The sequence below is a fragment of the Mercenaria mercenaria genome, chromosome 12 (genome assembly GCF_021730395.1).
Source record: "Mercenaria mercenaria strain notata chromosome 12, MADL_Memer_1, whole genome shotgun sequence".
NCBI classification, from domain to species: domain Eukaryota; kingdom Metazoa; phylum Mollusca; class Bivalvia; order Venerida; family Veneridae; genus Mercenaria; species Mercenaria mercenaria.
This window is the reverse complement of record NC_069372.1, coordinates 46,289,755-46,361,843: the sequence shown is the minus strand read 5'-3', so window position 1 is coordinate 46,361,843 and position 72,089 is coordinate 46,289,755. Positions and strand designations below refer to the sequence as shown.

Below are 72,089 nucleotides of genomic sequence, written 5' to 3'. Positions count from 1 at the left end.
TTGTCATCTCAATATAGGAAACATTTATGCCAAGTAATTTTGTCATCAATGGCAGAGTTATAGACTAGACAAGAAACAGACCATATTAACCTTTAACCTCTAAGTGTGGTCTTGATCTTAGAGCTAGGGGCCTGGATCTTGCGCAGGACACGTCGTCTTATTATGGGAAACATTTATGCCAAGTTATTTCAAAATCCCTTTATGGATGGCAGAGTTACAGTCCGGACAAGAATAAACACGGACGCACGCATACACGAACGGACGAACGCACGGACGGACATTGCGATTTTAATATGCCCACCTTCGGAGCATAAAAAAAGTTCTTTGTCCAATAATTACGGAACCGTACGGAAATTGTTCTTTGTCATTATGATTCAAGTGCTTTTGAAACTCTTAATCGAATGAATTACATTTAAAGTAAACTAGTGTTTCTTAGTAAACGGTTAAAACCAAGACATACATATTTTCTTCGACATTTAGACCGTGTTTTCATTGGTTAGTTATTGTATGAAAATGATTCTTTGAGTTCTACGATGTATTTTCTTTAGAAAAATCCTCTTTAGCGTTGGTTACGAACTAGATATCTGCAGATAAGAAGAAAGAATTAAAATACTTTTAGGATTTTAAATAAGAAATTAAGACCTTGAGTACGTCTCGCGATATTATTTTAAATGCGAATGGGTCACCAGGATAGGCACAACGTCGATTCTCATTTACTTTAACCTGTATGTTGTCGATTACTTTGAAAAAATCATGTTCAATCAGTAATACTATTTAACTCAACTGGGTAACGCCAAAGAATTAAAAAAAATCATAACAAGCCTAGAACCTTTATTTAGATCAAATATTCTTTGTCAGCAGAAAATAACAAGATGAAACGCAATACAATATAATTCGCATTCAGACAAAACCACAGCTGTAATTATATTATGCTGAAACGTGGGCATGTTTATTGAGCTAAACTGTTTTCTCAATAAGTTCATAGTCAGCAGATTTTATAAGAGAATTGAATCGAAACACGCACTTTGACCTAAACTGTGTCGGTGCGACTTTAAACCTTTACCTTGCTAAATGTCTAAAATGGACAGGTCCATCGTTCAATTTGGGCAATACCATTTATTATTCGAAGGGGTGTTCACTGATTTATTTTTTACTGACTGAATAGAGAACAGTGCAAGACCATGATCAGCGACTAGTGCAGACCAAGACCAACCTGCAAATCTGTGCAGGCTGACCTTGTTCTGTACTGGTCGCAAAGGCAGAATCACTTGCCGCCAGCAGGCTGAAGGTTAAACCCAAAGAATTAAATACTAATTAATAGTCCGACATAGTTATTAATAATTCCAATGTTGTTTTTTATCTTAATATACATTTATTTACTTCATTGATGCATGAGACGAGATATAGCTATAGGGACTGTAAAATCATTTTATTTCGTGGGCATGAAATTTCGTGGTTCTGGTCAAAACGGCAGTTTCGTGGGGATACGAATTCGTGGATTTCAACTTTTAAACATAAAATGAATGGGAATTTTACTTGTTCGTTGGGATTAAATTTTGTTGATTGACTCAACCACGAAAGTCACGAAAATTAGTCCCCCACGAATATTAATGATTTCACAGTAGTGTTTGCACAAGGTTTTGTGACAGAATATAAATAAATCTGATCACTGCATACCTTGGCATATTACCTTTACACGATGACATTCCTTCTTTGATTTCTAAATTGATAACAAGGACAAAGATGCAGAAGCCTAAACTCCTGGGTACGATTACTAAGTTTCGTGTCAATATATTTAGAAAACAAGTTGAATAAAGTAAACATAGCATGACTTCCGATTAACGTAATAAGTTTAAATTCAAAAATGTTTTGAGTCAGTTTCTGTAAACTAAAAAAACATAATGTAAAATTGTTTAACAAAAAACACGCGTAATATGTCACAAGCTCCGGTAAAAGCCTTTTAAAACCAATTTCTTTAATTAGACTGTAATGTTTGTAATATCTCTTTTTTCACACATTATAACGTACATACTGTTAATGTAGTAATGTATCTTAAGCAAAAAGCAGCGTTATTTATTTTGCAACATTTTGCCGTCTAATTAATCTAGTTTTGCCGCACTTGTGCAGAAAGCATACTCTAACACTACTGTAATGAGGTTTGGTATTGCAGGCGCTATATGCTTTTATTTGCAAAAAAAAAAAATCTATTAAATGAACGATTATTTCGCAAAACGTGAAATCTTTTACAAATCAACCATTGTGACAATTACACCGCATTATTCTAATTTTATGGGCATCATCATTGTCTTGTGAGATGATTTTTCACTGACTTGACATTGCATGGGTTTTAAATTGCACTTCTTAGGGTCTATTAATGATTCACTTCCATTTAAGAAATGCATACGTTTCACAACGCAAAACTATAAAACAAATCCCAAGAATTCCTAACACTTAGTCAACAAATTTAGTCTTATAGTTTACAAAATATTTCTGTAAAGTTGTTCTTGTACAGAATGAAAACAAAAAGAAACTGAATTTGTTCATGGAGTTGTCATAAACTTAGTTGCTTTATTACAAAAATATTAAATACGACAGATCATTTCATTACAGACAGTTTTATCTATAAAGGATTAAAGTGAGTTAACCTTATAGTTCTTCTAGAAGAAAGTTCTTATGTTTTAAAATAAATGTGTCTGCTAAATCCATAGTGTTGACACACAAAGTGCCAGAATCTCGCGGTCTTTCTCTCAAAATTGTAGATGCTGATTGTCAGAAAATCATTTTCATTGATTTGTATAATAGCTCCATCACAAATTATATGACATAAAAGCATTCACAAAATACAGTATGTCTGTCACAATGTGAAATGATTTCGGACGACAATCAATGCGAACGGATGTTACATGTAGGTTATGGTTTTTCTCATTTTAAATTTAATCCCTTTGCTGGTACACACAACTAGAATTAAGAGACATTAAAATTTAGAACATGAAAAATGGGAGCCTTTTCTTTTCAAAGAGTTAAAACATAAAGCCAGTGTAACGAATGTTTATTCCGGTGAAGCAAAACAGTTGCATTACTTTACTGAGATGTAACAGACGTCTATTCACTGAAAGACTATCCCTATGATCATGTGTTTTATTACTGGATAAATTCAGATGAATGTTTGAGATTCGGTGAAAGTTTGCCTAGTTTCATACAATGACGTTTAAAACATTCCACACACAGACAGAAGGCAGGCCGCTTGCAGACTTAGCAATAAAACCTATAATAATATCCTCGGAAGCATACAGTACAGTCAAGCAAAAACTAGCAATCTCAATGTGATTGAGCCATTTCATATAGGATAATGAAATGTGCACCGAATTAAGCGGAATTCTATTTCAGTAAACTAAATAGTCTGTATGTTCCCTAAGGATACAAACATGTAGTAATTTGTTTCGTTTCACATGATAGATGTTCGGCTTGTATTGTAAAAACAAGTATTTAAAGTCTGACGAAAAAATGTTCATGTCAAAATCAATGATATAAGTAGTCCCTGTTCTTTTTCAAAAAGAAATTTTCTGAATTAGTGTAACGTATCAATTGTATTAAGAAATCGAAATTTATGAAAGGTATGACCTTAAACATCCAACTTTTAGATAAAACAACAAAAAGGTGCCTTCGTAGCAGAGTGGTCTAGGAAAATCTGTCGTGTGAGGCAGAAGTCTCGACGTTTCTATTCAGGTCCAGCCCATACTTGAAATAATACATAGTAGAGTGTCTTTGATTTTCCTCCTCCATGGAAATATTGAATGTCTCCCAACGGTAGAGCACTGTCCTCCTTCTAAACGTTACTAATAGTCTTTCGGAGTGTTACTAGTGGCAATTTTAAATATACTTAGACACAGGCAATTTGAAACAATTGGTAAATGTCGTACATAATAGGATTCCGCGGGGGGGGGGGGGGGGGGGGGGGGGGGGGGGGGGGGGGGGGGTGGCAAAACAACATTTGTTTTATAAGAGCAAAACTCTCGTGCAATCTGATTCAACATACAAAGTGTCATTATCAAGTCACATGGTCATTTATTCCGTTTGAAAGTTATATGCTAAAGGATTTAATGCCATTACTTTGTCATAATTATCATATCGTGTTTATCATTAATCATACTTGATCTAACCAATATATATAAAAAACGTACTCAATAATATCAAGTGGCAGATTTCGCAAGGAAATTAGAATTTGAAAAACTTACATCATTTTGATTCCTGACCGAAGACAAACGCGTTTAATGTGATAGGCTTCTAATTGTTTCCGCAATATTCTTAATCTGAATCAAACATATACGATATTTCATCTCAACGAAAATAAATTTTTAAGAGTTAGGTCTATGTTTCGGAGAAGAAAATTCGAACATCACCAAATCATAGAAGAAAGAATTGTTATATATGAAAATTAAACAACATATAAATCATTTATATTATTCTACAAAACCATTGTCAATTTATTCTTATATATATATATTGAATCTCGGAAAGGGACTGCAAAAAGGGGATACACTTCTGGACAGTTCAACGCCTTTAAAAACTCACCATTTTTAAAAAGCTGATACATGTCTTCGTTTTGATGCATTTGCACTTAAACTTTACATAACAAGATTAACATCGTTTTTGACAATTGTTTACTTTTATTTCCTTACAAAGGGTGACAACTATTTAGCCAATCGGTAAAATGTATTGGATAGATGGGTTGTTTATAACTAAAAGATGTTGTTTGTTTCCTAAATATTTCTGTGGTTTTGTCATATTTTCTTAAACCTTACGAGGGATGTTCGAAATGAATTGCTTATTTCTATCTAGAGACTTCAAATTTCAAGTTAGCCCAAAAGGGCTCATTTCATGCCCTCGAAGTACTCCCCGTGGCTAGAAATGCAAAGTTAGAACCGATGTATCCACTTCTTGAAGGCGTCACGGTACGCTGATTTGGGCGCAGTAATAAGGTACTGATGAATGGCAGATCCAAGTGCCTGTCGGGACTGGTATTTCCGCCCAGCAAGGAATGATTTCAATTTCGGAAACAAAAAGAAATCACATGGGGCAAGGTCTGGGGAATACGGGGGGTGAGGCAAAACAGTTACTTTTTCTTTCTTCAAAAACGCCGTAACTATTGCGGAGGTATGAGCGAGGGCATTGTCATGTAGAAGACGGACATGTTTAAAACCAGTGGCAGGGCGTCGTTTCTGATAATACTTTTTCAGTTTCTTCAGTACTACGTCTTTGTAGTACTTTCCGGTGATGCTTTTGCCCTTTTTCACCGGCATTTTTATTGCGACTCCTTCAGCCAGAGAAGGAGATTGCATACAAAACCTTCTTTGCACTCAAAGAACGTTTGGCAATTATTGGGCGTTTGCTGTGTTTAGTGGCCCAGATCTTATTGCTAACCTTTCTGACGGGCTCAAAATAATGGACCCAGGTTTCATCACCTGTGACGACGTTGGCAAACTTCTTTTTGTCATATTTTGGAAACATTTGAAGCAGCTTTTTGGCCACTTTAACCCGTAGCCTCTTTTGCTCATTAGTCAACAGATGTGGCACCCATCTAGCAGAAATCTTTCTGACTTTCAAATGCTTCCTCAAAATAAGGTGAACCGTTGATAGTGATATGCCTACCTTTCGTGCAATATCACGAACTGTAAATCCGGCATCTCCTTCAATGATTTCCTTTATTTTGGAAACGATTTCTTTACGAGATGCAGATTTTGGCCTACCTGATTTCGGTGCATTTTTGATGGACTCTTCACCAGACTCATATTTCTTTTTCCACCGCCGAACTGTGTCATAAGACACACAAGAAGGTCCATAAGCAGTAGAAAGTTCAGTCATCAGCTGCTTCAAAGAACAACCAAGTTTTGAGCGAGCTTTGATGTAAGCCCGTATTTCATCTTTCTTGTCGACGCTTCTACCAACAATTTTTACTACAGTGGTCAATGATTGCGTGTATTCAAATGGCAAATTTTATATCTTACACTAAGTCTAACCTGTACATTTATACACCGTTGTGTAGGTATTGAATAACCCTATACAGGTAGGTATTTGTTTTTATCGTGCCCCACGTGGATATCGAGCTAGAGGACAATAAGCAATTCATATCGAACACTCCTCGTAAATATATTCTTCGAAGTCCTAGGAAATTGGTCATTAATTAAAACGAAAACCTTTTGAATTCACATTACAAACTAATATGTTTATCAGTAAGATATATAAAACAAAGATGATTATAACACAAGTATATATTTATCTGCTTAAGTAAAAATTGTAAAGAAAAACAAAACAGTTATAACTTCGGTTTAAATTTTGGGTCGCGCTTTAATTGTCAAGGCGTATCCTTAAGGAGGAAGTTCAAATAGCAATATACTGCTCCGTTGAAGTTTTGTAGTAATTCTTTCAATAAAAAATCGTGTTTTGGGTGTTTAACGAAAACAAATAAACAGTGTATATGTTGCTGATGAGGGTAATTCGGTGTATTTTATATTAACTAGCAGGAATATGGTACATGTAAGCATCGTTTCTTTTTCTTCTGCCGATAATCAATGACCATTGTAGCCACAGCGGGAAAAGATTTATCATTTCCTTCTATGAATTTACAAGATGCCGTTTTTTGTCACCAGCACTTTTGACAAGAATGATGGAAAATCAATACAGAAAAAGTCACCAGATATCTTCATCTAATTCACAGGATCAGTGTAGCTGTGGCTGATTTTTTCTTCTAACTGTGGCGGTGATTTCTTTATTACTTTTATCAAACATGCGCGAAAGACAAAATTACGTACAAATTTGTTTAACCCAATCACCATCATTTCAACCACTGATAAACAGAAATGTACGGACAAGCTTTGTAACGATGTATTCGGCAGCAAAATGCCATTTAATGCAAGTTAGATTAGCAGGGGCGTGAGAGGTGTCGCACATTGAATAACATCTCCTGAAGAGACTCAGTCAAACTGAATCATTATACTATCATTTAGCTTCGTTGCATTCTATGCTTCCAAGAATTTATTGCATTACATTTTCGCTTCAGTTGTATAGCGTATTGATTGCTGCATTTTACTTCTCTCCCAAATATTCAAGATCTTATGTCATAAATTTGAATCAAGTCTTCGGTTTCTAATGTATCATTATGAGGTCATATGTTACTCGCAGCCATTTCAAGTTTTATCTTTATCTAAAAGTGCAAATATATTAGCCTTAACTCTTATCATATCACCTTACAAAATTGCGTTTATCTTTTAATGGTTTGTCTTTTTTCAGAACTCAAAATTAACCAGCATTGCAATGTAAGGTCTATAAATTATATTTAATTTTGTGCTGAAACATCTGCTAAAATGTGTTTAAATCAAGTACTTAGTTTTCATTTCAAATTCAAAATACGTGCAAGCAGTTCTTCTCATTAGTCGCAGCCTTTAAAAATGAACATTATGTTCATTTGTTTACAACATACAATATATATATAAATACAAAACCTAAAAAAGAAATACATCTGGCATTTTCATTAAAAGAAATAAGATAAAAATACAATGAAGGTAGCCAGTTAAATAACTCATACTAAATGCATAGCAATAATTTCTCATTAAAAACGGCAACTACAAAGGGCAGATGTCAAATGCTGTAATTAAGATAAATGGACAGATTTTATCACCTTCCGTTTCTAACAGAAACCTCCTGGAAACTACTGGTACTAGTAAGTATATCTACCTTAATTAACTGATTGTAGAAAAAACAAATTTACCACTGAAAATGTTATTAAGGCATATGCTTTACATTTTTTTGACAATGGACTGCTAAAACCAGCTGCACAATATCTATTTGTCTGATGTGTTGTGATTGTTCAAATAGGAAATTGTATACAGTTTTCGCATTTCTTGTATATTCGCAGCCATCTTCTCAAAATATGAAATTAAAGTAGGCAGTTACAATCTTTATGACTGTCAATATGTCTTATTTACGACTCAATATTAGTTTATAAATAAAAGTTATTTTCTTACGTCGTTGGGAAAGAACGGTTTCATGCGCAAACAAGTACTGATGCTTCTCTTACTTGCAGCTTACCTGTAAATTGTAAACACCTTATGAATAATCTGCATTTACTCCCCTTAACGTGATATCATCAGAATCACTTAAACATGTGAATTTTAACTGCCTTCCTGTCTGCTTTAGTAAAACAAGAGAGAGAGAGAGAGAGAGAGAGAGAGAGAGAGAGAGAGAGAGAGAGAGAGAGAGAGAGCAACGTACAATGAAAGCAAGAGCCATAAATTTAAGATATTTGTTTTTTTTACTAGATCTTTTAGTCACTAAACATATTTTCCTCTTCTGTTAAACAGTTAGTTTATTTGCATCGGGCTTTTGAGGGTTGGAGAGTTAATATTTAAGTCAAGTTCTCTGACGTAATATTTGAAATAAGTGCACTTTGAATTTGATAAACAATAAATCTTGTTTACTAGAAATATATGCAAATGTGTTGTGGAAATTGTGATACATGTCCAAAATATAATGTTTTCTCCTTTGTTTATAAACAAATATGTTTTCGGTAATAAATATGTTTGTTTAGAATGAGTAAGTTTTACAAGTAATATCTATGGCAGTCACTCTTAAATCATAACGGCTATGAAAATAATGTTGTTTTTTTTTCTAAAACACACCAAACAGAAAGCTCTAATTTCCTTTCCGAAGTTGAACTCATCCCATAAGCAAGAAATCTCTTACTGGGATTAGTAATTCTTTACCTGAAACTAGAATAATTATGTTCCCAGAAAAGGCTTAATATTCAGTCACATACATACATCTCACACAAAGATCTGTCTAAGCCGATACAATTTACCATTAGTTTCAATCATATACGACAAGGATCTGAATAAGGGTCATCGAATGTGTGTCAAACTCTCTAGTTTATTTCAATTGCAATGCAAATAACCAAGAAATAGAAATTCTAATCTAATAAGTTTATGTGAAAGGAAACACTGTCCTTTGACATATAGATTTAGCAGAATAGTTATTAGTAGATGTGACATGTCTGCAAAAATTACAGAACAGTTCGTGTTATAGTTGGGCCGCCTCGTCTGAAAACTGTCAATTTTCGGTTATAAACTAAGCGGTTATATATTTACACAGTCTTGTTTTATAATATTTATTTAAATGATTTATCAAGTATATTTTAGCTTATTTTAAAACGTGAGATCTTGATACTTTCCAAATAATACACAAGAATTGTACTATTCAAATATAATAGTAATACATAATTCCTATAGTATTCTTATAAGTTGAGTTACATATACATTGAAGTCTAGAAAATGTTACGATTATAATATCTCCCGTATTATATATAAACAGGTTAAGTTGCAATTCATTAGGAATGACATTTTGTAAACATATAGATATCTCCCTTTGGTTGTGCAATCAAGAAAAATGAATTCCTAAACTAAATGCACTTCTAAAACTTGTGTTTCAGTTTAGATTGTTGAAGTAACCCGGCATCTAAATTGAAATATAAAACAAATCAAGAGAAAAACTAAGCATCTTAATTACTTTTACATTAAAGAGGAATATTAACAAAATGTTATAAAAACAGTAATCTATATAACCCAAAAGGTATCTAACTGCATGTACTAGTTTTCTGTTTCTTATATGAATCATTGATACATTTACACGAAATGAAAAATGTTATACGTTATTGACCATCTTGAAGGTATTGGAACCTAAATCATTGGGATAATCGGCACCTTCCGTGCAATTAAGAATAATCTTTGTGCATTGATTGGTTGTTATGTAGTTCATATGAACAGTGGTTTCTGTAACAATTGAAAAAATGCTCGGATCACATACGGAGAAACATAATCGAGTGGCATTTACCACTTCATTACGGGTGTACTACCTCAAATAGCAGTATTCCGCTATTTTTATTTTTTTTTTTGAAATATAGGTACCGCCTCAAAAGCTTAGTGGTAGAGCGTCCGCTTCGGGTGCGGATGGTCGTTGGTTCGAGACCCGGCCGCGTCATACCAAAGACGTGAAAAATGGTACCAGTAGCTCCCATGCTTGACGCTCATCATTAAAAGGGAAACTGGCTTCTCTTCTCTTCTCTCATACTCTTGTGGCACTTGATTCGATCCGGAATGAGGTGTCGAGAGTGATTAATATAAATTGTAGAACTTGCTTCACAATCGACCTAAAATAAATTATATATAAACTAATAATTTTTGAAATTCAGTATTTGATAGGGAAATCACTACAAATTGCAATTTTGTAAAGATACGAAAATGTAATGTTTTACATCTACAATGCAAAGTCTATTTCAGGGGAAAATATATTTTTTTTGTCCTTTCACGAAAGCTTAATATTTGATTAGAAACTGTTATTTGTTGCCTTTTAGCTGAAGTGGAGAGTTAATAACACTCTTGAATGATCCAAGTTCAGCTCATCGGCATAATAAATGAAACAAAGTGCAAGTTTAAACCGCATTAGTCCATTAATGAATGTATTTGGATAAAAGGCATTTTCTCTGGGCACTTGTGCAAGTACTAAAGTAATAATTTAGTGGACAACAGTTTCGTTAACTGTTTCAATTAACAAATTTGATGTTCATGTTGTTTATCGTTAAGATGATTTTTATAATAATAATCTTAAGCATTTGAGTTGGTAAAAGTACAATGACATGGAAACTGCACAGTTCTACATTTTCAAACAGTAATGAATAAAACCCAGACTTACTGTTATCAATGATGTTCCTGGTAATGGTTTCCCGCTAGGTTTTGACAAAACAATTGGAGCTAAATATTATCAATTTTCTTTCTGAGAATCAGCTTTTTTGCATAATTTTCAACTCATTGCTTAGGTTATAGCGATGGCAATCGACACATTTTGCTGCTAACCGTTAACAATAAATTGTCCGTCAAATATCTATTTCCTGTTTACGCCTATTTCAGGCAACTGCCAAGAATATCAAGATACCAATAAGTGAACCAATAAACGATAACTCAGCATTTTCAATTTAGAAAAACAAAAACAAACAAACGTGAAATCGCCGCATGATAGAAGGATTCCAGAGACAAAACTGCTAAATGGAAATTTGATGAATTTATTATTTGGAAATATGTCGCATTCCACCTTAATTTCTATAAATGTTTAGGGGAGATTATGAAACATTGGAAAAGAACGAAATCACGATTGGTTCGACTCCGTAACACAATATGCGTGCAAATGTAAAATTATAAAATAAATAATTTGTACTGAAAAAATATTTTTTAAAAAAATCTTTTTTTTTTAAATGCAACCCCTTCTCATTTGTAATGCAGCAACCTAAATTCGAATTTGATGCTCGAATTTGATGCTCGGCAAAGCGTCACTATTTAATTAGTTAGTAGAATCTCCTTAATTATTTAACTTTCGCTTTATTATCTTGTTACGATCATCAGACCAATTCTAAATGTTTGAAGAGATTATATCTTTATTGTACCTTAAGGATCAGACTGATAATATTTGAAGAGACAGACATAGTGTGCAGTGTAATACATGCTTTTTATTTGCTGCGTACAATGAAACATTGAACAATGTTAAACATTGAAACAATGAACATTCTGTTTAAATTCGTTAAAGCGATTTTAGAATTTATAAAATATTGACAAAAACAAAAGAATGTTTTATTTAATGCTTTACTCCAGCACCAGTCAATGGTATTTTTGACATTTTCTGTGAAAGTTAACTAGTAGTCTAAGAAATATTATGTGAACAAGAAACAAAACTGGAACCACATTAAGAATTATCATTCAAAGCAACAACATATAACGTTGCAATATGATATCATGATTAAAAGCTACGCATATGAAAAAGTAAGATTAAAATGTCAAGATAGCATGTATGCTAGTTTAATAATAGTTCAATAATATTACCAGTTTTGCATTGTAAACGAATACAACTTAAAATGTCAGATCATTCCCCATAGAAACGTCAAAGAAGCTGGATTTCAGTCATAGCGTATTATAACACGATAGCTCTACTGGCTATGAGGTTCTCAAAATCTGTTGACTTTGATTGCTGAAATCCGTTATATTTTCACTCAGGCAATAGAAACTAAAAGTCCCGGAAACTATTTATAACAAATGTTGCAGTTCTATCCTTAACTACATATTTATTTCACAAAGTATATTTTTGTAACTAAATAATAATAATAATAATAATAATAATAATAATAATGAAGAAGGTGATGATGATGATGATGATTGAGATGATAATAATAACTTTATTTAAACAAACAGACATGACCGCAACCTACCCCCTGAGGCCATTTTACACAGCATAAGTATACGATATAGCCTTATGTTTCAAGATTTTATTTCAAATGGAAATCTTATTTACAGTCACAGTATATGTTTTAGCGTATTACTAAAATTTCTAAAACTTTGCACCATTGCATACACCTTAATACACAAACAAGGCTCTCACGGCTCTAACGTATATAAATAAACAAAAAATGTATTCAGGGAAATGTCCTTAACAAATTACGCTGGTTTCTCCGACAGTTGACCAAAAAAGACGACAAAACTTTCCAAATGTTAAGCTGTAAATCCATTTCTGTTCGATTAGTTCTTTCTTGATTCTGAAGATAAAGCGCCGTACTTTGGGTTCCACATTTGGGCGCAGTGAGTCAATTTGAACATAAGACTTCTTCAGTAAGTAATTTCAAAATTTTGGAATAGTCGTTTTAATCTACCTAAACACTGACTTTGTCTTTACCATTTGCAACATATATGCTCCGGCGAACATATTTGCAAGCGTATTTATGAGAAATTCAGAAGCCAGAGACATCCACAAAAGTAAAACCCAACTACAGGTTCTGCGAGACAGTCTGAAAGTCTATTAGGCACTTAGGCAGACACGAAAGGCTTGTTAAATGATTCCGCATTTAGTACGTTTAAATTCAACATAAACATACTTAAGATTGTTCAGTATTGTTTTAAAACAATGTTGGTCGTCAGTAAAACTTGTGAAAGTTCAGCACATAGAATGCCAAAATTTTAGATTAATCATGATAAAATACGAGTTTATCACTTCTGATCAATTATAATCAGAGCAGTTAACTTTACGGATTCCGTTAAATAAAATAACCCAATGACATATTTCCCAGCATGCACATAACAGATTTCTGTATAATAACAATTATTGACATGCGCATTTATCAAAAGAAGGGCAATAATGTCAAAATATATTTTGCTTCTTTTATTACATTATTGAGGCTTCTGAATTCGTCGACGATGATTTTTTGTCGACAGTCACGTACTGAATCATTTATTCATAATTCGTCGGCGACATGATTGCAATCTAACTAAAAAATTGACACTGAAATTCGCACCATCTCTTTCTCGTTTACGGAATCAGCATGTCGATTCAAATACAAGGGAAAGGTACTTGTCAATGAGTAAATAATAGCTTTCATTTATAACTCATGAATAACTGTAATGAAAACATTAACAGTGATTGAACTAAAGTAAAAAGCAATTGAATCGCTTGAAAATGCAAGTGTCCGTCAAATACAGATTTCAATGCGTTCGATTTTATCATCCTATACCTTCCTATGTATAGTAACAAAACATATACAGAACAAAATCCTATAATAACATGCTAATGCCAGTGACCGGACGCATGGATAAAAAACCGGCTATTATCACGCTGTGTTCCATTTTAATCACTAGACATGACATTCAGATATGTGATTAATAGTTCATATAATGCCAATGACGTGCATACGTACATTGTTCTGACACTCCTAAATCGAGCAAATATGTGGTATTAATATAGGCTACCAAATGAACATATACTGCCGTTTAATAAGTGTGCAGTATGTTATGATATAAAATGTGTATTTAGACACACTCACACTCTTCTTGTCTTTTGCTGACTACGCACAGACTTATCCCACCTATTAAATAAGTTTAATATACTACCTTTCATGTTTATAATATTTAACATACAATGTAATCTGCGAGGCATTATTGTTTAAGCTTATGTTCTTATCTATCATGTTAGGTTCCAAGACATAGTTTATGTAACTAATAAATGTAGAAAATGACATTTTCAATAAAACGATTCAGACTTTCTTCATATAACGATTTGCTTAATGTCATACGCTAGAGAGGTTCTTACATACTTAGCAGTTTTAATACTAGGATGGAAAAGACCGAATACATGTATAATTTTTGCACTTTCTTTAGCGTTTCTAGGCACGGTGTTATTAAAAACTAAACCTAGCCGTTTTGCAGATTTATAGCTAAAACATACTCACAGAAACCATCCTATTCAATTGTAGAAATTTCAAAAGCAAATTTTAATTCATCCATAAAAACTTGAAGTGCGAAAGACAGGCTTTCATAACGTGTTCCATGTTTCCACTTTATCCGCTAAAGAGTTTGCTTTATGCAGGATTTCAAAAAATGTTATCAATTTATCATCAGTATTCATTTGTTTCAGTTCATCCTTAGTTACTGCATGTGTATTAGTTTCAAATGCCCCACCTATAGATCTCCTTTTCCTTTTAGAACTGTAATTCACCTGCCACATATGGCCGCATTTGCTGATACCGGGCCTCAATTGTCGTGCATATCTTTCCTAGTCTGACCATTTTCCCATTTTTTGCCCTTATTTTTAAAAAAGCCCCTTAACCTAATGTTCTTTACAGTTTTAGACACTAAACTGTCCGGAGAAATAGCAAGCGTTTAACAAATATCAAAGCAGGAAACTCCGGGCCCAGCATGCCACGTATCAGGCTATCATATGACAGGAGTAAATGAAAGCTCAGGGTATAAAATTTGTTAACTATCATATGAAATGTAACATTTAGTAGCCGTAATGTATATTTAGATTCAGCGTTTCTATGCAGTCAATTCGAATTTTATGTACAACAGAATTGTGCTGGGGCAAGAAAAAAAGAGACAGGCTATGAAACAACATAATGTTTGTTGTTCTAACAGCCGCATACGTTTGACAGTGATAGTGTCTTCTTTTCAGAAATTTAAGACGTCTGAAACAATAGATATTAAAATCATGCAATATTTAGATCAAATATATCTGTCAGCAGATTGCATGTTGTTATATAACTTTATGATTCAAGTTGCAAAATAATAGTCATTCCGAAAAGTTTAGCTAAAAGTATGTGACATACTAAATATTACTGCATGTAACACTCCAAGTATGTTAACTCTGTCAAATGATTACAAGTTATCGGGAGATATTATTTACAGAATTAAACGAAAAGTTGACGATACATTGCCATCATTATTTAAGTGATATTAAGACGTAACTCCAGATAACTGGTGTAATATTCAAAGGAAAGACAAGGAAATTCATAGACTTTATTCAGATATACCCGCTGTAACTTCCGCAAGGTCTTAAAGTGTTCAGCTTTATTGCTAAAACTTCAGCGAACTATTCTTTATGAAAAAAACAAAAACAATCCAGCTGTTTTATCCGAATGTCTTTGGCTCTGTTCAAGTGTTTTTTGTCGCCATACCCCGACTGAAACAGTATAAACCCGACTAGAATAAACGAAAAAAAACCTCTTGAATTGTGGAAAAGGGTATGGCAAAATTCTATTGTATTTCTGTTTCAATGTTCTTTTCAGGTATCTTGAACTATATTTCATTACGACTTCAACTTCACGTATATAATTATCTTCATCATTTAGCCAAGTTAAGTGCCATGTGACGGCTGTAAAATGTCTCCCCTTACGTACAATTAGTGTTATACTTTCTAGTCATTTGGGATCTTAGAATTCGTTCATTATCCTTATAACAGTATTCTGCTCAAGGGGCGCGAGGCATGTTGTACTTTTTATTGCCTCTAATGAACAGAATCGAGTAAACCGAGTCATCAAAAGGATTTTTGTATAAAAATTATTCATACTGTCTTTTCCAATACATATGATAGTCTTCCAAGACATCTTGTCGTATATAAATGCACTTATCATGAAAATCTTGTGCGTATTAAATATTTTTCTAACAGTTCTATTTTTAGCTTCATCAGAGAGGTTAGCAACACGTTCATTTTCATCATTATCATAAACCTTTTGAATAATTGGGCAGGCCATTTTCTATAACTGTAAATTGACAGGATTCCTCAGTCAGGAATTCTCTGCCACCTTGGGGGATAGAAACTGAGATATAATTGTCTAAAAAGTTATATTATATCTAAATATCACGCAATTTGATGTTCATCTTGAAGAAAATGATTAAGAGCCTCCTAAAAAGCTTTACTCTAAATTCAGCTGGGCGATCATTTTCAGCATCTTTGCTAAAGTCTCCTTTACTTCATTTTGCCAGTGATCTAACATTGACATTATAAGCATTATGATTCCTTAGCAATCTAGGCTATTCTCGCGTAATATTCATGTTACAATGCAATGTCCATAAATAAAAGCAGTTGAATGGTGTATATTATGGAACAAAAGCTAAACATTAAGCAATTAATGAAGAATTGATTGGATATAGATCGTCTTGGTTTATGAGTGACTCTTTGTTTAGTTATAACCTTCGAATTTTGATTTGCTTTTGTAATATTAACCTCTGTATTTATTTCTTGAGGCAAAAATCACTTCATATTGCACAGCTGCAAAGTGACTTTAAAGAAGCATGCCAGTTTCATTCCAAATTTGATCATACTATACACATTTGATCATTATGGTAACCGATACACCATGATAAATTTTATTCACAGCCTGATTTCTGTCGTTATTCCAAAAGTAGGATATCGATAGGTTATTAGTCCACTACTGGTTGAAAACCAGTTTCGGGGACTATAGGAATGCACTTTTCCGTCATTCCGTCCGTCCCTCCGTCCGTCCGTCCGTCCGCAATTTCGTGTCCGGTCCATAACTCTGTCATCCATGAAGGGATTTTAATATCACTTGGCACAAATGTTTCCCATGATGAGACGACGTGTCATGCGCAAAACCCGGACACCTAGCTCAAAGGTCAAGGTCACAATTGGAGGTCAAAGGTCAACAGGGCTTTTTTCCTGTCCGGTCCATATCTCTGCCATCCATGAAGAGATTTTAATATTACTTGGCACAAATGTTCCCCATGATGAGAGGATGTGTCATGCGCAAATGCCAGACCCCTAGCTCAAAGGTCAAGGTCACAATTGGAGGTCAAAGGTCAACAGGGCTTTTTCCTGTCCGGTCAATAACTCTCCCATCCATGAAGAGATTTTAATATTACTTGGCACAAATGTTCCCCATGAGGAGACAACGTGTCATGCGTAAAACCTGGACCCCTAGCTTAAAGGTCAAGGTCACAATTGGAGGTCAAAGGTCAACAAGGCTTTTTTCCTGTCCGGTCCATAACTCTCCCATCTATGAAGGGATTTTAATATTACTTGGCACAAATGTACCTCATAATAAGACGATGTGTCATGCACAACTTTCAGACCCCTAGTTCAAAGGTCAAGGTCACACTTAGCAGTCAAATGTTAACATAGCATGAACAGGGTCTGTTTCGTGTCCGGTCCATAACTCTGACATTCATTAAGGGATTTTAATATCACTTAGCACAAGTGTTCCCCATGATGAGACGACGTGTCATGCGCAAATCCCGGACCCCTAGCTCAAAGGTCAAGGTCACAATTGGGGGGTCAAAGGTCAACAGAGTTGTTTTCCTGTCCCGTCCATAACTCTGCCATCCATGAAGGGATTTTAATATTACTTGGCACAAATGTTCCCCATGATGAGACAACATGTCATGCGCAAAGCGCAGACCCTTAGCTCAAAGGTCAAGGTCACAATTGGAGGTCAAAGGGCAATAAGGTGTTTTCCCTGTCCGATCCAGAACTCTGTCATCCATCAAGGGATTACAATATTACTTGGCATAAATGTTTCCCATGGTGAGATGACGTGTCATGCGCAACACCCAGTACCCTAGCTTAAAGGTCAAGGTCACACTTTGAGATCAAAGGTCAATAGGATTTTTTTCCTGTCCGGTCTATAACTTTGTCATGCAAAGCAGGATTTAGATATCAGTTGGCACAAATATTCCCCAGGATGAGACAACATGTCATGCGCAAGAACCAGGTCCCTAGGTCTAAGGTCAAGGTCATATTTAGAGGCCAGAGGTCAAATTCAAGAATGACTTTGTAAGGAACATTTCTTCTTCATACATGGAGGGATTTTGATGTAACTTGGACCAAATGTTCACCACCATGAGGCACCCTTGTTTTTAGAATTACGTCCCTTTGTTTTACTATAAATAGATTTTATTGTAACTTTTTTATTACTGGCGGTAGAGAAAAATCGAGACCACTTTTCTGTGGTACAGCATGCATGTTACATCCAATTTTTAGGTGTATTTTGACCTATCTCTACCTGGTAAAGAGTTTCTTGTGGACTTATATTATATAGATTTTTTTTTCTTTTAAAGATTAATTTCCCTTTGTTGTTACTATAAATAACTTTCATGATAACATTTTTATAATCAGCCAAAAAAATTTAATATGAAAACAACTGTGGGTTTTTATATATGCACATTTTAATCCAAGTGTGTTGTTATCACATATTGCATATGTAGAACAATATTGTTTATACATCATTGACAGATATCAGTTCATTATGTTATACTGCAGTAGAGAAAATTAGGTGCCTTCCAGTAGGGGACTTTGTATTGCATGGCAATACTTCATTCACTTGTTATATCTGGAAGAGAAAATTTCCCCATTTTAGCATACAATTTAATTGCACTTATATCATAAATCAATCAGGCTGAATGCAATTATGCTTGGTTAGCCGGATGGCTCATAGAAAGTTTTTATACACTAACAAAATATTTATTACAAAATAGTGCAGACATTTATTTATGGATGATTTCGTTAATTTCAACGTTGACGTTAATTTTGTTTGACTTGACTGAGTGGGCAACCAAAATAGGAAAATCAAATTATGAAAATAGTTCTAATAAAATCTAATCTTAATCTCTGCTCATTGTACTACATATTGTTTATACCACTAAGAATTAATTTGTTCATAATACATGTCTTTATGTAAGGATGAATTTTTACATTATTATGAGGATCATATGTTAGACTGGCTATAGCCAAATATTTTATCCTCTTTAAATAAAGTTATTATTATTATTATTATTATTATTATTATTATAACGTTTATTATGCTACCAGTAACATAAAGAAGTAAGGGAAATAATCAGATGTTAACAATTCAAACAATACATAACATAGCCTAAAATCTGATTAACTAACCTTTAAAGATTACCCGCTGTCTGAGGTTTTGGTTGTATGCGCCCAAACATTCTTTTTTGTTTTGTTTTTAGAATAGCTTTCAGTTGAATTGATAATAAGCCAGATGTGTTTTGAAATTATTTTATTTTCTGAAAAATATTAACATCTGAGACACAACAATAATGATAGGGTGACATTGCTTTTAAGGTCAATTACAAAATAGGAACATTAAAATTCAAACAATATTTTCATACATCTTGATGCTCTACATCACGATTTATCAACTAAAATGCTTAGAGTTGGTTACAAACTTAGTGAAATGTTTTGAGTTTTGAGTGTACGGTGGTGCTGAAATATAAAACGCCTTTACTTCCTTAGTCAAGAGCGCTAGCTACGAATCACTTGCCATTCAACGTTTAGGGCGTGAGGCAAAATTGTCGGTCCATCTGAGTTGCTGCGGAAAATCAGTGGTTCTACCTATGCCCCTGCCCGTGCAGGTATCAATGCTAAGAGGGGCTTTTGGGATCTTTCTCTGTCCGGAACCTTTCCACAGTTGTAAATGTATTTTGTTTTCTATCATATGTTCAAATTAAATATAAAGGTTCATGTGTTTATTTCATTTTACAATATTTGCAAATGATGATTGGAAATCTTCGAGTTCTTTTTAAGACTGTCAGACATTGTTAAGAATTATTTCACGTTCAAACACTTTTCCAAGAATATTTAATAGTTTGAAAGAAGTCATGTTACTCAGACTATCAATTCATTTTAATACCGCTCAAATTTGCGAGAAAGGTAGACGTTTTAAGTGAACTTTTTTCATAACCATAACATACGTCTAGCGTCAATCTATGAAAACATGTAACGCCTTAAGGACAGTCATTTGCATTTATATCATCTGCAAGTGAGAAATTTCGATAAATGAGCAATTCGGTCCATTTTGCCTCCCAAAATTGGTCCGGCATAAGGAATAAACTGTCCTGACTGAATGGATAGACTTAAGGCAATTACCATGCTCTACACTTCCTCGAAAGTTACCAAAACTGAACTCTATGATTATTCTTGCATTTTCATAAGTCCAATTTTGCAGAATGTTCAATTTTGCTATCCCTTGCCCGTTAGCCTTATCATAAGCATAACCAATTCCTGTTCATACATTTTGACACAAAATCCTGTTTATGCAAATAAAATAGTTTTGAATAGGTCGGTAATCCTGTGGAAGAAATTTGTCCTTAACAATATTTGTTCTTTGCTAGTAGACTTGATGGCATATTCCAGTATAGGCTGAACAAATTTTCTTAAAGTATACGTAACAAATATTCCGTAATTGAACGCAAGTGATAAAATCTAATTAGGTTAATGTGTAGGAACGCTTTAAAGTCGCGGCAGTGTTTTTATATTGTCAATCTTTATATACTGGGTATAACAAACTATATATAACATACGTTACACATGAATCCACAACAACTCATGTTCTCCAACAATGTTCTATTTCTAACAAAACATTCTCTCCATCATTATGCCACATGTTTGACATTATTCACTCTTTAATTGACGAATTATCCTTTCTATTTAAGGCAGCTTACATGTAACAGTTACACAGTTTCAATAAATCACAACACTTTTAAGATATATCGGCTTGTATCATGACTTTCCTGTATTGTGAAAACCACTACCGGTCTGGCCTCATTCTGGCGTAAATGCTTTTTAACTTACACGGTACAGTATACAAAAAATCTACGATGGCTCTAACATAATGATGCAAAAATAGGGACTTTATTCTCATCGGAATGGCTTCTGAAACTAACGCTAAGTTTTGCCGAAACAACAGCCTAGTAGGCGACGAAACGTTGCCACCATTCGGTTATAAAATCCATTCCTGTTCGTTGAGTTCTTTCTTGAATCTGAGGTTACAGCGCCAAAATTTGGGTTCCACTGGAGTAGCGAGTCTCTGTCTTGTTGCTCATATTCTGGAAAACATATCAGCAATACGTTGTGGAATTATCGTCTGCATTTTAATTTGTGTTACTTAAGGTTAATATTCTGACAAATTTTGTGCAATGCATTTTCTTTTCTTGACAAATGCTTTTGTGCTCTGTCAACACAAGTCTACATTAAAAGACTCTGAGGAACCATAAATATTCAAATAAGTGGAAATCATCTATTGGTTCTGCGCGACAGTCTTAATTAAAACAATACATCAGCCTCATTAAGACTGACTGTCCTGGATTCCATATGTAACTATAATGTTAACGTTTATACAGTAAAACATGCTATGCTAAGAATGTTTTTTTTTTTGTTTTGTTTTTTGCAGTTACATAAAATTGATAAAGAACGAAGCAAACCAAAATTCGTTAGCTCGAGGCCAAAATTTAAATAAATGTGAAACTGATTTAGCTCTTTCCAGATATATTTTTCTACCTAACACTGTATATTGAGCAAATATTTTTGTTATATTCAATAAATGTCATTTAGCAGCTTAGAGATAATGCCTTTTTATCGACAATTTGTTAGAATATCTTCGTGATTTTATGCGAAGTTACCATCTAATGAATGATAATTTATCGCTTAAACTGCATGATGTTTGTGGCAAAGGCAATAAAACGTCTATTGCTTTCTTTCTTGTGACGAGAAATTATTGGAATGCTCGGCATGGTGGCTTTGACATGTTAATAAATCAGCACAAACATTTCCAAATAGCAAATTAATCATGATTAAGTTAGATTTTGTCACTGATGACCAAACTTGATTAATGAATCTAACTTTATGGATTTTAGCCAAAGAAATAATGCATTTTTCTGCCTTTGAAAAACAATGACATTGACAGATTTTTAAATGGTTTGGTGTAGATAAAAATCATTTTGTGATACGTAAGAATAAATAAGAATAAAGAGTTCTTTAAACAAAGTGGATATAAAACACTACAATCAGTTTAGTTTACTGTAACACTTACCAGATATCTCCTTCTCATCAACCGGATCCGAGTACTTGTAATGGTGGCGATGTTTTGGCTTGTCTTTACCAGACTTTTTTGATGATTTATCCTGTAATAAGACACAGCGTCACTTTAGTAACAATGTCAGTAATGTGAGTAAATTCTAAATGTCACTAATATGTAAGGAACAATGAAATAGAGGACTTGTTTTCTTCATTTTCTGTTGCTAAAATTAGTCGTGCAGTTTTAAAGGTTCTCAGAATTTGACGTTTCATGTAGGCCTTTGTCCTTGTTGGTTTCTCAACTAAAACAAATATAAATCAATTCGTCTCGTGGTGCAGATGCAATTAAAATAATGGTAAAAGCGTGTTGTAATCGTGTTGTAACACAAATGTTATTGCATTCAGCTTGTTAACAGGAACACTATAGCCCTTCGTTTTAATTTCCTGTCTTTAATATCTTTCTCCTAGAAATGATTGAACTATGGTGTAATCTGACCAGTTTACATAATACTTTGCTAGATATCCGTGACGCAGCTTATTTATGGCCAATCTATTTAAATTCCTACATTAAAAAAATCTTATCGCTATGCATCTATTAGGCCGATATCAGGATGCACTTCAGCTTTGCAAGGCCACTAAAGGTGTATCCCGTAAATACAATTGGCGTGGTACATGTACTTTTTCAAGGCATTGTAAATTGGGTCATTAGTTCAGAAGATAAGAGATAATTTAAACATTTTTTCAAGCAGTAAGTATGACAACAACCACAGTAACATTTTTTTCCCATTTATTCTACCTTAATTCTGATATTTGTAGTGTTTCTTCGTTTGGTCCGAAATTTAGCATTATAATCTGTTTTAAGCAGTCATTTATTGTCATCATTGGATCTAAACAATTCATGGAAGAAATTGTAGAACGACCTTCACTGAATATACACGAATTTAAAGATCTATAATTAAATTTTCAACTTATTTCATTCGAGTTGATGCGTCATTTGCTGTATAATACACGAATGCTAGATAAACACCTATAATCCATTTCCCAAATATATCAAAGTGTGAGATCAGGAATGATGTTTGTATTGTAATACAAAATATATCATATGTTACTGAATAGAACAAGGCCAAGAGTGCTGTAATTTACAAACCAATGTTAAGTGAACTAATCTTTTGTATTCTGAAAGAAAATTCTATGAAATAAACTACAAAAATAAGTTGCCCTTCACAATTTGTTAAGGTTGCATCAAAAGAGAATATTTAGTAAGAGTCTTATGTACTTGACTTTATCGGACTCGTTTCCGATTCAACCATTCTCCAACTCACCAGATAAGGTCAAGTACACATCAAAGCCACTATCGTAATATTCTCTTTATACTTGAATCATATAAACGTGCTATTTTATAATGAGTTGTTTACTTTTTGCACGCCTTTATCGCCAGTATTGCTTTAAATAATCGATTGATACGAGTCTGTTTACAGACATTAATACATCGTAGGCTGAAAAAATAAAATGATATGATTTCATACGCTGCTAGGATATATAGACTTGCTCAAAGCCAAATTCATGATTTCTCTAAATAGTTTTTTAAAACAATACGAATAAATGCATCTACAATTTTTCAGTAGATTTCTTTTTCGTCTCTCAGATCACAGGAAGACAGGAAACGTGATTTGATTTATGCTTTAATGTTTCAAGTTCAAGCATGCAGTGATATTTTAAAACAAACATGGTCTTAGATTGTTTACGAAACGTAAAAAGTAACATAGCTATGAAATACTCACAGGAGCTAGTCTGCCATTTTCTTTATCTGCAGAAAAAAATATAAAAAATATTGATTCAATCTATAAATGATACAGGAGTAGTTTAAACACGCAGATGATATGCAGACCAGCCACTTATACATAGGAACACTACTACACCGTTTTCTAAAAAAAGGACAAGACATTTGAGGGAGTGCGTGGACGGTAGCATGCATCTACACTACGATCCATGATCAGGATCGATCAAACCGGGTCTTCAACATTTTCATTGTTATCGTGTTGGGCGACCTTTGGAGTTTCAATTTTATTTCTGCTCCCCGGAAACTATATCGATACTAGAAAGATAATAAACGAATAAACATATACAATGTATGAAGAACCCAAAATATCTCGGTGGAAGAGTTTCGCAGTAAAAAAAAATAGTTATTTTGAATGTTTGTGATGTTTTGTGTCAATTTTGCCATTCATTAAATCTTTTAATTATTCAATCTGCGACCTGTATGTGTGTCTATTTCCTGCACATCTGTTCCATCTTGACTGAGTGAAAGCGTACTGTAAACTTAGTTTTGTGTATTTAACTGCCAAAAATAGCAGTCGGTATGATGTCTGCTTTTATTTATTTCATTTACTATCACATCAAAAGTACAGTGTGGAGGTCATAAAAGGTATCACCGTACTATGAGGATTCACCTTTTTGTCAGATTATTTTGGGATCACGGAGGTTTTTTCAAGATGTATTATAGCAGAAATCTGTATAAGCTAGCGCTTGGTGACGTGAGTGGAGTTGTGCATTTCATTACCTGTCATGAACGTACTCAGCCACACCGAGTCGGCTATAATTTGCTTAGTTGTATAGTATGATTTCAAAGGGTTTTCCTATATTCTATTAACTGTTATACCACAGTCACACATACGGATAGAAACGTAGTAATTCGTACCGATCCGTACCTGAGCCGTACGAATTGGTACGGATTGATACGGGTTACTACTTTAAGGTACGGCTCAGGTACGGATCGATACGGACCAGTACGGATTACTACGTTTCTATCCGTGGCTAGACGTAGTTATCCGCGCCGTATGTGTGACTGGGGTATTACATCAGCATTCTATTTAGGAAATGTTTGACTCAGTGTTGATATAGCTAACTCAATTTTTCCGTATGACATAGTCACGCTTTAGCCGGTTCTAGGGAAGGGAGAGCGGACACAGTGGTCCCTGGTTACACTATCTGACTACGACACCAGGGGTCGTGAGTTTTAGCCCCAGCTCCTCCAACAAAACATTATGAAAATTTGGGAAAGAGCTCCGTGTATGAGTGCTTTACTCCTGGCACGCAAAAGAGAGGTGGGAGCTTCTTGAATTAGAGCGTCTTGTGTATCTTGGACTACACTCCCGCTAACATTACTAACCCATCCCTATCCTACTGCGTACATCTTACATAGGGCGATTAAATGTTGGCGGGGTTACCGTTGGCGACTATAAATAAGCAGGCATACATTGTACATACAAACAAACAAAAGGTGCCAGTGGATGAGAGGGTTGAACATTTTATTGCCTTGCATGAACAGAAACGATTAAATCGAGTATGTTATTATTTTGCTTGGTTTCAGTCTAGGCTTGCAAAGGAGTTTGAAGATTTCGTTTGTATATTACGATGGTGATCATTACGGCAAAAACATATTGATAACCGAAATATCAGAACTAATCTATTTGACATTAAACATATAAAAAGGAAGGTAGAAGCCTGAAAGAATATTACATTATAAATGACGCAAAGTTTAATTCCATGCTACATACTACAATTTGCACGTACTCACACGGATTCATTAGCCGAGTGTCAATTTAATTGTGCCGTATTAAGCCATAAATAGAATAATTATAGGAATCAAACCTCCACGAGCAAAGACTTGCAATGATACACACACATTATGTTTTATTTTTGCTCAATATATTTGTTGTTTGAAAAGAATGTTTTCCTTTTATGGAAACCTATAAGATGACATAGATGATGGAGTACATTTCTCAGATTTTTATGTGGCAGTTGTAATGAATTAAGGAGACCAACTTCTCAATGGCGCTTATTCAGGTCTTTGGGCTAAATAATTGAAGCAATCGTCGCAAACTATATTTCCTTAGCGATCTTTATGGAGAACAATTTATGTGACTCAATATTAGGCTGTTTTGAATACACACGTTAGTATTATGACTAAGAAATGATTAGTTCTTATTTTTTCCATTCAGACTTAAAGTCGTTTAATTATGTATTGCCTTTCTTTAAATGAATAAATTTCATAAAAGTAGGTTATCTAAGAAGATATAATTACCTTTTCGGCGTTTTTCATTTTTGGGACCACGTGATTTAGCCTCATTTTCGTCACACTGTCGAAAATATTCCGTTTTCGCTTTTTGTATGACCTCCTGAAATAACCATACATAAAACATAATAATTTTTCTAAACCAATTAAATTCATATAATAGAAAGAAAAAATGAATGTACCTTAAAAAATCCCAAGAAATATTTTGATTATATGTTTTGAAATCTAACAAAGTGTCAAAAACAAATGTCGTTTTTATGCTTCTTTATATACTACTATCTCAGTACTGTTAGAATATTTTTGTTGGGTTTTACGTCACACCGACACAATTATATATCATACAACAACCTTCAAGCTTTTTTAGTGGAGGACGACCGTAGTGACAATCGGGGCATTTTTCTACCACGTGCTTGCATCTGAGTAGAACCATCGACAGTAATATCTCGTAAATGAGATTATAAGAGAGGATATCATTAGTTCAAAGGTGGTTAAGAACAATTATATGGCGAGAATAGGCAAGAAATTTACAAATATTAAACTTTATTTACAGTACTGTAACAATTATTTAATTTTAATTGATGTGCATTCATTAATCATTTCTGTCAATATTAGTAAAAAATTATTGAAACTTTGTATTGTTTGTTGTGAACACCTCCCTGGAGTAAGAGTTCATGACAAGTGTATATGACATGAATGGTAAAACATTACATGATACGGAAACTCTACTCCACCTCTGATTCATGTGGGGAAGTTGGCAGTTACTTGCGGAGTACAGGTTTGTACTGGTACAGAATCCAGGAACACTGGTAAGGTTAACTGCCCGCCGTTACATGACTGAAATACTGTTGAAAAACGGCGTTAAACCCAAAACAAACAAAAACAAAAAAACGGAAACTCAAGTATGAAAAATGTGAAATAAACGGTAAATCAACATGAAAGACAATGTAAATAAAACATCTCACCGCTGAGCTAAGCCCTAACACTACAGACATATTAACATCCCAAATATAATAAAATATAAAATAAGTAAAGACTCTAACACAAAACTGCAATCAATAAATTCCATGATGACGGAGCGACAAGACCAGAACTTTTACGAGCAAGGTTAAGCAAGATTAATGATAAACTCCATTCTCCTTGTGTTGTATAGGATTTCCAAGTCGTAGAATTGCCACAGCGCAAACAAATCGGAACACGTTAATGGGCTTAAAGTATGCAATAACCAAATGTGCATTGTGCTTTAATATATCATACTATTTGTCTTCATGTACTTCTTAGCCTATTTGAATGACGACTAAACTTTACCTGGACAAACGAATCTACCATTTGCTGCGTGTCCAATGACCCGTTACTTTCTGTCATAATACTATTGTCATCACCTCTTGCTTTTGTCTGTTTTTCTGCTTTTATGCGGGAATATGTACAGTTTGGAACTTCCTCGCCTTTCGTCTTCATTTTGTGGGTATTAAATTAACTGCAAGTGAAACAAAAATATGAACTTGTTAGAATTTGAGTTAGTCGTCATTGCACAATATGTAAATGTAATATATTCAACAAGAGCGCCGCCAAGCGAGGCAATATACGACCAAAGGGTTACATCAGAGGATTGAAGCAAAATTTATAGAACTTGACTGTTGAACCCCAAAGAACAGGAAAAAAAAGAAATTCCAAAAAAAAATCAATAAAAAAAAAAATCAAAAAAATCTAAGTCCACAAAAAACTCTTACCAGGTAAAGTTATGTCAAAATACATCTAAAACTTGGATGTACCATCCATGTTGTACCACAGAAAAGTGGTCTCAGTTTTTCCCTACAGCCAATAATAAAAAAGTTTCAAAATAAGCTATTTATGGTAATAAAAAAGGGAAGTAATTAAAAAAAATATTGTAAAATAACAAAAAGGATCTGCCAAATAAAACCAAGAGCACTGCAATTTAGAGCAATATACACAAAGCAAAGTCATATATGACCTTTGACACCTAAGTGTGACATTGACCTTGGAGCGAGTCATCCAAAACATGCACTCCGCACGTTGATGAACATTTGTGCCAAGTTTCTTTGAAATCCTTCCAGCAGTTCAAGAGTTTCAGAGCGGATACCAAACACACTCATATGACCTCTACCCCAAGGTGTGACCTTTATCTTGAAGCGAGACATCCAAAACATGCGCTCTGCACGTCGTCTTGGTGTGGTGAACATTTTTGTCAAGTTTCACTGAAATCCTTCAAGCGGTTCAGGAGTTACAGAGCGGACACGAAATTGCTAACGGACGGACGGAGAGACGGACACCGGGGGTATAACATAATAACGTTCCTCCGGGCGTATAAAAAGTTCATTTAGAGTAAGCTTAAACACTTCGAGTACTTCAAACAAAATACACAGTTTACAGTGCAGAGTCACTTGAAAGGAACTTAGCATAAAGCACTGATATTCTCAACCGACAGCATACAGACAATGTAGTGCGACAATGACATGCACACTGCTTGACGATATTTATCATTTCTCTCATATTTCTTTAATTTCTTACACTGAATTTCATTTTTTGAAAAAAAATAAATAAACAGTGGTGAATGTATTCTGAGGATTGCATAATATTCACGATAGCTTCATTTTTCGACAATATTCGTACGATATACTACTGGTGATTTAAAATAATTGCGAATATTTATGAGATTTATGTCCTGAAAACAAACAAACACTCGCGTTCCGCGAGTTTTAACTACGCGGATGTGGCTGCCAAAAGTGAAACTGCTAAATAAATCACTGGAGAAATTTAAACAGTCTACAGTATAATCGTACATTTTGCTGAAATGCTTTAAACAATTGAATGCTATTTTTGTGTTTATACGGGTTAAAACAACATGGGACTACTGAATTGCGCTAGCGATTCTTGTATAATTTACAAGAAGTCCCAATGTGGTTTATACCCGTATAAACGTACAAAAATTTAGCATTTCATACTTATATTTACATTTTTACAATACAAAATGTAGTTTGCAAGCTTTCCTTGATTATCAGGTACTCAAAAATAAATAAATTTTGCGCTGCTGCTAGTAAAAACATATTTCGAATATCAATGTAAACTGTTTACACAGTATATTTAGTCAATGCTTAATTATCAATTTGGCAATACTGCAAGCAACCATTCAGCACAATCATTATACGTCACACTTAATATCTGTCTTCTAACCGCATATAAGTGTCCTTGAATTCTGTAAACATCCTATTTTTATTGAATCATTCGCGCATCGGTTATATATGTTTTTTTAAAGATTGCTTGATTGAACATAACATACTGTTAGAAGGCTTATAATATATGTGATCGAGAATGGTAAAATGATTGGATAACAATATATTTATTAACTACATACAACTTGAAAAAAAGTAACCTTAACAAGTGACCAAATATTGCAGAGGCAAAAGAGAAGTCACCTTCCGGTGGAAAACATTGTTAGTGTTCGTCGCTTATGGTTGTTGGCAACATATACTGTTTTTAAAGTAATTGCAGTATTCATACTTGCGGAAGGAGAGATGGACGGATAAAGAGACAGATGGACGGAGTGCAACCTACAGTCCTCTCCGGTGTTACATCGGTAGAGGCCTAAAATGCTTCAAGGAATTCAGAAGCTAAAACCAAAATCAATTTTAACATAAAATTTCAATAGTGTACTTGACCTGCAAGCACAGATCATAATCTTCGTATTGCCCTTAATTCACATACAAAGGTTTATTAATCTATCTTAAACACTTTTTTATTAATTGGAAGATCCACATTTTCAGACGGACGGATGGTAGGGGACTAAGAAGTATTAATGATAACTAACAATGAGCTTAACTCTTTATTAAAACAATCTCAGCATTAAGGTAGTTTACCCGTAAAAATTGTTAATTTCCGTGCGCTTACGTACGTATCAACGTACGTTTCTTCGGTAATATCCGCCCTTGAATGTAGCTCGTAACAGTTAATAACTTGTGTAAAAGCTGAAAAAATTCTTTGACCACGAATTACGGAACCGTACGGAACCGTACGGAAATTCCATTGTCATTTAGATTCCAGTGCTGTTGAAACCCTTAATCGAATGAATTCCATTTAAAGTCAACCAGTATTGCTTAGTAAAAGGTCACAACCAAGACATACATACATTTTTCGAAATTGAGACAGTGTTTTCATTGTTAGTTATTGTATGAAAATGATTCTATGCAGATAAGAAGAAATACTTAAAATACTTTCAAGATTTCAAAGAAGGAATTAAGACATTGACTGTGCCTCTGGATATTATTTTAAAAGAACAAGACACCTGGGTACAGTGGGTAGACATTTTGCTTTTAGCTGTATGTTGTTGAGTACGTGTCAGTTAATTAACTCAATTGGGTAACGCTCACGAATTAAAACACATTCTATCATAGAACCTTTATTTAGATCAAATATTATTTGTCAGCAGAAAAGAAGTTGCAATAAAACAAAATGAGTTATGATACAATATAATTCGCATTCAGTCAAAACCACAGCTGTAATTATATTATGCTGAAACGTGGGCATGTTTATTGTGTTTAATTACACTGCTAAAATTGTTCTCTCAATTAGTTAATAGTCGGCAGTTTCTCAAGAGAATTTAATCGAAAAACGCAATTTGACCTAAAATGTGTCGGTGTGACTTTAACTGATCTTGGTCTGCACTGGTCGAAAAGACAGAAGACAGAATCACTTGCCGCCAGCAGGCTAAAGGTTAAACCAAAAGAATTAAAGAAATCATTTTTTTTATTAAGATGGTAGGTTAATCCTTTCAATGATTTTTTCTCATCTTAATTAACATTTATGGGCTGAGCGTTACCCCCAGTTACAGTTCTGTTTCCCATCCGAATATTTTGTTAAACATTTGCCTTAGATACATTTATTCCTGTATAAACATGACATTGTTAAAAAAACGGTATAACACGTCACTGTTTGTGTTAATGGAATTCTGCATTTCTGTATTTTACTGATAGTCTATATTTAATCTAATCGTAAAATTACATGGCATAATGTCGAATGTATAAATTTTCTAAACACGAAAATATCGTGTACATCAAATTTGTTCTTTCTAACAAATCGTTTATTAGCTTCAGCAGAGAGTTCAGCTTTTCATCCATCTTTACGAGAATCATCAATCTTATGAAAAATCGGTCTCACAAATACAAGACCAGCTTGTCTTAGATAATCAACTAACAGGATTTTTTGTCACGGATTTTCCGCCTGCATTGGAGATCAAGGCATAAAACTGGTCGCGTTTAGGTTTAATTTAAGAGGATGATTTGTAAAAAAAAAGTTTCTCAGTTTTAAATAATTTTACAGAAATCTAGATCATGTCTCAAGGGATCAATTCGGGGCATCCTTATTTCGGCAGCTGATTATTCCAAAGATTCAAATTTGACAATTCATAACTTTATCATGACATCACAGTACATTAGGGGTTCTAACTGACCAATCAGTGAGCTGCATGTTCAAGTACCTTCCAGTTTTCACTTGGGTATAACGAAGTATATTTACAATGAACATGTAGTGACTTTTGAAATAAAGATTACACTATTTTAGAAATCAGATTAAGAATTTTCACTGCTCATGCCCCAGATGATGCTACAAACAACAAAACTTTGAAGTTTCATTGAAACATTCTTTCAATTTAATACCCTTATTTTAGATACAATTTTGAAATTTTACACAGGGAGTCTATGATAAAGTCCGAGTAAAATGTAATAATTACCCAAGTGAAATTAGTACCATTCCGCAATGTTTTGGACATGTTAAAATTATGAATGACATAAAAAGCAAAGCTATTTCGGGATCAAATGCAATGACACGGCTGAAGAGTCCAACTGTTTTTGTATAATATTTGATATATTTACTGCAGAATTATTTTTGTCTACAAAATCGGTAGCATAGGAAGACCACCAAGAAACATCTGATTGTTATTCAAAGTTTATCAATTTCACATTATTATCACGATCAACGGCATTTACAGCCTGATTTCCGCCTTGATCCAATGTAAAAACTGATCGATAAGTTACCATATCTGGAATAAAATGGCACCATCCCAACATGTTATTGTTAATGCCCTTATATTGATTAATCAAGCGAAATGCAATTATTCTTGGCTAACATAAAGGTTACTGTAGAGATGTAATACCCTTACCTAGCAGGTATTTTTGACGTTGTTTTGCGACTGTTCGTGAAATAGTTGAATGCTCAGTGAAGTATGTGAAAGCTTAGTGACAGCTTAGTGAAAAGTTGACAGCTAAGTGATGTAGGTGACAGCTTAGCGAAATAGATGACATGTTAGATAACAAGTAATGCAAAATGTTATAAAAAATGTGTGGTATTACATCGCCTTTCAAATAAATCGATACAGAAAAAACACTTTAAAACTCCATATAAATCTCCCCATTGTTACTTTTACGCAGCTGTGGTACATGATTAGGATACAGAATGAGATCCGGTGTACGTTTAACCGCTTTAAACTCCTTAGTGGTGGTTTTGCCACCGACCTTTCCAAGGCGGTGCCAAACTGTGTTCCTATATCTGTTTGTTATGTTCTTCCTGACTATTTCACTTTGTCCATGTACTTTTGTAAATCAATTAATCAAGTTCACATCCGCTCATACACTGATACTACGTTCCTGTAACTAGGCTTTTCCTATTAAATATTTATCTTTGTTTACTTATCTATTTCCTAAACATTTCTCTAATAGGAACTGGTTGACTTGTTCATTGCTTAATTGTCTGGATACATCACAATGGTTGGTGTCATATTGGTAAGACTGAAGTTAAGATACGTAATGATGTTTTATACTAAAACACACTATCATTTCATTTCTAATGTGCCGAGATCATATGATCCGGTCATAAGTTTCATTTGAAAGTGTAGATAAGTATACGTACTACCCTCTTTCAAGCAGTTTGTAAGTTACAGACATACACAGTTATGCATCTAACAATCTCCTTTGATCATTTCATATTTCTACGTATTTTGTCTCTTACTATGATGCATGTGTCTCTCCTTTTGTAAATACTAATCGGTATACTATAGCTGTGACAAGTTTATGAACAGAGCAAACGTAACTAAGGAATGAACATTAAAAACCGATAGAGGAATAAACTTTCGAAACAGAATGAATATGAGCCGTGCCATGGGAAAACCAACATAGTGGCTTTGCGACCAGCATGGATCCAGAACAGCCTGCGCAGCCGCGCAGTCTGGTCAGGATCCATGCTGTTCGCTAACGGTTTCTCTAATTGCTATAGGCTTTGAAAGCGAACAGCATGGATCCTGACTAAACTGCGCGGGTGCGCAGGCTGGTCTGGATCCATGCTGGTTGCAAACCCAATATGTTGGTTTTCTCATGGCGCGGCTCATATATACTAACGTGAAGCATACGTAAAGGTAAACCATATCAAACTGAAAAGTTATTTCTGGAAATTACTCTTCACAGACATATGGGCGATTACACACATTTAGTGTAGTTGTATGAATATCAACAAAATTAAAAACTCAAATGAACGTACCGGTTTAATAAATCTTCAAACCAGAAAGTGCAACTAGGCGACAAAATAGCAGATTGTGTTTGACTAAACCTACTCATTGGATATAATAAAATAATGCAACTAAAATCATTAAAGTCAAATTTTAGAATTGACTGAAGATTTAGATATCTGTTTTGATAACGATCAGTTGTTTTTAGCAAGCGATTCCGCAAGTGACAATAACTTTAATGTTAAATCTTCCGCTTGGCTATAATTAGGTTTATAATTACGTCAGTATATTGTCAAAATTTAAAGGTACTATTCTTAACTGCTAAATACTGACACTATCCAGAATGGTACTGCACGGAGACAAAACATATTTCTTTGATATTTCTTAACTTTGTGACAATAAAATGATCAATTTATGAACCAAGCAATCTAAAAGCGACAAACTGCCGACGTGTGATTTGGAAATTTAGAGCAAGAAACTCATTCAGTTTTTATCTAGACATTCAGACCTGCTAGATAAAAGGGCTATCAAAGAAATGTTAAGAGCTAAATTTTGCACCTACAAGAATGTTGATTCTAAAGCAAGGCAGTAAACCAACACAAATATTAGCTCTGACAGCACAAGCTATCTAAACTGCGTCAATCATATCAAATTGATTTAATTTCATTGTAACATATAATGCTGAAAGTACCCTTTTTCTAACTTATAAAGTCTGCAACTGTCCATGTATCAAATAAAATGTCTAAATTTTTATTCAAACGTCTTACCTTATTACCTTATAAAATATTAATCCTTCTCTCAGAACGTTTGTTTATTCTTTGCGAAAATGTTCATGAACAGAGATTATTTTTTTCTGAGCGTTCTATCAAAATGCAATTTAATGCCGTGCGTTTTTCAAAAATGCACCGTAACACTTCATCGAATATTTGAGCAAATAAATTCGGAACCCAGCTATAAAATAAATTTTATTCTGCTATTAAAACTTCGCCATTAATATCCAAAGAATATTGAAAAAAAATCCTTTAACAGAATGGTCTATTTTTAAACTTACTAAAGCATTATTTAATAATAAAAATACATTAAAAAACAACCATTCAGTATAAACAAAACCTCTCACAAGTCTCTCCTTCTTCACGATGCTGGAATATCTGTTAATTCCAAATCACAGTTTGCGAGATCTGGCTGTTTCGTACGAACGGAACAATCAATAACCATTGCATATAAAACTCTGATGACAATTGTGGCAAAAGTTCAGATCAATTATTTAGCCAGAATTAAATCATTTATGATGCTAGAGTACTTGAGCGAATGATCTCTAAGCATTTGTAAAGGTAAGGTCAAAAGTCAGTTGATACTCGTAAGCTGACTAAGGAAATTTGAACTTTCGCAATATACAGATAATGCGCGTGTCATGCAAGTAGTCAATGCATCATATCAACATGCAGACACATATATTTAAGAATAATTTTGTAGCGCATGCATGCTATTTCGAATATAAACACGAAACTCTTCCTCCTTTCTATAAGCATCTGTAAAATGATAGTATATGATAACATTTTAGATATTCTGAATGCCACTGAAGATAAAGTTCTCAAACTTGAATACATGTAGACACTATTCTTAGGATCTAGTTTTATTATATTTACAAATAAGTTTCACCGAACACACCTAATTTCTAATATATTAGGAGGTATACACTGAAAAATTTCATTCAAATAAGATTCTGAAGTTTCCTCATTCACTAATTTAAACACTGTATATCTATATTACTGCTTTTTCTGTCTACAAACGTATTTTTGTTATAAAAAAGGGAGACGCTATGAAAATATGCCTTTTAAAAACAACAAAACATGCAAAAATGAATAATTGTGAATTATTTTCGATATATATACTAATCATGGAAAATGTCATTCCAGGTCTGGTTTCTGTCTAAATAGCACACGATTGGTAATCGATAGTTATTATATCAGAAAGAAAATTGCACCGTCTCACCATGTTATTGTTAATGTCCTTATTTTGATTAATCGGGAGGAATAGAGTTAATCTTGGTTTACCTAAGGTTTCAGTAAATGTAAACCATTATTAACCAGACCATCATTAGCTGGATATCGAATTACCAACATCATTTCTCACCGCTCAGGGAATGGTTGACTTTTAAAGGACAATGCGCTTTTAGTATTTGCTTTTATTCTTTTAATCGCAAATATTATACTTCATCAGCTAATCATGACATTTTACTAGGTTAGCCAATGATGTTCCACACTGAAACACATTAAGGGAACTGGAAATAGGTCCACAGAACACACACAGATGCCAAAACTGTGATGTTAGGACACAACCGTTTGAATCCTGTAATGACAATTTGACAATAGAACACGTAAACTGAACTAAAGAAAGCTATATATCTTAAACGCGACAAGTCGTCTGAATACGAAGAATGTCTATGTCAAAATTTATGAATATCCATCTATTCATACAAAAGCTATAGACTGGACAAGAAAAGTATGTATTTTATATTTACCTTGAGATAGGAATATTGGTCTTAAGTATGACACGATGTCTTGTTATGTTGAGCGTTTATGCTAAGCTATCATAATACCAATGCATGCATCAAAACAAAAAAAATGTTTTGTTATGCTTAACACCTAAGTGTATCCCTGAAGGGGTATGGATTGTAAATGCGACATCTCGTCTCATTTTTTGTGAACGTTTCTGCCAAGTATTTTGAATATTCATACATACATAATTAGACTGGACAGGAAAACCGCTGGCTGAGGGAAGGTCGGTGGTTCTACCCAGGTGCCCGCTTGTATTAAATAATACACGGAGGGGCACCTGGGGTCTTCCTCCACCATTAAAGCTGGAAAGTCGCCATATGACCTATCATGTGTCGGTGCGACGTTAAATCCAAAAACAAAAGAAGGAAAACTGACCTTAATTCTTTGATCCCTGTGTGACCTTGACATTTATGTTAGCGGTACTGGTCTTGAAAGCTACACGTTGTCATGTTATTTTAAAATCCGAGAAAGTCATTTGCAGGACAAGTACGGCTAGTTCAGTCATCATAGAACAAATATAGTATGACCGCGATAAAATGGCACAAATATAATTTTGTGTTATTAACTCCTAATTTTTTATAAAAATGTGTTAACCAGATATACGATTACACATATGCCTTTTATAGTCTTCCCTGTTTGATATTTGTCTTTGATTTTTTTTAGATTTTGGAACGTTTCTACTTTTGGACCAAAGTGCCAATATTATAGGAAATATACTTGCTAAATTGCATTTATTCCCCCATGTGTGATAGAATACAACAGGTCTCAATTTGTGTAATTCAAATCATGACTTATTTGCTTCGGTAAGTTGTAGTGTAATCATGTAACCGTTAGAAGACAATTGTGTCGCCATAAAGCGCTTTGTTTTAGTACGTATATAAGGAGAACATTATGCTTTAGTGCAGAGAAGTCGTGTAATGACATGCTTTGTTATCGTACATATTAACATAATAAATGTACGTGTGACTTATTAACCTACTCTAGGACTACTATGCATGAGTTGTTCCTATGTTGGGCAAAATAAACATACGCACGGCTTATCAATTTCCACGTTCGAATGCATTACTTCTATGTAAAACCTACATGTAGAATCTTATTCTCCTTAGGACAATAATAGTACGTCATATGCAGGATCTAGGCCATTGTAGGTAGGAGATAGCAAGACGACACATGTATGACTTACTACAAATTAGTGCTAACACCTGGGCATTTCCATACTTATAAAACAAAAAGTTCTATTTCTCTTAACGCTTGGTTGATATTTCTATTTCCGGTCTACAGGTATATGGTTTTCTTGTTAGATTAAGAGCAAACTTCGGATAGTTAAAAATATACAACGTTAAAAAACGTTATGTAGTGATTCATACACATGTGTTTAAAAACAGATAATTATGTGGAAATGGTTGCAATTTCATCAGTAAATGAAGTTTAAAAATGATTTTAGACATGATCAAAATGAAATTTTTTTTTGCTTTCTGACATTATAATTTTATTTATGATATTTGTTTGTAGGCATTTTATTAAACTTAAGTTTGTACTAGAGCGAAAATAGGATTTAACTAGAAATGAATATATTTTATACTTATAATGAAACATGTGGAATCCACATTTTAAACAAAGGCATTTTGAGTTTTTGATATATAATTGAAATATTTTTTAGGGTCTTACCACAGATACTGTAACTTCTTCTCTATATGTATTCTCCCTACTTTATTTGTTTGAAAATGAAAATACGACAGTTTGTTTTTCCACATGTGATGAGAAAGTATAAATAGCACCGAGTCTTACGGTTAAGTTATTTATCCTGACGAATACTGTCTTACTATCAATGCAGGTTCTATCAGCATTTACAAAATATTGATAAAGTCATGTCAAGAATAAATATGTCAATTTACTTTTTTTCCACTTAACCATACAAAACGACCATATGTTAACAAAAACAACTTAGAACGTTCATCATCAGTTTAAACTGTATCTCAGACTTTCATGACTGCTTGTAGAAATATACGTTAATATCAAATTACAGTTTGTGAGATGGGGATGTATTGTATGAAAGGTATAATCAATAAACATTGCGTAAAAAACCCTGACAGTTGTCGCTAACAGTCTGATTTATTATCTAGCCAGAAATCCGCCATTAATGATGTGAGCGCACTGCGCTTCTGTTATGCTATCATAAAAAATGTTAACAGGGCCTCATTTTTTAGAATTAGAGACTTTCACAATGTATATATATGCAAATAATGCACATGTACTGTAAGTTTATAAATATGGTTCTCTGTGGCCGAGTAGATGTCGTCGCGGACTTCAAATCACTGGCTCCTCGCCTTTCACACGTTCAACAAAACATAAGCAGTTAGTTTTGATTTCATGCATCATATTTCAATGTCGATGTGAATTAGATTTGAAACTAAAATTCGTAGTCCTATTTGACGACATATAATCTATACTGTGTAGTTGCATCGTAAAACAAAAAGTGAACCAAATCAAATCATCTTATGTGAAACTCTCGCCTTATAAATACATTGCAGAAAACTGTCAAATGTGCGTTCTAACTGATACGACACAAGTTTTAACTTATCTTTTATAATAAACAGACTTTATTGTAATATTTAACTAGGTACAACGATGTTAAGACGTCAAAAATATTGCTCTGCTAGTAGTTCACGGATAAAAGACGCTTATAAATTGTCAAAACGTGATATTTCACAACTGATACAGTAATATAAGTAAAATATCTGAAGAACTGCCTCAATGGTATGGTGTAAATCTGTTACCGCATTATAAAAATTGAAATAAAATGAAATAAAGGAAAGCAGAGCATTGGTCTGATAGGAAGCATTAACTCAGCCAGCACTTGAACACATAGCAGTTAATGCATAAATGTGTACATTTAAACTATACAGACAATACTTAAACAAAGTACACAATATGGCCATCAAGGAAAACAGAACATAGCGGGTCACCGCCAGAAACGTGTATTGATTGTGGCAAAAACACCCAAGAAACGGTGGAGTTCAAACTAGTAATAGTTGCCTTGATGTTTACACTCAGTCCAGATCATGTTCCAATTTATAGGACAGTATGAATACAAATATTTACAGCAAGTGAATTCCTTACCCGCATACTGCCCATATAACACTGATTATGACTGAGGCATAAAAAAAACAGGCCAATATGCTAAGCGAAATAAGTTCCGTTTGCGAAATTGCTGTTCACATTCATGTTAGAATGATTGCATTCATTCATTATCTATATGTCTCTCTATCTATCTATCTATCTATCTATCTATACTGCAGCACTCCTCTTTGCGAGTATTATGTGCAGCTGCGGGCCTGCACAAGAGATTTAAAAGTAGAATGGATAGGAGGATAAAAGTAATACACAATGTGTATTGCAAGCATGAATACAGTTGATAGTGTTAAAAATAAGAAGGATTAACAGATAAAAGCAGTTTTAAAACAGGTCTATCATGTTGAGCATTGTGTGCAAGTTTGGTCACACCCTACTTAAACTTGTTCAGGATAGGGGCTTGCACAAGTTGTACTGGGAGGGAATTCCAAAGCACTATGGTGGCTGGAAAGAAAGGGTACTTATAGTAATTACAGGGAGTGAGGATCTGAGTATAGGAGTGGGGATGCATGTCTTGTTAGACGGGATGGGGCGCTGACATAGGGAGGGAGTGGTACTACAACCAAACCATTCACTATTTTGTAGAACATAAGGAGGCGTGAATCAGATCTCCTATCTTCAAGGATACGCCATCTCAGCTGACATAGTATGTTTGTGACACTGCTGTAAGGGGAGTAGTCATGATTAACCCATCGCGCTGCCCTCCGCTGAATCATTTCGATCTGGTAGATGTTTTGTTGGGTATAAGGGTTCCAAACACAGCTAGCATATTCTAGCTGTGGCCTGACTAGGGCTTTATAAGCTACTTCTCGAACTTTGGGGTTTTTGCATAGGATATTTCCTTGATGAAGTTAAGTGTTCGGGTAGCTTTGGACGCGACTAAATTGATGTTATTATTCCAATTAAGATCTGAGGATATAGTGACTTCAAGGTACTTTGCATCAGGAACTGTTTCCAAGACTTGGCCATGGAGTGTGTACTTTGATTTGAAAGGGGTTTTTGACCTTGTTATGTTCATAACAGTGCATTTTGAGGGGTTAAACTCCATGTCCCAATTACTTTCCCATAGCTGTAACCTATTTAAGTCTTGCTGGAGGATGTTTTCTTGGGCAGAACTATTTACAGTTAAATAGACAGCATTGTCATCGGCGAATAAGTGGACCTGTGAAATCAGATTTTCAGGCAGGTCATTAACGTAGAGTAAGAATAGAAGGGGGCCTAGGACGGAGCCCTATGGGACTCCGGACGTTACTGGAACTTCCTCTGAAGTTTCACCATTCACAAGGACAGATTGGCGCCTGCCATTCAAAAAAGACTTGACCCATTGCAACGTGGTGCCCTGAACACCATGTTGATGAAGTTTGTACAGAAGTTTCAGATGGTTAACCTTGTCAAATGCTTTAGAGAAGTCCAGAAGGATTAAGTTCGTCTGGTGGCCTTGAATAGATCTTCTACAAGTAACTGAGTTTCGCATGACCTTTTCTCTCTGAACCCATGCTGTAGGTCATAAAGGACATTGTTTAGCTTTGTGTTTTATAGTGTGTTTCAGTGGTTATCATTACGTGTTTGCGGGGAATGATTTTATCTGCACTGCCGATAAAAGGAAGTGTTTAAGCCAGTAATCTGGTTTAAACTCTTTTGTGTTTTGCTACTGACCGTTCCAAGGCGGTGCCCTGCTGTGTTCAGTATTCACGTATGGTTGTGCCTGCTTGCGATATATAGTTGCTGCATTCGTTTGTTGCCATATGTTTAGTGATATATGTACTGTGGAGTTCGTGGATCACATAATAGTACTGTATATAATATAGACTTTGCTATGTTTCTTACTTCATTAATGCATGAGACGAGATATAGCTATGCTGTTATATTGTTGTTCCTTTTTCTTTGGATGTGATTTTTTAAAATTTTATTTACCTAAACAACGTGAGAAATTGTTTTAACTACATCCGGTAGGCACAAATATGTTTTCAAAACTGAGCGATAGAGCAGACGCTGGAAAAATTAGTTATAATAATGCATACGCGTAGGAAAACACTGAGATGCAGATTGATGTTGATGTGAAAGTGTGCTAAATTACATGCAAACAATAACATGTCTGTTCAAATACGTTTCGAGATAAGATTTTCAAAATCCATAATAACATCGTTATGTTCTATTTCATTGGCTGTAAAGCGACAACATGAATAATACAGCTATTTAGAGCGTGCAATAAGCAGACAAAAAGAGTAATATAATTCATATTGAGACGCTCTCAGAAGAGCGTTATAAAAGACAAATCAGTGTTAAAGTATCGCATCCATTAGAACTACTTACTGTTACACATTTAACTATATTAAATAAATTAAGCTTCTTCTTACATGAATTTTAATTCCTACAATAAAAATTAAAGTCATTATCACACGAACTTTGACAAAAAATGCTAACCGTTTCTGCAATTGTTAGGTTCTCAAAATCAGACTGGATACTACAATTCTTTGTAAGAAAGGCTAAGATTCAAACGTTAATGCCAAATCACAGTTTGTATCATACGAAAGGCAAAGATTAATACGCCTTACTATGAAACTATGGTCATTACTTGCTCGACTTAAAGATATCCGGGCTTGTCAAGATGGCGATAGATTCTCATGTATTCTTTAAAACCGTTTTTTTCCCAACAAAATGGTACACTAAGTATAAGTCTCTCTGCTCTTTTTGGTATCACTGAGTGCAATTTCCATTTAATGAATGAGTTCTGCTTAAGCCTGTACTAGATAACTGAATAGTGTTGCATTTCTAATTATCTCTCATGAACAGAGGTCACATTTTTATCAAAACTAGTCTAACATCAATTATTTAACGATTTATATATACCCGCGAATGGAATTCACATACAATGTATTCACATATTTACGTATGTGTGCCATTGGCAGTTTTAATAATAATTGCTTTATGTCTGTAAAATGTTTCAATCTTCATTATATCAGATAATTATTTCAATCCTTAAAATAAACTGGATCAAACGCTAATAAGACTGCAAAATATAACCCAGCTGATGTGTTAGAGATATCAAACAAATATAAACTGATATTTTACAGCTGATATATTAATGTTACTGGCGTGTCTAAATGGCGTAGGCATTTTATAATTGTATTATCAGAATGATTTTTTCAGGAATGAAAAGGTTTTTTTCTATTAAAGCGAAAGCCAGCAACTTCTGAATTTTAATCTCTATTGATTTAACTTTCACATTGTAAACTTTAAGGTGAATGGTTAAACTGATATTATGATTTAGTACAATTAACAGAACATAGAAGAAAAATACCAAAGAAGTCGTTGCTCTTATGAACTTTGATTCATTGATAAGAGTGATAGTTTTGGTCCCACTGAGTTGATTTCCATTTCCTTCATACATACGTCACTGTCAGGCCACTTCAAACAAGTCTATGTTTCGAATTTTCAGGGCTTAAAATATATGCGAACTTTTGCTACATTCACAGAAGACTTGTTATATCCCTATTTCTTTCAACAAATTGATAGAATGGTTTAAACAAATCCGTTTGTTTATTGGTATATGGTTTCTAATCTCGGAAAAACAGCTTCCTCCGGAAAATTAAGTATGAACAAAGTTTTCTTGGTTTCATGACGTAACCTGATATTTGTGTTTGTGTAGGGTTATTTTGAATTCTTTTGCATGTTACAGATTTGAAGAATATGTTTACAAAACAGACCTTGGGAAATTTGGTTTTTGTTTGTTTCGTATGCAAATGTCTGCTAAAACAAGAAAAGGAGAAAAAATATGTAAGTAAACTGAATATGTTGATTCTAAGGAAATTTAGTGATTACATGCTTGTACAACAGAAACAACGTTGCACCAAATATTTCGAACACAACAAATTCTTAGCAAGTTTTGCATATCTAATGCAGAAAATAAATGAGTGCTCGTACATTACACAGTTCGTATAGAAATAAGAAAGTTATCGCAGTGTTTAAATTTACCGTTCTCGGCCATCATCCAGCACTTTCATATGCGTGTGATAAAGTTAACGTCCAGTTTTAAAAATAGCAACAAAAATATTTGATCTTTCTGTATGAAAATATTTGTTAACAAAGGGTTCTTCAAAGTATGAACGTCTTGCGAATACACCAATCACAAGATCTAATAATTTATTAAAGTTATATTCAATTTATTCGTGGATATCGCATTTTTTCTTCTTGAACTTATATTAGTATAAATACATTTATTATTTTGTGCATTGCCAAAATAGCTATATATTTAAACGTCATAGAGCAATGTATCATGCGTCAGCTTGCATTATTCTATATTTGTTTTATATATCCAATCGTGAACGTTCATTTGCAACACGTGACCGTACAATATACTACCTTATTGGACGCACGTGCGTATAAAAAATCCTGTATTTTTTCCGTATTTAGACGGTTCAAAAAGTCCCATGTTAAACATACGATAAAGCCCGAAACGCGTGAAAATGTTCCGAATGTAAATCGAGTGAAGCAGGCGCTCTAGGTACAGAGTTTGATTATGCATCTTTAAATCATGAAGGCAGAAATACAATATTCAGTGAATCATTTTTAATTCAAACTAAAATAAAATAGATATAGAATAAAAGGGTTATTTGGACTCGTACCCAGCAGAGCGGCTCGTCCAATATGGTCTTAGCTGGGTACTCGTCCAAATATATCTCCGTATTGTACAAAACAATGTTAAAGAGCCTAATATTATGCAACAGTTACAAGAGGTGCACATATCATTCCTTTTTGTCCGTTTGATAATTTAACGAATACGTCACTGAGATGAATGACTCTGTACCAATTAACGTTGAGTATGACACTACATGTATATACATTTTTGACATATATTGTTTCGTTTAAACATAAGCAGATAAAAATTCTACCTTTCGCTATACTGTTGCAATGAAACATTGATGTTTAACATCCAATTCGATGTAAATTTCAAAATATTTTACGCTATATAATTGCTACAATAATTGTAGTAATTACTATAATAATACTACTTAAGATATATATTCCCACAATATGATTGTATGGCTTCAGTGAATTTTCTGTATTAATGATCTACATCTACATATTGAGCAACAAAGTTCACACTAATTAATGGATGTGAAATTAAAACTGTAACAGAACATGATAAACCGAATTAAATTCATGCATTTGTACTCTAACTTTAAGTGTTTTTTTCACTATGCTCAAAGAAAATTGTTTGTATCTAAATGCGATCGAGTTTAAGATGAACATAGTGTAATTCTCCCTTCCAGAAAAATGAAAAATCTATTAACATGCATAACTCTATATTTGGTATGTAACTTCATCATCATCAAATCACTTAATATCAATAACAATGTCATGTATGATATATTTCGGGAAAAATAGATACTTTTCCACCATTCCTTTTCATAATAGATTATTCACGATTTCAATTCATGACATTATTTTTACAAAAATAGATACTTCATCGCCTTTCTCTATACATAATAGATCATCCACGATTCGATTTCACTTCATTTTTTTTTAAATAGATACCTCATCGCGATTCCCTGTATATAACAAATTATCCCCTATTTCATAATATGACATTTTTTTCTCATGCATGTAGACATTATGAAAGGAAATCAGGAATTATATACAGATTAAACAATCTATTGTGTTTTACAATTGGGAATATTTATCACATTCTGGGTTGATAAGTATAATTTGCCGCAACCAAAAACAGTCCTTAAATTCCAAGGAAATTCCTAAAAATCCCAAATTTATTTTACAAATCAAACTTATAATTGACATGAGTCTATGTAAACGGTATAAAACTGATACTGCACCTTTCCACAGGGCAAAGAAAATATTCCTCTCTTAGTATGCAGGTCTTACATAAAATGCAACAAAACGATCTGATTTTGAATTAGTTATAAATGCGCTTTTTTATCATCCAACGACGGCATTTTAGCGCCATCAAACAAAGCAACAAACTAGAATGTTAGTAGACTTAGTTTTTCAGTGTTGAGTTTGTTCACGAGCGGTTAATGAAATATGCGGCCTGTGAATCTTAAAACACATTAAAACCAAATGATTATTTCAGTAAACAGATTTGGTTTAGCAAACATGCAGTTGGAATTCAGCAAAACAGAACTTTATTTACTACGAAAGACCCATGGTGACATTTCAACTTCATTATTTCACGATTTCTGCTTCCTGATTTCACGATTTCCACTTCATGAATTCACGATTTCACGATTTCTGCTTCCTGAATTCACGATTTCCACTTCACGAATTCACGATTTCACGATTTCCACTTCATGAATTCACGATTTCACGAATTCACGAAAAAACTTCACAATTTCTTGATTTCACGATTTCATGATTTTACGATTTCTTGATTTCACGATTTCCACTTCATGAATTCACGATTTCACGATTTCTGCTTCCTGAATTCACGATTTCCACTTCACGAATTCACGATTTCACGATTTCCACTTCATGAATTCACGATTTCACGAATTCACGAAAAAACTTCACAATTTCTTGATTTCACGATTTCATGATTTTACGATTTCTTGATTTCACGATTTCCACTTCATGAATTCACGATTTCACGATTTCTGCTTCCTGAATTCACGATTTCCACTTCATGAATTCACGATTTCACGATTTCCACTTCACGAATTCACGATTTCACCATGTGAAATCGTGAATTCATGAAGTTGAAATTGTGAAATCTTGAATTCGTGAATTCGTGAATTCGTGAAGTGGAAATCGTGAAATCGTGAATTCATGAAGTGGAAATCGTGAAGTGGAAATCGTTGAAATCGTGAAATCGTGAAGTAGAGATCGTGAATTCGTGAAGTGGAAATCGTGAAATCGTGAATTCACGAAGTGGAAATCGTGAAATCGTGAAGTGGAAATCGAGAATTCATGAAGTGGAAAGCGTGTAATTGTGAATTCGTGAAGTGGAAATCATGAATTCATTAAGCAGAAATCGTGAATTCATGAAGTTGAAATTGTGAAATCGTGAATTCGTGAAGTGGAAATCGTGAATTCGTGAAGTGGAAATCGTGAATTCAAGTGAATTCAGGAAGCAGAAATCGTGAAATCGTGAATTCATGAAGTGGAAATCGTGAAATCAGGAAATCGTGAAGTTTTTTTGTGAAATCGTGAATTCGTGAAATCGTGAATTCATGACGTGGAAATCGTGAAATCGTGAATTCAAGAAGTGGAAATCGTGAATTCACGAAGCAGAAATCGTGAATTCATGAAGTGGAAATCGTGAAATCAAGAAATCGTGAAATCGTGAAATCAAGAAATCGTGAAGTTTTTTCGTGAAATGGTGAATTCGTGAAATCGTGAATTCATGAAGTGGAAATCGTGAAATCGTGAATTCATGAAGTGGAAATCGTAAAATCAGGACGCAGAAATCGTGAATTCGTGAATTCATGAAGTGGAAATCGTGAAATCAGGAAGCAGAAATCGTGAAATAATGAAGTTGAAATGTCACCACGGGTCTTTCGTAATTTACCCTAACCCTATCTTACTACGAGTTCTTTATGAAGTAGTCACAGTATGATATAGGCGATTTCTACTACGTCTGGCTATAAAGCAATAGCTAATCCATCTTAATCATTCTTAATTATATTTAATCATGCATCCGACGTATGTAATGTAAAATATAAGTCATGGTTGTCGGGAAATGTTCTAAAAGATTTTTTGTAACCGGCGCTCAAATGTATAAGTTCAAGGACAAAATATATATAGTTTTGGCTCATTCTCTTTGAAATGAGAGTGCATCACAAAGTACCTACAGCATCAAATGTTGTGTGTTATCAACAAAAATGTCACTTTATAATTCAATTACATCTTGGTGTCCCAAACCTTTTTATTGTCTAGGCACCAACTGCTTTTATATATTTGAATTTTAACTCTGCTCCTTGCAAGTTTGCGTTTGAATATGCTATCACCTACTATTTAATTTGTTTTCAAGGCAAAATATGGATCCTCAGACAATATGCACTTCGTCTAAAATATCACCAAACTGGGATTTTATATTGCAAAACGAAAATATCTATTGTAATTCACGAGTACAAATCAATGTTTGCTAAACATTTTCGTTTGAATGGTCCACGCTATGTTACTTAAGTTTGTTTCCCAGCACGAAAGCTTTTATGAGGGTTGCAATTCTTAAGGTTGTTGGAAATAATTTGACTTAAAACATTTCATTCAGACAAAAACACACTGTTAGTCAACCGGGTGATATAAAACGGTTTTATATCGTGCTCCGCAACACTACAAAAAGTTAAAGGCGAAATCAATCAAAAGAGATCGTGATTGCTTCCAAAGGAGTGATAAATAAAACGGCGAAATGTATTTTGTAAATCATATGGTAAATCAAAACTCTTTCTAAAGCTGTATCAGTTCTTCTTCTTGCCATGTCTGTTTATGTCAATTACATTTCCTGATAGGTGTTATGTTGTATGAAAGATGTGGTCAATGTATGCATGAATAGAGAGAATAGCTTACATTAACACAAGCTTGACACAAACGTTCGATTTGGCTTCTGGTATTATAGTGTTTTCATTCAGAAGTCATTAATGCAGCAGCTTAGGCGTTCGATAGTTTTATTCGAGTATTTCTCTTGACTCTTAGATGGCAGCTTGAAAATATCATGCTGACATAGAGAAAAGAAGGTAGTATCAGGGATAATTTATTATTAGATATACGTATTGTATTGATACTTTTTCAGAGCTGTAAATAAGAATTCCCATATTTGGATATTTTCTATTTATGATTGCTTGTGTGTTACAACCTTTCTGTTTTTACCAAGCTGAAATTATTCACAACGAATTTAATCAAATGGTTTTCTTAATTTCTATACAAACTAAATATGTCTTTTATAATCCGCCGGTCATCTTTCATTTTCTATTAGAGCTCAAGGGGAAATTGGACCGTTGCCTATATGTATAAAGGCAAAAAATTTCTACTGGCAGAATTTCTTTAAACTGTGTGTACTGACTGAGAATCAAATTAAAACGGAAATATATATTAAAAATCATAGGTACCCAGGATTGATTTTAAATTATCTGCCCTTGAAAATCAGAAAATACTAAAAAAAAATCCAATTTTCAACGGCAGATAATTCAAGATCAAGGCAAGAGAACCGTGTATTTTAAATTTTATTTCTGTTTCAGACTTCATTTGCAGTCAGTATACAAAGTTTAAAGAAATTCGATATATGGGAAAAACTAGGACTTTGCGGTATCATTTTGTTTGGGACATTTTTAACAGTCACTATATTGACATAGGGCAAAAATTTTCTTACAGAAGGAATTTCTTCTCTAAACTTTTTTTCCTGACAGAGAATTAAATCAAAAACAGAAATATGAAATAAAACAAACCATAGGAACCCAGCCTTGGTCATGAATTATCTGCCCTTGAAATACTTGAATACTAAAAAATCTACTTTCAAGGACAGATAATTCAAGATCAAGCCTGGATACCTATAATTTTTGATACATTTTTCTGTTTTAAACTTGATTCCCAGTTAGTACACAAAGTTTAAAGAAATTCTGCCTGTCAAAAAATTTTTGCCCTATATACATATAGGCAACTGTGGCATTTTCCCTTAATTTCCTGACTAAACTTCAAATACACATGTTTTACTTTACCATTTACCATTGACGCCAACAGTATCCCAATAATTATACATTTCTTTTCAGAAAATATTATGATAACGTAGAATGTTTATATATAGATCTATATACGGAATGCCCCAAAATTAATACTTCTTTTCGCATTTATAAATCATACTTTTTCAATGATGAAGTCGAATATTGTCTGACAAGAATACAACAGTAACTCTCTTGCAAACGTAATTACCAAGTTTTGAGAGATTGTTTTCACACATGAACATAATTGATGCCACAAAGTAAATTTGTCTCAGGAATATTAAAACAAACTTCAATTTATTTTATGCAGTAGGTTTCATATTAAGAACGTTTTCTATATGTTATTCTAGTGAATTGAATAGAAGAGAGACTTCAATTCGCTAATTCTTTTAACACAAGGTATGTCCGTAAACAAACTTTTAAATTACAGTATACCTTTCAAAGATTTGTATAAATTAAAGGTTAACCGAAATATTAATTTTTTACACATTTAAAGAAATAATAACTATTGTCAGTTTTACTTCATAACTGTAACAAATTTGTTGCCAAGCTTTTCCTGTAAAAATACTTGCAGGTTTTGCTGTGTTTGTTAAAATGTTTGAAGAACCTTAATACTGTTTCTGAGGTTGCAGCTTGTTGCGCACCACAATCGGTTCAAACTCCTCAGTGATGTGTTTGCTTGTGGTCGCCTCGAGGCGATTAGATGCTACACTGTATTGTTTTGTCTACGCTTTATATATATGTGTCATTCAATTAACCATTCATACATACACTGCTGTAGAGTAACTTCTGTATGGTGTTCAGTGAGGCCCTGAAGAATATATCTTTGTCTAAGCATCGTGATTTCGCACTATAGCCATAAGGTCAAATGACGATATTGCGATAAAAGGTCAAATGACGATATTGCGATAACACAAAGCGAAAATACGTTGTAACATTGGTATATAATACTAGGACTCATAGCATGCATGTTTTGAAATGACATTTATTACAAAAGGTATGGTATTTTTTAAGTGAGTTAGAGATACACACAACGGCATTGGTAGAATGCATATTTACAGTTCCTTGATAATAAAAAGCAACATATAGAAACATTTCTTTGTTAGTCAATATTTCCCATGTGTCATAATGCTTTCAACTATTGATAAAGTTGGTTCAATCATGATTTAAAGGCATATGGTTGCTATCTTGACAAAACAGAAGCCTTTGGGAAATTGTAAATAAACACTTTTCTCCTCTGCATATTGCAGCCTAGACATGTAGGTACGTTGAGAATAATTTACTTGAAATCAGTAATACACATTTCTCAAAGATAATCGATTATAACAAAATTGTTTGTAACGTTGTTTATTCAGAGAAAAAAATATAAAGAGAAAAGGATATTGAGCTTAAAAACAATCCTTGACCTGCTAAATTTAAGGTAGTGGATCCGTAATGACATAAGGCATTTTCTGTTTGTTTACGTATTCTCAATCTTCGATTTCGGCGTTCTTCGGTTGCTATTCAAAACGATTTCCTGTTAAAACCAAAGGATTCCGAAATCGCATATGGATAATATATAACCTATTGTCAGTTCGGGTCCACTACCTTTAAGTTCTTAAGCAATTGGTAGCGCTTAGACATAAGTTTCTCATTACTAGAGGTAAATGCCTACTGTTGCAATTTGTGTAAACAATGATACAATACAACTAAAGATCTTTTCGTTATTTTTATTGTGTTCAAATTTAAAAGTTTTAGTCATGGTGTTTTCCTTGCATGATAATTTGCCTAGCTTAAAAAGTGTTTAACACTAAAAGTCATACATATAAAAATAGAAAATCTAGGTTACAATATTTCTTTATTAATAAAACGCAAATGAATAAGTTAGGAATCTAATGCGGATATATCAGGTTGATTTTCGTGTAGTGATAGCAATTCCCTCGGGGTGATTTATGAGATTGTTGAAGATATGTGCCCAGTGTGAATACAACAAAGTGTAGCACTTTAAATGATTTTTACAGAGTTTTGTTAAATTACAATTTAGAAGGAATTGCCTTTTTTAATACACTTACTAAGATATTTTATTTTCTTACCATTGGACCTCGTTTATTTAATTCATTTTCTTTCAGACCATTTGCCTTTAAATAGCATAAAATGATACACTGTAAAGGAAGACTAATATGTGAGAAAATAAACCAAATCCCAAAGTTAAAAATACGTCTTTATAACTTTGAATTTTTGCCGTGCCATTATTTCCCTCGATAGTTGGTAAAATTGTATATAGGATTTCGTGCGATAGAGGCATATGGTTTCCAAACGTAATCAACCCACAGCCTCTGGGAAATTATAAATAAATAAACATTTGTTCACTGCGAATTGCATCCTAGATATAGTTATACATAGAGAATTTGTAAGCTTGAATCTGCACACTGCAACCTTCAATAAAGGATTCGTGGAATATAAGCTTTGAGATAAACACCACAGGGAAAAGAACAATCCTTTGCATGTTAAAGCAGAAAGAATTATGAGTTCATAATGTACCTTAATTTATATAAATGGAAAACTGAATTTCAATCAACATGGTTTTTAGAAGGTTTCAGAACCTTTATATAAAATGACTAAATCAAACTTAACCTAGAATATATAACTTGTAAATACATGATATGCTGATAGTTGTTATTTGTGCTAACCAGATAAAAATGTCTCAAATACAATATTAATGTACTGTTATGATTCCTCTAAGTTTGACACAAACTTATGCAAGATGCTTTAAAAATCCTTTGTGAGCGTGGAACGTGACCAAAACACTAGTAGACTAAGTTTAATTGAGTTTCTTCATGAGACGTAATGTTAAGTACAACACAACGTATGTTCCCAGCGCCGTCGTAAGCGGAACTTTATACATGATAAAAAAGTACGTGAAAAGATCCATTGGAAGCCTAGAACGCAAGCAAGCAATTTAGTAGCAGACATTATTTAACTGAGTCTCTTCACTAGAGGTAATGAAATGTACAACTCCCACACGTCCCCTAACACCGACTTAAGCGGAATTCTGTCATAGTTAAACTGAATGTACTCCATGCTTCCAAAGGACCAGAAAACATAACAACTCCAAGTTAAAGTAAGGGGAAAGTTTTTACTTTTACAGCCACCACTTACAGCAGTCGACTGCTGTTGTGATAGCTGATAAAATATGTAATATAACACTAGAAAAATAGTAAGGAACAAAGCAGACTAATAGCAGACGTGGTTTGATGGCGAGGTAGTGAAATGTGCAACATCCCTCACGCCACCTAGCTCTAGTTTAAGCGGAATTCTATCATGGTAAAACTAAATGTACTCCATTGAATAGACTTCGTGATCAAAAGGGACCAGGAGCCCCAAAAGGAGAGCAGTGGTCTAGTGGATAAGGTGTCGGGCGCGCAATCCAGGGATCGTGGGTTCGAGCCCCCACTGGGGTCACGACCATGACTTCTCATATGACACCAGTACTGTTTTTTTCCAGGAAGCGGACTGGAGAGTGGTTCAAATAAGCATGAAGCTTTCATCACAATCGAGCTAAACCAGATTAGTATAAACTATAAACTAAAGGGACCAGGAAATATAGCACCATTGACCCAAGTGGAGACATGTTGCAGACCGTTTAGACTGTTGTTGTGAAATAAAATGCGTCAGAAGATCCTTTTGAAGCAGGACGCTAGTAGCATGCTCCGTTAGACTGGATCTGAGATTATGAGAGGTTATTTGCAATTTCCTTCAGTCACAAGAAAGGTTTTGATACTTCCTTTCTAAGCTATGCGCACCTCAACCATAGTACCTGTCTAGCATTACTAGAGACAAACATGCATTAGATAATACAATACCTTTAAATTCCCTAAAATGCTAGGGAAAATGAAATGCTGAGTTTTATTACATATGTACATCAACACTGTACCAATAAATTATAGTACGAAACTTTCATCCATTTTCATATAAGAACTGTGATAAAGCATCGTACCTGAGATGAGTGTAACTCCTTCAGTTGGTAATGATATATTTACGCACAATGTGTCTATGTAAGTCAGCAAATTATTCCTTTTTTTGTAAGTATTCTAGATTTGTCCTTAAGTTCTAGTAAAGTTCGTATAGCTATACAAAATGTTGAAATTCATTTCTATAGCACACCGTACATGTTTTTCTCCTAGCTAATACCACAGCACTCTATGGAAGACACCGATGTATGTAAACTTTGATTTCCCAGTAGATCCGTTAATATCAAATCACAGTTTGTACGATAGGAGCGTGCGCTGAAATTTATGTAAAACTGTGGAGACAGAAGTCGAGGAGAATAATTATGATGAACTATATCTACAATGTGTTCGTTATTGATTAACAGATATTTTACCTAAAGAACAACAGGAAAATCAAAGTTATTACATACATTTCATTCATTTTAAAAACATTTCGAATGATATTACTTTAACACTACAACCGCCTCGGTAGCCTAGTGGTAGAGCGTCCGCATCGAGTGCGGAAGGTCGTGGGTTCGATCCCCGACCGCGTCATACCAAAGACGTAAAAAATTTTACTAGTAGCTTCCTCGCTTGGCACTCAGCATTAAGAGGGTAGTGCTAGGACTGGTCAGCCCGGTATCAGTATAATGTGACTGGGTGGGATATCATGTCACGTGTCTACGGCGTGATATTCCAGTGAGTCAGCACTATAAAGTTGGGTATTGTGCTCACTGCTACAAGTAGACACCGTCGTTTATATGACTGAAAAATTGTTGAAAAAGACGTTAAACACGAACACACACACACTTTAACACTATATTCAAGAAAAATCAGACACACCCGCACAGTTTATTGCATATGTATTCTTCACAGCTTTTAGCGGTTTAGCGGAGACACACACATTGTGCACTTCCAAGGTTACAACAGGATTCACGGAAACCAGCTTGACGGATATTTACATTACGTGATCGAGGCTCAATCCCGCAAAAGAAAGTGGGAAAAGAATTGAAGCCAACGATCCAGAGAACCTCGGATGAACTGTTTTATACGAATGTGGACAGACTTAGATTTATATATTTTAAAATTGCAAGTATGATACCACCTTTTTTCCAATTTTAAGATTTACAGTTCCAGCTCATTTTTATATCACATGATTTGTTTCAGTCCAATAGGCGTTGCTAATTTCTTGTAAGAAATACAATTTCAGTTTTCATCTAAAATCTAAAAATTCTTCAGGTCTTATAACTTCTCACAGCTACATAGTTTTGGTATAGCAATTCACAAAAAGAGGAGAAAACTTCCTTGGCTATGACAAGGTCTGAAATAAAATTGACTACTTACAAGCACTAGTATAATAAAAACAATTGACTTTATTTTGTAACAATTGAGCTAATATGCTTACGTTAACTCATATAAGGAGGAATTTAATCCTTTTAAGATAATAAATCCACAATAATAATTTTATTTGCAATTCTACACCATTCTTCCTTAAAATGAAAAAGATTTATTTCTAGCTAGAATATCACAATAACACTCCTGCAAAATTAATGGCGTAGGACATTGTTCTTATAATGAACACAGAAAATGATGCCTCACAGGAAATTAATCTTAAGAACACCAAACAAATTCAATTAATTTTATTCAATAGGTTTTGTATGAATCAGTGATTTAAAGTATGAAAGTAATATTTGACACCGCTATAACGTGAAACACGACGTATGTCATGCGCATTCTATAAAGTAGACGCACATTAATTTGGATAAATCAATCTGACTACCTGTATTTTATTGCTGTGATTTACCAACGCTAAGTGTCACGGAGTTTCCTTGGGCAAGGTGCCTCAGTCGACCAAGCTGTAAATGGGTACTGGCAAATTGCTGGCGGTAAGGTATAATTGGTTTTAACTGTTTTTAAAATAGGATCGCTCAAAAGCTCTACAGTGCTTATGTTCATTGTTTCACAAAGCGACGGTAAATAAAGTTTACCTTTACCTTTGATTGGCCAGCTTGTTATGACAACAGATTCGAGGTCAGTTGCTCAGTCAAGTATGACTTACCAACGCTAAGTGTTCCAGAAAGAACAATAAGACTGCAAAAAAATAACTCTGCTAATGTGTTAGAGATAAGAGATCAGACAAGTATAAATTGATATTTTACAGTTGATATAATAATGTAACTACCATGTGTAAATACTCTTAAATGTCATGGCGTAGATAATTTTTATAATCGTAGTATCAGAATGGTTTTCAGGAATGCAATAGTTTTTCTTTTTCTGTTAAAGCGAAAGTCAGCAACCTCTGAAATGTTTCTTACTGTAAAAGCTATTTTAAGTTTATTAACGTCACAATTTAATTTCATTTTTAACGTGTCAGATTTAAAAGGATCAGAAGTGATATAAAATGATATAATTAACAATCAGCGACTTTTTTCCATCACGTTTGATATTCAGGATTTATAACCCAGAAAAGATGTTATACTTCACCGCAGCCTGAGGGATATATATAACATGAATATAGAATAATGGGTTGGTTTCCATTTTCTTCATACATATGTCACTGTCAGGCTGTTTAATACGTCTTATATAATACGTGGTTAATAAATATATTTATATACGTTTCCGGAATTACAGGGCTTAAATATTATGTGAACTTTTTCTATATTCACAGAAGACTTGTTATATCCCTATTTCTTTCAACAAATTGATAGAATGGTTTAAACAAATCCGTTTGTTATTGGCATATGGTTTCTAATCTCGGAGAAACAGCTTCCTCCGGAAAATTAAGTATAAACAAAGTTTTTTTGGCTGCATGCTGTAGCCTTGATTTATCTGTTTGCGTAATGTTATTTTGTATTCTTCTGCATGTTGCAGATTTGACGAGTATATTTACAAAGAAGACCTTAGGAAATTTGGTTTTTTGTTTGTTTTGTGTGTAATCAACGCTTTGTCTGCTAAAAAACAAGAAAAGGAGGAAAAATCTGTAATTGAATATTTGGATTATAAGGCCATTTAGATTGTGCATGCTTGTACAACAAAAACAATTTTACACAAAATATTTCGAACACAGCAAGTGTTCAGCATGTAAAAATGTGACAGTCATAAAAGGAAATCGGGAATTATATACTGAATTAAAAATCTATTGTGTTTTACAATTTAACCAGATGGGAAATTTTGGGTTGATAATTATAAACCAAAAAATCAAGGAAATTCCTAATTTATTTTACAGATTAAACTTACAAATAGACACGGGCATAAAAGCAATTACTGCACCTTTCCATAGGGCAATGAAACTATTTCTCTGTTAGTATGCCTGTATTACATAAAATAAAACAAAAAGATCTGATTTTAAACCAGTTGCATATGCGTTCTTTCCATTATCCAAATGCTTTTAACAAGACGGCATGAAAAATCATTTTCTTTCATATTTAAGTTCCGTTTGTAATATTGAATCACAGAACGCAACTAAGTAGAATATTAGCAGACTTGGTATTTTTCAGTGTTGAGTTTGTTCACGAGTGGTTAATGAAATATGCAGCATACGAATCTTAAAACCCATTACAACCAGACTATTGTTTCTGTAAACAGTTTTGGGGGCTCCGTGGCCGAGTGGTTAAGGTCGCTGACTTTAAATCATTTGCCCTCACCGATGTGGTTTCGAGCCTCACTCGGGACGTTGAAATCTTCATGTGAAGAAGCCATCCGGAAGGTCGGTGGTTCTACCTAGGTGCTCGCTCGTGATGAAATAATGCACGGAGGGGCACCGGGGTCTTCCTCCACCATCAAAGCTGGAATAACGCCATATGACCTATAATGTGTCGGTGCGACGTTAAACCTAACAAAAAAGTAAACAGTTTTGGTTAAGCAAACATGCAGTCTGAATTCAGCAAAAAAGGGAACTTTATTTACCCTAACCCTATCTTACTAAAAGGTCTTTATGAAGTAGTCACTGTATGATGAAGGCTATTCTACTACGTCTTGCTAATTTTAGCTAATCTATCTTAACGATATTTAATCATTCTTCCGTAGTATGTTATGTAAAATGTCGGGAAATGTTTAAGAAGAACTTTTTCATTTAACATTTTGTAACCATCGCTCAAATGTATAAATTCAAGGACAAAATATATCTAGATTTGGGTAATTCTCTTTGAAAATGATCACATAGTAAATACAGCATCAAGTGCTGTGTGTTATCAAAAAAATGTCACTTTATAGTTTAATTAAATCTCGGTGTCCCAAACCATTGTATTGTCTAGGCACCAACTGCTTTTATATATTTGACACTTGCAAGTTTTTGCGTTTGAATATGTTATTGTATTGTCTAGGCACCAACTCCTTTTATATATTTGATACTTGCAAGTTTTTGCGTTTGAATATGTTATCATCTACCATTTAATCTGTTTTCACACAAAATATGGATTCTCAGACAATGTACTTCGTCTAAAAAATCACCAGACTTGGACTTCATATTGCAAAACGGAAATATTTATAATAATTGACGAGTACAAATCAATGTTTGCTAAACATTTTCGTTTGAATGGTCCACGTTATGTTACTTAAGTTTGTTTTTCCGTACGAAAGCTTTTACGGGGTTGCAATTCTTAAGGTTGTTGCAAATAATTCGACTTAAATCATTTCATTCAGATAAAAACAAACTGTAAGTCATCTGGGTGATATAAAACAGTTTTTTATATCGTGCTCCGCAACACTACAAAAAAGTTAAAGGCGAAATCAATCAAAAGAGATCGTGATTGCTTCAAAAGGAGTGATAAATAAAACGGCGAAATGTATTTTGTTTATTGTTGTTTGGTTTGGTGTTTGGTAACATGACAACTTTTCCATGGAGCTGTTGTAGGAGGAAGCCCCCTATAGGTTCAGGCATCGCCGGGTACCTGGTAGAACCTACGGCCTTTTTAAGCCAGTTGGATGCATTTCTCTAATGAAAAATTCTACACCCTATGCAATGTTTCGAGCCCACATAGATGAGGGCAAGTAATTCGACCGAACTTGGTCACAGAGGATCCCGCGTAGTTCTATTACTCTGTTGACAGCTGTTTTAGATAATCTTATCAGCAATTTAGTCCGAATCTAGTTTTTAGGATGCTAGAGAACAAACCTTTGCTAGGCCGATACGTTTCCAGCCACTATTTACCTTTGCTAGGCCGATACGTTTCAAGCCACTCATTACCTTTGTTAGGCCGATCTATATACGTTTCCATCCGCTCATTTAGCACCTAATAGATCTAGTTTCACACTGTTAAATCACAATGCCAACCATACAAATTAGGCAACATACTTTCACGCCAATATAAAACAGCATATTCTCATGCAGATATGAGAAAATGTTAACAAATCCAGTAGGACTTAAAAAAATGGACGTAACCAAAGCGAAAAAAAAACACACTTGGATGCATGTAATTTTACATAAGAATAAATATAAAAATGCATATTGATAAATCTGTAATAGTTGTTAAAATTTTATTTCGTGTTTTTGTGTCTCGATAAAGCTCAACAGTAGACCGGAAAGCATAGACATACAGTTTTCACTATTGAAGTGGGATTATGTCTGATAAGAGTACAACAGTAACTCTCTTGCAAAAGTAATTACCAAGTTTTGAGGGATTGTTTTCATACATGAACATAATTGATGCTACAAAGTAAATTTGTCTCAAGAATATTAAAACAAAATTCAATTTATTCTGTACAGTGGGTTTCATATTAAGAACGTTTTCCATGTTTTTCTAGTGAATTGAATAGAAGAGAGATTTAGTAGATTTGCTAATTCTTTAAACAGAAAGTATTTTTGTTTTGGGTTTAACACCGTTTTTCAACAGTATTTCAGTTATGTAACGGCGGGTAACAGAAGGTATGTCCGTAAATAAACTTTCAAATTACAGTATACCTTCAGTCTACAACTTATTACAACTTATTTTGTTGTCAAGCTTTTCCTGAAAGAAGTACGTGCATTTTTTATATTTGTTAAAGTGTTAGAATAATCTTAATACTGTTTCTGGGGTTGCAGATTGTTGCGCACCATAAATCGGTTCAAACTCCTCAGTGTTGTATTTACCTGTCATCGTTCCAAGGCGATTAGATGCCACACTGTATTGTTTTGTCTTTTTTGTGTCATTATTTTACTTTGTATATGCTTTTTTATGTATAAGTCATCCATTTAAACATTCATACATACACTGCTATAGGGTTTGCTTCAGAATGATGTTTCATGATTAGGCCCTGAAAAATTCATCTTCGTGTAAGCATCGTGTTTTCGACCTATCGCCCATACCAAGCCATAAGGTCGAGTGGCGATATTGCGATAAAACAAAGCTAAAATACGTTGTGACATTGGTATGTAATACTAGGACTAATAGCATGCATGTTTTGAAATGAAATTCGCCACAAAAGGTATGATATTTTTAAGTGACTTAGAGGTAATATACACAGAACGTCAGTGGAAAAATGCATGTTTACAGTTTCCTTGCTAATAAAAGCAACCTATAGAAAAAGGTCTTTGTTAGTCAATATTTCCCATGTGTCATAATGCTTTCAACTATTGATAACGTTGGTTCAACCATTCCGTGATTTAAAGGCATATGGTTTCTGTCTTGACAAAACAGAAGCCTTTGGGAAATTGTAAATAAACACAATTTTCTCCTCTGCATATTGCAGACTAGACATGTAGGTACGTTGAGAATAATTTACTTGAAATCTGAAAAATAAATTTCCCAAAGATATAAATGTTATCGATTATAACAAAATTTTTTGTAACGTTGTTTATCCAGAGAAAAAAGTGTAAAGAGAAGAGGATACTGAGCTTTAAAACAATCCTTGATCTGTTAAATTTAAGGTAGTTGATCTGTAATGACAAATCGACATTTTCCGTTTGTTTACGTATTCTCAATCTGCGATTTCGGCATTCTTCGGTTGTCATTCAAAACGATTTTCTGTTATAGCCAAAGGATTCCGAAATCGCATACGGAGAATATATTACCTATTGTCAGTTCGGGTCCTCTTAACAGTTTGTAGCAACTAGACATACGTTCCTCATTACTAGAAGTAAACTGCATTATTTGCATGAGAATTTCAAGTATAACATTCTAATGCCTACTTTTGCAATTTGTATAAACAATGATACAATACAACTAAAGAGCATTTCGTTATTTCGGTTACGTTGTGTGTTTTACACTGAACAAAGCATACACATAGAAATATACAAAACGTAGGAAAAAATATTTCTTTATCAATAAAAAGCAAATGTATGAATAAGATAAGAATTTGATACGGATATATCAAAGTCTAGTCCCAATACAGAAACTTAAATCAGGCATGTTAAAAAACTGTAAGGGTCTATGTAAAATTTTGTAATAATTTAAAAGTGGATTTTCGTGTAGTGATATTCCATCGGGGTAATATATGAGACTGTTGAAGATATGTGCCCAGTGTGACATACTACAGTGTAGCCCTTACAATGATTAAGAAGGAATTTCCCTTTTAATACTTACCTCTTACATATTTAACCATTGGACCCAATCTGACTAAAGTACTTGATCTTCTAAACGAAGATCTGAGAACGACCCATTCACATTCGTCTTCTGTAGATTTTGGATTTCCAGTATTGCTTTTTTTATTTTATCCAATCAGACGACTTGTTTGAATGTCAAAGAGTAAGAAAAATGTGCAGTCATTCCAGGGCTCGAACCCGGGACCCCTCGCTTACAAAGCAAGTGGCCTACCGACTGAGCTAGGCGGCTATCTGATTCATTACGACATAAGAATTATAAATATCAGAAGTCAAGGCTACAGGTAGATTTGCAAGATGTTGTAAGTTAGGCTCTGATTGGCTAGCGAAAGGGTCGTCAGAACGAGGCAATGAATAGGTCGTTTTCAGATCCTATGCGTAGCGTAATAGGAGATGTACTTTAGTCAGATTGCCATTGGACCTTGTTTATTTTATTTTTGTTCTTTTAGACTATTTGCCTGTTAATAGCATAAAAAGGAACACTATTCTGTAAAACGGCAAAGTTAAAAACACATTTTTACAACTTTGAATTTTTGTCGTGCCATTATTTCCCTCGATAACTCGTAAAATTGTATAGAGGATTTCGTGCGATAGAGGCATATGGTTTCCAACGTAATCAACCCACAGCCTCTGGGAAATTATAAATAAATAAACATTTGTTCACTGTGAATTGCATCCTAGATATAGTTACACATAGAGAATTTGTAAGCTTGAATCTGCACACTGCAGCCTAAAATTGTTCTACTTCAAAGGATTCGTGGAATATTTACTCTGAGATAAACACCAGAGGGAAAATACAACCCTCTGCATGTTAAAGCAAAAACATAATAATTAATTTACATTAGTTCTTAATGTACTCAATAATATAATTATATAAATGGAAAACTTAATTTCAATCAACATGGTCTTTACAAGGTTTCATATGTTTTCTCTTATATTCCTGTGATATTCAGCGCGAGAACATTAAGGTATTAGATCACTAATAGAGAACCTCCTTTTTGAAGAGTATTCAATTTCTACGATAAACCTACTTTTACTGCAATTCTTAGGGGGGGCGTAGGTTCAAGCCCTACTGGGACCAAATTCTTTTTCCTTATTTTCCTTTTTTTCTAGTAAGTTTTTACTTCTTTCAAGACTTATTATTGATTTCTTGTACAAAAAATGGAAAAAGATGAATCTTATTAGTTCTCTATTTTGCTGTCACTCTTAGATTATATATTGTGGAAGAAATTTAGGTAGGTTTAACGTCTGCCCTAAGGTTATTTTTAAATGGAGTAAGCAAAATTCAAAACAGAAACACAGCATTCGACCTTATTTTTTCAGTGTTGAAGTATGAATTCTGTCTCATTAAATCCGTTAACTTGAGACACCATAGAAAAAATGATACTGACATTTTTAATTTGTGTTTTATAATTGTTTACCAATAGTTTGATGGTTCTTTTATTAAAATTTATGGTAAAATGAGTTCTCTGCAAACGTTTTGGATAGTGGCTATCACTTCGAAATTTGTCTCTACTTGAGCTTGAGGAGATACCATAAGTTATACAAATTTTATAAAAAACGGCACGGTAAAAGTTGTTTAAAAACTGCAAAATAGTTCAAAACACGGTTACCTTTCAGAATATACCAAGCAAAGGCCATTTTGAAAACATTACTATTAGTGATCTAATACCTTAAAGTATAAATGTGCTACCCTCTTCCGTTATTCTAATTATGGATGGATAAATTGTACTTAGTGTCTATCAGAAATCTTCTTTCTGCTTACAATCAAAGTTAAATCAAACTAAACCTATAATATTATAATAATTATGCTGATAGTTGTAATTTAAGCTAACCTGAACAACTTTGATTTCCCAGTAGATCCGTTAATATCAAATCACAGTTTGTACGAAAGGAGCATGTACTGAAATTTATGTAAAACTGTGGAGACAAAAGTCGAGGAGAAAAAATATGATGAACTATATCTAACATTCATTACTGATTAACAAAGATGTTTCCCTAAAGAACGATAGGACAATCAAAGTTATTACACTCATATCATTCATTTGTCGTACTATTTCAAATGATTTACTAGCCAGATAAGCTTCAATAGTAATTCGATAGTATACTTAGGCAGGTATTACTTTAATCCTATAATCCAGAAAATCAGACACACTTGCACCGTTTATTGCATACGTAGTCTTTACAGCTTCTAGTGGAGAAACACCCTTTGTGCACTTCCAGGTAGTATTTCTTGGGTAAAACTACTGGATTCACGGGCTTTTTACATTACGACCCGATTGAGGCACGATCCCACAAAGGAAAGTGGAAAAATAATTAAAGCCAACGATCTAAACAATAAGTTTCAGAGACCCTCAGATGAAAATGTTTTATACGAATGCGGATAGACTTAGATTTAAATATTTTAAAGCTGCAAGTGTGATACCACATTTTTACATTATTAAGATTTACGGTTCCAGCTAAATTTTATCACATGACTTCTTTCTGTCCAATAAGCATTGCTAATTTCTTGTGAGAAATAAGATTTCTGTTTCCATCTAAAATCTGAAAAGTCCTTAGGTCTTAAAATTTCTCACAACTACATAGATTTGGTATAGCTGTTCACTAAAGAAATGAGAAAACATCTCTGGTATGATAATGTATAAAATAAGATTGACCATTCTTGCATAAAAGCTACTTTCTTTACTGGATCTCTCCATGGATTAACGGGAGAAAAATCGTGTGCCAACAAGGCGATTCACGTGCTGTTAATACCCGTTTTTATTGGTTGCGGGTTTATCCCGCTACCAAAGATAAGTGTATTTTTGACAATCATGTAACATCTTTATTTGATTCCAAATCACATCATAAGGAATTTGTTCATGTGCTACACAAAGAAGTCCCATTCATGAACAATGCGGATGAATTATCAATGATCAAGCAGTTCTTATTCATCCTCTATCCATTCACACTGGCCATTTAGATTATATAAGATCTGTTAATGATTAGATATTCCAGCCCATGGTTACATCACTGACTTCTAGCTGCTCATTGTAAGGTCAGGCAGAGTTTATCTTAGATATGAGGCACATTAGTATTTGTTTCTTATACACTGTTATGCATTTTTATAGATTGGCATTTAAAATTAAAATAACTCCAGCAAAACCCACAACCACCAGACATCTCAAAGCTTTGATTTTTGAATGCTTTCCCAGGGACGTATATGTATTTCTGTGCAGATTGACATCTGGTATCTACGTCTTGTTTCTTTCATAAAAGCCTCTTTTTATAGCATAAAAGATGCAATCTAATCCATAGTATGTTTTGCTGTATCAGTTACCGAACCCAAACACACTACCCCCAAAAATGTTCGTACTCGCTCCATCCCTTGTTTACACCACTTTTAGAAGTCGAAGTCGACTCATTTTTTGTTGATAATCGTGAATGTATACGAATTGCGTGTAACGTGTGCAATTGTTTATTTCTAGGAATCATTTAAATGATTTTTGTACGTATCAGCGGAATGCTTTTATCTAATTTCGCGAAGATTTTGGATAAAACATTTGAAAGCTTGTCACTACGTTCGTACTCATTCGTACTCTAAATGTGTTCCTACTCAAAATAATTCGAATGTAAAGTTAAAGTGATGTGCAAAAAAATGGGTAATTTTATGTTTGTAATAATGACAGATAAAAAAAATCTGTCAAAAACCTTCATTACATGCTACTGGAAGTGTTGTTGATTTCTGGGCCCTGGACATTGATATTTAAAACATGTTTTCCGTTTCCAAGAACAACAGAATGGTAATTAAAAATGTACCGGAATCGTAAAGTCATCACATATGAAAACATTGCATTTAGTTGTCGTGTTATGTTTTTATGCAAGAATAGCGACAATACACGTTTTGTGTGTGTGTATTAACGTCTGCAGAAGCCCGTAGGATATGTTTGTGTCTCGGTCATAAACAATCCCGCGGGCTTCTGCAGACGTTAATACACAAAAAACGTGTATCCCTACACTAATAATCACTAGTATAATGAAAAGTAACAATTGAGCTAATGTGCTTGGTTAATTCACACAAGGAGACATTTAACGATTTAAAGATAATTCCACAATAATATTTTTATTTGCAATTCTACACCATTCTTGCTGATAATGAAACATATTTATTTTTAGCTAGAATATCAGGAAACACTCCTACAAAGCTAATGGCGCTGGGTATTGTTCTAATAATGAAGACAGAAAATGATGCCTCACGGGAAATTAATCTCAAGAGCACCAAACAAATTCAATTAATTTTATTTAATAGATTTTGTATGCGTATGAAAATATTATCTGGCATCGCTATAAAATGAAAGGTCTAAAATAAACTTGACTGCTAATAAGCACTAGTATAATGAAAACAATTGACTTTATTTTGTAACCATTGAGCTAATATGCTTATGTTAACTCACATAAGGAGGAATTTAATCCTTTAAAGATAATTCCACAATGATATTGTGGAATCTCTATATATTGTTTTCGGTTATTTTGCCTCCCGCTTCGGACTAACGGGCGTTTGCGTTTTATGACAGTCTATTATTAATTCGAAGGTGTTTCACAAACAATAATATAATAACAAAATGTAAATCAATTACATATATTACGATTTTATTGATAATGAAGATCGTATTATTTCTGACTTTACATATTTCAGTTATTCTAGTTACTATGGACACTTAATATCTGTCATAGTAAGCACGTAATATGCTAAATGGGTATCTCAGAGGAAAATTTGCTGCAAGTTTCTTCGCTTACGTTGTGGCCGAATCCATTAGGGCTATCTGGATTTAGATTGCTTCTGTGTATGTTTTCACCGCTTGTTCATGTTTGCGAAAATGACAGTGAAGTCGACTACTTCCGGTTTAGTAACAAAGGAAAACCCTCATATGGACTATAAATACCGTATAATTTTTGCGTTTTGGGCATGAAAATGGGTATACTAATTTCCGCGATTTTAATTTCTGCGGATTTCTGTAGAGAGGTTAATTTAATTTCTGCGTTTATCCATGGAGAGTTGCTTTAATGTATGGGACATGGCTCTGTAGAGTGAGGTACAAGTTACAAGGTTTAAAATTTATTTCATGCATAATATACAGTTAAACCTTTCTAACAAGGTATTTTAGCAGAGCCATTAATTTACAAATCTTGCTTGAACTATCGCAAACACCAAACTGACTAAAATTGATTGTACACGATAAACTGATAAATTCTTTTGTACATTAATTTCTAGCTAGAATATTAGAAGAACACTCTTGCAAAATTAATGGAGACGGGCATCGTTCTTATAATGAACACAGAAAATGATGCCTCACAGGAAATTAATCTCAAGAACACCAAACAAATTCAATTAATTTTATTCAGTAGGTTTTATATGAATCAGCGTTTTCAAGTACGAGCATGGCTACAACATGACGTATGTCTGGAGCATTCTTTTAAAGTATGATACACATTAGTTTGGATAAACTTAAAATTAACCTGACTACTTGTATGTTTTAATATTTTACAAATGTACTTTCATCAAGACCTTAAAAGCTTATTTTGTTGGACCAATTGAGTCCTTGCGTATGACATAGTTACTTTTTATGAGATATTTAAATGTTTTATTCATAGAATAGTCATTTGACTTGTAGTATTTCAGGGTATTCTTGTATCTCTTCATACATTAAAAAGGGTTGATTTTATTTTTGGTTCCAACTGGCTAGAACTGTGTATGTAATAGGTTTCGAATGCTATTTTTAACGTTAGTATTTAGTAATCACATTAAACATTTTAATGTTTTCTACAAGTAGCGCTTAGAAAATTATCATAGTTTAAATTGCATATTTGTTTTGCGTTAAACTGGGTCCAGCTGACACCTCCCTTTTCAATAAAATTGCAATTTAAACCCTGTTGTTGGCTTGTTTATTAGATTTCAAATGAATTATTGGCTTTCAAAAAATCATATTAACAAATCAAGCTTATGATAGCCATGTTTGGCAATAACTAGATTTAGTAAACGTTAATCAAAATTTAAATAACTAGGCATTTTACCACTTTTAAATTGGTTATATTTTATTCTTCCTTTGAGTAAATGAGTTGGCTTTTAGGGCGAATCGACACAAAAAGGTGTGGAAATCTTTATTATCAATTATTATATATTCAATGAAAATAATAAATATAGTTGTTACCATTCATGACTCAGCGTGACATACATATGTTGAAGGTCAAACCGACAGTTTCAGTTGAGCGACTCAAGGCCACCACAACCCTCTTGTATTAATACATAAGATTAAAACCTATGTCAGTATGTGCACTTATTTCTCTCAAGATTATTTCAAGCATTCCGTTAGCTAGAGGCACATGGTTTCTGACCTTAACAAAACAGAAAATATAAATAAACACAATTTTCTCCTCTGTGTATCGATATGCGTAGGTTTAGAACACTTTGCTTGCACTCTTCCCATGATCAGTTGTTACTGAAAATTGTTTACTCTGACACAACATGAAGCAGGGCAGAAAATGAAAATGAAGAGCTCAAGAAATTTCATTGACCAGATCAAGCAAAAACAAAATACTGTCAAAGTCTATTCAGAATGATAATATAAAAGTTTTAAAATGTATATGAAAACAAAAATAAAAGATGTATATGAATTATAGTGAGTTCCGTCTACTTGTAAAATTGCTTAGAAATAAAATTTATTTTCATATATTATTATTAAAACTGACCTTAGTTTCCTTTTTTCCGCTTTTTATATATATTGATGTTAATACCAGTCATTACACATCCAGACGTACACTGCTTGTGGATTTTGCCTTCCTGGAACACAAGTTTTCCTATTTAGGTTTCTTTCCTGTTTTTCAGGACAAACAATAGGTCAAATAATTGTAATAGCTTTTTTTAAAGAAACTGAAACCGTGTATTTGAAATAACATATGTTGTATGAGCGAGCATTAATGTGTTAAAAGTTCTTTGTGACTTAATATCTTAGAGTCAATGGTTAAATACAGTTTCTTTTTCAAACTGTAAATTCCTTTCCCATTACTTCTTATCGAAATGCTGTTTGAATCTATCCCTGAGTTAAAGCATTTTGTTTCCAGTCTAATCTAAACAGAAGCATCTGCAAAATTATAAATAAACATATCTAGGAGTTATTTTCTCATGAAACAACATTTTATTTCAAGTCAGCAGTATAAATTCAACAAACTGACATAACTGGAAGTTGATTTACTCTGCGTATTGTAACCTAGAGATATGTTGTAACGTTTGATTCCGTAAATTGTGCCTAAGAGTTATTTTATTACTATAAATGACGGCGGAAAAGTGTTTAAACAGAGACCGACACTAAGAAACAAAGAAGTACTGAGCTTTTGAAAAATCCTGTTCATGTTCAAAAGAGGCGATATCAAATAGCCAATGAAGTGTTTGAGTGTTTATATATTACTCCAATAACTGCGTTTTAAGTTTAAGAAAAATGAAATATTAATCGAGATGACCTTCAAGCCATATCACATATCCATAATAAATGTTTCGTTCTGCCGATACTTTATATTATATTTCATGTCGCTTTATGTATAAAGTTTGATACAGAGCAGCATTTATATAACAGTCTTTTCATGCACATGTACACAAGCGAAAGTGCTTTACATAACAATTTAAAAGAAAAACGATTACGTGTTAAAAGGAAACAAGGGGAAACTGAAATTTTTACATTAACTCATTGAACATGAATACAAAAATGTACATACAACCACCAAAACAAACATATCAACTATTGAAGTTACTTTTAGAAAGAAAAGCTGGTTCGGTCAGTTTACAAGATGTTGTACAAAGAGGTGCGTTTGAAAACAGCTAGCGTGTGTCGGCTTTTTAAATCTTATCTTGATATTACCTCAGTCTTTGTACTTTCTTTTGACCAGGTAGATATATCGCCCTGTCCCCACTCCCTCTGTATTGAACAAAATTGACACTAAATGCAATGAACATATTCACACCAGTGTGGATTTAAATTTTCAAAACATGACGTAGTTTTCGTCTTCTGACGTCTTATCCACAGGTCATAAAGGATACTCTCCTGGTCTCGATTCCACGAAAATACTTAAGTTGTGTTTATTGACTTAAATACGTTAATTTGGTAAAGTGTTTACTTTTCTTAATCATATCAATGTACTTAGGTCAATTACCAAACTTAAGTGTTTTCGTGAAACCAGAGCCTGAACTTTGTCCATTTAGCATTATGTAGCGTACATAGCAATCGTCACTGTCATTAACTATCGGTCCAACATAGCTGTGTCCGTTCAACAAATGAATGATTTTGAGTCGGAGATCGATAAAATATATCTGCCAAATATTTTTATGATATCACATTTCAGAGATGGCCAACCCACCTGACATTTGGATATCGTTCATATGGATAAAATGTCCAGATTCAGGAAACATTTTGCCTATATGTTCTTTATTACTTGACGGAGTTTCATAAGATACAGAGCTCAAGACAGAGTGCTTTCCTCCACACAAAACGTCTGCAATTAGTTTTCAGGACTTTTTTTCAAACACTTCGCCTAATTGCGAAAGTGTAAACATTATTTTTACAGAGCAGTAATATATAGTAAGAAATTATTCTCATATTACTGTACAAAGACTATTAAAATTTCTTTCTGTAGCTTTCCATTAAATCTATGTTTTCCTTACCTTACATCACAGCATTAAGCGTTAAATTAAACTCGTTTATTGAGAAAACGCTTACCAAACTCAAAATGGGTGGACTATATTCTGTTTCCTTTTTTATGTACAAAAATCTAAATTACGGCATACAATATAATAAATAATTTAGCCTAAATTAAGTCATTTGAATGTTAGAAGTATTGGCTTAAAAGTCTTTGATCTTATCTTAATGTTATATTGATACCATTCACTCACATTGTCTTAGACAGACCTACAATCAACATTTGAGCCGCACCATGAGGAAACCAACATAGTGGCTTTGCGACCAGCATGGATCCAGACCAGCCTTCGCATCCGCGCAGCCTGGTCAGGATCCATGTTATTCGCTAACGGTTTCTCTAATTGCTATAGGCTTTGAAAGCGAACAGCATGAATTCTGACCAGACTGCGCAGGCTGGTCTGGATCAATGCTGGTCGCAAAGTCACTATGTTGGTTTTCTCATGGCGCGGCTCATTTATTTTTCAAAGATAGCTCAGCAGACAGAACACAAGATCATGAATTGTAATACCATGAATACATGCCTAGGGCAAACTTACGATTAACAGACGAAAACGTCCTTCACTTCTGATTCATGTGAGTATAACTTAGTTCAGGTGCGGAATACTTATTTAATGTTTAACATATTCAAGGCGGGAAAAAAACAACCTTTAAATAGCTCAAAAGCTGTTGAAAATGATATTAGGTAGATATCACAGTAATCCGCAATGTATTATTATTCTAGTTTTGAGTATGACTAAGTGAACTTAAGTAAAACAGTGTCTTTGTGTCAGTTATTTGTTTTGTCAGAAAGACTACTGAAGAGTTCGAAATGAATCAGACTCAAGCAAAGGTTATCAAGTACGAAAACAGTTCTTTTTACGTTTTCTATATTTAGACGAAATTAAAGAGAGTAAGTTAGTGGTAAAACGTTTGTGTGGGCATTTTTCTAAATTAAGTATACATAAAAAATATGAATTCACAAATGTCCACAAGAGTCTATACACAAGATTGAAGGAATAACTGAGGGTTTATATTTTTGGTTGCTTCGCTTTGATGGTACCATGATAAGCATTTTAGTTTCGATAACCTATTATCTGAATTGGGATGTTGTATAATTAGTTTATAACAGCGTAAATATGTACACAATAAACATAATAGTAAATTGTGGAAAAAAGAAATATTTCAGTACAAGCGAACATGTGTGATGTAAAGTTCAGGGAAAACTAAGATAAAAGCAAGTTTGATAATTATGTGTAAACAGTCTACAAATATAGATAAATTCCTTCCCTTTATGTACGTTATAGCAACGAAAAAGGACCACCCAGAAACATCCATGTTCGCACAAGTGCACCCCTCACACTGAAAACCAGTAGGATTTTGTTTTCATCATGAAAATAAGCACAAAATTGACAATGTCAAATACTATAATAATAAACCATACACTATTCAACTCTGGCCATAACATTGTTCGTAAAACGCTGCCATGCAGATAATGGTGCGCATTACCATACAATGGAGATTATCTTATATCATAATAAAACTCACTGAAAATAAATGACTTTTAAATTGTGCAAAGCATTCCGCGAGTTGCTGGCAATTAGATTCAAATCTTTCACAAAACAAGTGCCTTCTGGAAATTATAAATAAACGATCGTCTCATCTGCATAATGCAATAAAGAGAATTAAATGTGTTGATGTATTGTAAAATGTACACAAAAGAAAATCTATAGATTACAATAAAATATTCGCAGAAAATTGCTGACCCTGACACATTTTCTAAGACAAGATGAACAAGTATTAGATACCATATACTGTTATAATATACCTAAGCAAGATGCAAACTTCAGTTATGCTTACCGATTGAAAAAGTACGAAATGAAATACATAGTGACGATTTCTTCAAATATATGACATGGTAAGAGTTCCAACATGCGTAGATCTAAAATACACATGTATTTCTCAATATTCTTTATTTCCTTTAGACGAAAAATTACAAAGACAAACAATTCACGACACCCGCCTTACCTCAGGCAATACCAATCCTTTACCTATGATACGGTATATCACAATATAGTTCAGCAAACAGCTGCAAGAACTATAGAACTCTCTATTGATGCATTTCCCTATACCATACGTTTAACCACGCATCCTTCTTTTTAACCTTTAGCCTGCTGGCGGCAAGTGATTTTGCCTTTGTTACCTGGGCCCAGTTGTTCGAAACTTTAACAGGCGATTAAGCTAACGGTTGATTAACTTTTAGAGTTATTTTTTCGGCATTTCAGACGATTTGAAAAACAAATGTATAAGGTAAGAATTACGAGCAATGAAAAATCAAAACATCATACTAGTGTTTCTCACCAAATCTAGTATTTTGAATCAAAATTTAACCGGCGGTTAGTTTAACAGCCGGTTAAAGTTTCGAACAACCGGCCCCAGGTCTGCACTGTTCGCTATTCAGTCGGTAAACTTTCATTTAACACCCCTTCAAATGATAAATGGTACTGCCTATATTGAAAGACAGACCAGTCTATTTTAGAAATTTAGCAGGGTAAAGGTTAAATTCGATAGCAGTATGCAGTTTTATACTTTCTCTGTTGATCCGTATTAAATTTGTGGGAGCTGGATTTGCCGTTAAAAGCCAGCAATCGATAAAGTGATGTATGAAAGTCTGGTGACAATTTTCGCATTCATTGAACTTTAGTGAAGTCGTTTATGATACAAGATATTGTGACCTTAACGTCTTTGATTTTAGGTAAATGTTTTATAAATGTCATTCACAAACGTTAC

The 72,089-nt window shown here is 33.8% G+C and overlaps 1 protein-coding gene across 6 annotated transcripts; it reads right to left on the bottom strand.

Annotated features, from left to right (window-relative positions):
- Positions 1–19,369: 19,369 nt before the first annotated feature.
- LOC123534105 (uncharacterized) lies at positions 19,370–67,590 on the bottom strand. 6 transcript variants are annotated; one of them, XM_045316185.2, is made up of 6 exons: positions 67,327–67,590; positions 27,560–27,728; positions 26,264–26,357; positions 23,961–23,986; positions 22,196–22,286; positions 19,370–21,212 (listed from the first exon to the last, which is right to left on the bottom strand). In XM_045316185.2, exons 2-6 carry the CDS (start codon positions 27,707–27,709, stop codon positions 21,052–21,054), a joined length of 522 nt encoding a protein of 173 aa, XP_045172120.2. In that variant the 5' UTR covers positions 27,710–27,728; positions 67,327–67,590; the 3' UTR covers positions 19,370–21,051. The 6 variants fall into 6 exon arrangements, with proteins under 6 accessions (XP_045172120.2, XP_045172114.2, XP_045172119.2 ...); XM_045316179.2 differs by lacking the exon at positions 67,327–67,590 and adding an exon at positions 53,093–53,352; XM_045316184.2 differs by lacking the exon at positions 67,327–67,590 and adding an exon at positions 34,879–35,030.
- Between the last annotated feature and the right edge of the window lie 4,499 nt (positions 67,591–72,089).

What these genes read in the sequence shown, in the direction of transcription:
- LOC123534105 (XM_045316185.2), bottom strand. Translation starts at nt 27,709, where the DNA reads ATGAAGACGAAAGGCGAGGAAGTTCCAAACTGTACATATTCCCGCATA. An exon ending in TGGTAGATTCGTTTGTCCAG is followed by an intron (nt 26,358 to 27,559) that starts GTAAAGTTTAGT and finishes TGGTTATTTCAG; the next exon opens with GAGGTCATACAAAAAGCGAA. An exon ending in AAATGAAAAACGCCGAAAAG is followed by an intron (nt 23,987 to 26,263) that starts GTAATTATATCT and finishes TTTTTTCTGCAG; the next exon opens with ATAAAGAAAATGGCAGACTA.